Source organism: Microtus oregoni, unplaced genomic scaffold, assembly GCF_018167655.1.
Source record: "Microtus oregoni isolate MIOR12 unplaced genomic scaffold, Mior012 000074F_002, whole genome shotgun sequence".
NCBI lineage: Eukaryota > Metazoa > Chordata > Mammalia > Rodentia > Cricetidae > Microtus > Microtus oregoni.
In genome coordinates, this window is record NW_024543989.1 from 1,399,312 (window position 1) to 1,471,400 (window position 72,089).

General features: G+C 39.6%; 1 protein-coding gene across 1 annotated transcript; it reads left to right on the forward strand.

Annotated features, from left to right (window-relative positions):
* The first annotated feature begins 1,199 nt into the window (after positions 1–1,199).
* On the forward strand, positions 1,200–53,351 carry LOC121441231 (patched domain-containing protein 1). The gene is made up of 3 exons (XM_041642389.1): positions 1,200–1,844; positions 36,219–36,879; positions 48,004–53,351. The coding sequence occupies exons 1-3, from the start codon at positions 1,494–1,496 to the stop codon at positions 49,656–49,658; spliced, it is 2,667 nt and encodes an 888-aa protein (XP_041498323.1). The 5' UTR covers positions 1,200–1,493; the 3' UTR covers positions 49,659–53,351.
* The last annotated feature ends 18,738 nt before the right edge of the window (positions 53,352–72,089 follow it).

The following is a 72,089-nucleotide window of genomic DNA, read 5'->3' on the forward strand; positions in this document are numbered from 1 at the left end:
CCACAGTGGCTGCCAGCTAGCTCATGGCTGGCGCGCACACGCACAAACCCAACTTTGTCAAGCCTTCAGAGCCCCTCGGGCTCCCCCACGCCCCCTGTAGCTCGACATACTCAGAGACCAGTACATCTCCTGATCAGAGATAAGGGTCCCCCTACTCTTACATTGTGGCTTGTGGAGGAGGAGCAGGTGAAGTGAGGGAGAGAAGGGGGTTAAGTACTGACTCCTGACCAGCCTTTCCTAAACAATCTACACCCTCGGGGGGCGCCCGCACCAGCTCTGCCGCACCAGATCCCCCAGACCTGCCAGTGACGACAGAGAGAGAAGGAGGAGAAGGAAGAAAAAAGGGGGGCAGGATGGAGATAGGGAAGCCTGGTGACAGACTCTATGGACTGACAGAGTGTCATTATCAGCACTTTTTTATTGGGGAACGGGGTGGGAAGGGTGGTGGATGGATGTTTAGCAGAACTGTCCTGTTCAATCCACTCTGGAACGACCCAAATTGGGGATCGGGAGAAAGATTGTCCTCGGACACATTTGGGGATGGATTGGCTCCAGGCGCGCACTGGTCCCCTGTGGTGCCCCTGGAGCTGCAGTGTTGGGGCGATCTTAAATGGCTCTTACTTGGGAGGAGGCGTGATTTCCACGCTCGAGCGTCTCGGTTCCCCACCCCCTCTCGGCAACAGCCAGTGCGAGCCACCACCTGAGCCTGGCAAGAGCTGGGGCGCACTCAGTCCTCAGCCAGCTTCTTTCCTTCTCTGGAGAGACTTGGCTGGAAGCGGGTCTGCCCGACATACCCATTCTACCCCCTAACGGGAGAACTCTTTTACTTTATTTGTTTGAAAAATTCGGGCCATCTCTTTATTTATCTCTGAGTCTCCCCGGAGGAGGCCGGGGTGGGGGGGGGGGTGCGCCTGGCCCGCCGAGTCGGGGGAGGGGGAGCGCGCTGAGAGGAGGGGACTGGGTGTAGCCTGGAATTCTCCGTCCTCGTGTTCCAGGCTGGCGCACAGAGTCTCCAGGCGCTAGCGCCACCACTGCCGCCGCTCCCCGCGCCATCCCGTCGTTGGCTTCGGGGATCGGGTGAGTGGGGTCATGACGTGCCGCGGGGGCCGCTCCCAGCCCCGCCCGCGCTGATCACGGACGCGGCAGTGCTCGCTTCGCCCCCCGGGCAGGGAGGCGGCACGGGGTGGGGAGGGGGCCCAGGGTAGGGCGGAGTGGGAGCAGCGCAGAGACCGCCAAGCTGGGGGGCTCTCCGGGCAGGCGCGGCTGCGGGCAGGAGGGCGTGTCTCCAGCCCGAGGGGACCCTCCCGAGGCGCGGCGCGGGACTCCCCCATGGTGGTGCCGCGGCTCCAGGAAAGCTCAGGGTCTTGTCTCCGCCGCCGTCGCCGCCGCCGCGGGCGCCACCACCACCACCACCGCCGCCGCCGCCGCCGCCGTCGCCCTAGCCCGCGCCGAGCTTGCGCCTCGCCCTCCTCCCGCGCCCGCTCTGCTCTAGGATGCTGCGGCAGGTTCTGCACGGGGGCTTGAGGACGTGTTTCTCCCGGCTTGGCCACTTCATTGCCAGTCACCCGGTCTTCTTCGCTTCGGCGCCCGTGCTCATCTCCATCCTGCTCGGCGCCAGCTTTAGCCGCTACCAGGTCGAAGAGAGCGTGGAGCACCTGCTGGCGCCCCAGCACAGCCTAGCCAAGATCGAGCGCAACCTAGTCAACAGCCTCTTCCCGGTCAACCGCTCCAAGCACCGGCTCTACTCGGACCTGCAGACCCCTGGGCGCTACGGCCGGGTCATCGTCACCTCCTTCCAAAAAGCTAACATGCTGGACCAGCATCACACGGACCTGATCTTAAAGGTGAGAGCAGGGCGGGTGCGGGCAGCCCCTGACGGGGCGACTGCGGCGGCTGCCGGGCTGGCTCCGCGCGGAGTCCCGGCTGAGAAAACCGCGTCTGCTATCCCAAGCGGTGGTTGCCGCAGGGGCTCCCCTAGACTGTGCGTCCTTAGGCAGCAGCCCGGAGTCTCTCAGACTCCAAGGCATGGAGCGTCCGGTCCGGGTCCCAGCCGGGCCCTGCCCTTACTGCCTCTGCTGTCACCCCGCAGCTGCTGCAACAGTTGGGGCGGCGGCGGCCACAGTGCTTTAGTCAGTGCGCTTGTTTTGGTCGCAATGGGCTTGGGGGCAGGGAGACTTTGGGATAACTGGGCAAAGAAGCGGAACAAGAGAATACATTCAAGAAAGTCCCGCTACTTGAGAAGAAAATACTATGTAGGAGGGGGAAGGTGAGGTTTAGAGACACCATTCCCCTATTCTCATTTTTCACCTCCCTTCCTCTAGTCCCTCCAGCCAAAGTGTTTTGGGAAAGGTTACTATAGCTTGAAAGTAAGGAACAGAGGAATGTGAGTTGGCATGGTAAGGAAAATAACACCCACCCACACTCAACCAAAAGTGCAGTCCCTAATGACGACCTGGCAGCCGCCAGCCCACTCCTCCCGGAGCAAGGTAGCCATGTCTGGGTTTGAGAGAAGGAAAATGGTGCTCGCAATTCAGTTATTTCATCTTTCATAGTATTTTCAATCCACTTAAATGCAACTTCTTTGGGAAAAGAGAGAACAGGTTGATACACTTTTATTGGGGTTTATTTGAACGCGTGGGTGAGGGCCAGATCCAGAGGCCGGAGATGAGGAGCCAGGATGTGGCCCTGAGAACATCACAGAAACACAGAACAGAAACTGCTTGTGCCATCCGTCTGAGGTGGGAATTGGATGTGAAAAGTGAGGCTAATGGTGATAACTTTCAAGAAGTTCCTAAGGAAAGCTGAGGAGTGATGACTAGAAATGGGAAAGTGGAGAGACCATGAGTGAAAACCAATTCAAATAAAATAAAAGTGAGGCTGTTCTATCTGAATCTAGGTGGAGACTGTGAGGTTTGTTTACTTCAGCTTCTGCTCTGGGGAGGGCAGACAGGAACCAGTCCCAGCTGAGATGCCAGAAGAATGGTGGAAAGTGCTGGTTTCCTGTGGGGTCTCTGGGAATAGTGGAAGGTTAGATTTCTCCTTCTGCCAACGGGAGTCTGCTAGTGAGCCTGGGGAAATCTTTACTCTGTCTCTTCCTCTCCAGGTAACCATGTGTCCCTAGAGACAACCTCATTTTCCTCTATAATTTCCCTCTCTGTTTGTTGACACACTACCCAGCAGCAATTAGTAAAGCGGGCACTCTGGCTGGGGACAGACTGGAATTAGAACATTCTCACATCGAGTGGCCTGTGGTATTTCTAATGACACACGAATCACCGCACATATTCAGTTATTGCTGAGATGTTTGCTTTTTCTCTGAGGTTGTTTTTCAACATCAAAGTGGGCTTTCTTCTTCTCAATACTTCAGAGCATATATTGTGATATACATAAATACTGTTATGAATATCTTCTCAAGAATGTGTGAGTAGAGCTATCTCAAGCTTAAGGAAACTAGAATGTAGCAAATCTGGCCAGTTGGAAATGCTTCATCTTTTTTTTTTTTTTTTTTTTTTTGTAGAGGAACTACCAAGTTATGTTTCTCCTTGAATCCCTCCACCAAGAGGTTTCCATTGGTTTTTTTCTCCCTCTCTAACAAACTACCATGCCACTGTGACAGACAGCCACCAGTTACATTCACTGTCAAGGTTAATGAGACATCATCAACAGACATATCAGATATTTTGCAATTATATTCTTTCTGTTTGCTTTTGATTGGTTCAAAACAAACAAACAAAAACATATAATAAGAAGACTGGATTGTTGAGAAACAGTCTGGCTTTGCCTGCATGTCACAGAACAGCCTTGAAATCATTGCACAGTTTCTAAAAAATGGGATGCTTCTTCATGGTTTAGGTATATGGGTAACAAAGCAAAGCCAAACAGTGGTCATAAACTCATTTCCAGATGATGGCTCTCTAGTCAAATCAGTTCGTACAGCTTATAACAATGCATACTTATGAAACATAGGGAATTGCCTTTGATTTTAAATTGGATATACATTTCATTCTTTATACACTCAACTCAAACCCTATTTTTGGTAGGTCTAGAGCAGGGGGATAGGAAAATGGCTCTTCAGTAGTCATGGCAATGTAAAGTGTGGGAGTAAGCACTCCCCCCACCCTTTCTTTTCCACTTAGAGACATGATGACTTGTCCTTTCCAAGAGGTATTGGGAGTGAAAGTGTTACTGTCACTGTCACTGCTAATGTAATTCCCATACTTTGTTATTAGCATCCAGGACAGCCCCACAGACATTTAACATTGTACACTACCCCTAATAGCCCCTGTGCATTTTAGAGCATCTCTTTTGAAGTTAAATGAGTGGGCAGAGCTTGAGCAGGGCTTGACTTTTCTGGGTACTGCCAAACTGCAGGAAGCAACTTGTAGGGGATGCATAAGGCACTTCAAGCATAATGTTTTTCTCTGCATAATTCTATTCAACAAAGGATATTGTTCATCATGTATTAGGACACCTACTTGCTGAACAAAAAGAGAGAGAAAAGATAAGAAGAAAAAAACATAGTGGAGGTTGGCATGACAAAAAAGGTTGACTTTTAAAAATGTAATTGAGAGAATAACAGGGAAAAGTCTGTTTGAAAATCACATTAATCTTGGTTCAGAGGTGCTTTCTCAAACTCGTGTAAATGATATGATTATGTTTCTCTGACACTTTAGTAAAGAATTTGACTCCATATTGTGTAGGAGGTGCCTTTCCCCAGCAATAGTTTCCTCTGAAGGCTGCAAGACAAGCCTTATAACTCAAGGTTATGAGTTTAGGCAGAAGTGGATAGAGTCCAGCGATGTTAAGGATGCCTTAGCAGTTCATTTTTGAACGCCCTCAAATAAACATTGATTTTAAAAAGTCTTTATTTTACTACACAATTACATTTGGCTCCTTATCCTTTTAACAGAAAAACAACAATGTTCTTATCAGCTGGTTTAAAAGTAAGACTTCACGGACTTTATGGATAAATATTTTCATGATTATATAAGAAGAAATTTTAGAACACCCTATTGTAAACTAATCCAGGTTATAGCCAAAAATATGGGATTTATCCTGAAATCATCCATGTAGAAAGAAGAATTAGTATAGCTGAGTCCTCAAGATGTTCTTGCCATCCTTTCCCTGCTTACAAGTTGTAAGCATATCCTATGTGTAGGGATATTGAGATAGGGACTCTACCACATTACAGGGTACAGACAGGGTACTCTTTAAAAGTTAACTGACTTATCCATGAAAAAAACACAAGGACAGAACTGGAACACAGATTTGAACTTATATCCTAGTGTTCTTTTCCTGAGATTGCCTTCCATTAAACTGTCTTTAGTATGATAAACAACTTCAATGATTTTTTTAAATGAACATTTTAGAATTATCCCAATGAAATATATTTGACCAAAGTCTTATTTATATCCCCTCTTCTACTATTGCTCTAATTGGATAATAAGGTTATTTTCTTGGCTATTTTTCTCTGGTAGATAGATAGATATATTCCAAATACCCAAAATAAAACATTATTTTTAATTATCAATGTATTAAAACATGAAAGATAAACATGGTTGTTTTCCTGATAAAGTGCTTATTCTCTGGCAGGATCCAGGCACATTCTATCTTTGGTCACCCACAGTCCCTAGCAGATACTTGATTGGTGAATAGACCCCTCCTTGCTTACTAAAGCATTTATGCAATAGGTAAAGAAAAATTCATAGAGGCTACCTTGAAATGTAACTTCAAAACGATGTTTCAATTTTTATAACTTTATAGGCAGTTCTCAAAAAAAAAACAGCAAGCTTTCTTCATTAATAACCTCTGCAGCCATATCAAAACATATTTTGGCTTTCAAATTGATTAGGGGAATTTCCTTTCTATTATATATTATGCCCACATCCTCAAAGAAACCCCACAGGATATTTAATTCCATACCAGAGAACAGACATATTCTCACTAAGAATGTGGTTTTTCATTTACTAGGGAATCTCATTTGGTTCAAATATTGAGTTTCCTTTTCATTTAAGCTCTTTGTGTTTAAGTACATTTGATAGAATTAAATTACAAACAAGATTAATAGAATTTAACTTAGAGGTATTTGATTCCAGCATTCTGAGAAGGGCAACACATTTACTATCTTAAGGTAATAAATCCTCTGGTAGCTAGATAAAGATTCCAGCTTATGGAAATTACCAGAAGAAATTATAATCTATATTTTGGCTAAATAGTTTTTACACTTAAAAATGTTTTCAACAAGACAAAACAAAATATTGCTAGGAACTGTGTGGGGTCCATTGTGCTTAAAATACCATCTGATTATTTACATGTAAAGTTTCTACATAGTATTCTAAAAGTTTGGCATTGGAGTCATTTCATGATGTCAGTACTATTGAAATAACTCATGAAACAATATTTCTCAACTGGAGATAACTGTGCCTCCACCAGGGGACAGCAAAATATAGTGATATTATTTGTTGTTATTATTATTATTATTATTATTTGTTATTATTATTGTTGTTGTTGTTGTCATAATGATGGCGAAAACATTGTGCCATTGATAATGGGTGGGTAGAGGCCAGAGACAGTGCTTAGAATTCTAAAATGCACCGTGTAATAACCCTCCAAACAAAATATTATCTGGCTCCAAATGACAATTGTGTAAGGTTAGAAAATTCCTTCTCTTCATATGTTTGTATTTATTGGGACCTTTTTTTCAACTATACTGATTAATGGGAAAAATATCAAAGAGAAGTTCATACACAAATGTCTTGCTGAAGATTGGGGATCAATGCTCTGACGTGTGAATTGGTGCTCTTGGACGATTGGGGAGACACCCTATTTTCCAGTGTAGTCTTCCTAAGATGTTATCCTGCTCTCTCCCATAACTTTATCCCTTATAAATTATACCAGCTGGAGAGGAACCGAGAAACTGAATATAATCTAACTTCTTGAAAGGCAAATCTGTGGACTTGATACCAGCCTTTGAGACTTGGCAGATAGTAATATGCCCATTATCAGTGTGCCTGAAGCTTCAGTCTATGGCACTTGCCCACTTAGAACAGGATTTTTCCGACTGTCTGTAAGACCCCACTGTGAGGGCAAATCTGTTGAGAAGACAAGCAGGCAGCACTTTGCTGCCTGTTCCAGCTGTTCTGCAAAAACTACAAAAGCAGAGCTTCATCCAAGAAACATCCAATCAAAGAACCTAGAGTTTGGAAAGCACTGTAAAGGTCATCTCAACAGACAGATTCAGGGATCTGCTCTTAGCATCTCTAGGTGTCTTGTTTGGTGATAGGTCCTGTGACAATCTGGGTAGTACAGTTCCTTCTATGAGTTATCCAGGTGGAAGACATTCTATGAAAAATCATTAAGTCAAGCCTGAAAGAGCAGCATTTTTGCATTTGTCCAGTCAGTGAATTGCCTTGTACATGCTATTTTTGCACTAGGAAAAATTAAGAGACTGAAGACATTGGATTCTCATTTCATGGGAAGTATACTCAAATAGCCTGAGTACAGAGTCACTCTGTGTTATCTGACTTTTAAGTACACTGCATTTGAATAGTTAGTATCTCAAGTGCCCACCCTGCTTTTCTCATTTCAATTTGAGGAACATTACAAGACAAGGTGGTGCATGCCTGTAATTCTAATACTAGGGAGGTTAAGGCTGGAGGTTAAAGAATTCAAGGTCCTTCTCAACATTGTGGTGAGTTAGTTGGAGGCCAGTCCAGTGTATATAAGACCCTGTCTCAAGAAACCAACAGAGATTTTTAAGAACAATCATTTGCTCTCCTCATGCAGGTAAGCATTTTGAACCAATTTTGGTTATTATATGAACCTAAATTGACATTTCAATATAAATCCCTAAGAGAAAAACCTAAGTTTTAAATCACTCCTAGGATCTTAGTAGATTCCACAAGGAAGGATAGATATTTCTTCAATAACTTCCCAAACTGAACCTTTAAGAATTCACAAGACAGACTTCAGAGAACTTTTAAGCATTTAACTGCCAAGCCCTTATGATAAAAAAGAAGGGAGTTAAGTAAAACAGTTTATTTTCCTCTTGAGGTTGCAGCATTCCTTGGAACAGAAGCTAGGGAAATCTGAGGCGATAAACTTTGACTTGGTGGGATGTGCCATCTGGAACCTGATTTGGGGGCTCAGTATGGGCCCTGACTGAGAAGTGAGATAGGCTTAAAGTAGACCTTTGATGTCACCAGCTTGGTAGTATATCTCAGCCAGCAGGCCTGTCTGCAGCACTGCCTGTGTCTCTGCTACATACCGGGAAGGCCAGAGAACTACGGAGGTATCCTGCCAGAGTGATTTAATGACCAGCAGGGGAGGTGAGTAATCCCTAACCTTTAAAACAAAACAAAACAAAAGGAAAATCAACCCCAGTTGTTACTTCATGTGAGATGCCCTGAATGATATATCATACATGTTGTGTCTTTGAGTTCACAATTCATATTTTGAACAAAATGGGGCAACGAGGGACTAGAGAAGCTAATTTGTGTATTAGTGTTCTCTCAGAAACTCTCTAGCAAAGGTTGTTTTTGGTATCTTTAAAAACCCAACTGTTCATTCTCTCCGAGGCAGAGGGAGAGGCAGGTGCGTCTCTGTGAATCCAAGGGTAGCCTGATCTACATAGTGAATTCCAGGATATCCAGGACCATATAGAGAACCTGTCTCAAAATAAAACAAAACAAAATTTAATTATTCAGTCTTCCACTTTAGATTTAAATCGTGAGTTCTAAGTATAGTCAAGATGAGAATTTATTTTAGTTTAAAGCTACTTATCATGGGAACTGCAATTAGAAAATGTCAATAGGAGAGTAAGAAGAAAATATAAGGAGTAAGAGGAAGCCAGCCAGAAGGACATTATCAAACAAGTGTCCACTGTGGGCACCCCAATCAAATTCTCATTAGCCAACTCAGAGAGACATTGGAAAATAGTGTGTGAAAAGCTGGCTCTTTATCCTCCAGTTCCAATTGATATACCTACATACAGGAATAATAAATTATAGGCAATTCTACACGTAGAGTTTTTCCCCACTTCTAATTATTTTAAAATCTCAATAAAGCACCACAGGTGATTGCACTAATTGACTTTGACATGTAGAGATAAGTGTAAGCTGAGAGAACATGGCTAGGACCACAAGAGCATCTGTCCTGAGGTCTTATATCTAGCCAGAGTTACGCATTTAGGAACTTAGGGCCCTGTTCCTAGATGATATCCATCCTTTCACTCAACTAAATGACTGTGACCTCATCTTCATGAAGCTTAAAGTCTTCAGACAGCATATCTGTTAATTTTCCAGTTTTCCAAGAACTACCAGATTCTGAATAGATGATTCCAAACAGGGCTTAGCACAACCAGATAATGTGGCTTTAGTTGCTAAAGTGCCACATCTAAATGGCTCATGTCCAGCCACACTCATTATGAGCTCAAATGTCTGTAGAGCTCCAGCTAATATCTAACATCTTAATACATTTATTATGGTTCTCCCTAGAATTACCCTTCTCCCTTTAAAATCCATTTCTCATACCTTCTACTTATAAGGCTTTCTCAGATTCATGGCTCCTTCTTGTCCTTAAATCTGCTTGACTTGCACTGGCATCCATATTTCATTAATGCTAAGTAGAAAGCATTACGTAATTTTCTGTATTTTCATGATACTTTCTCTAGGATGCTGATAAATATCTCCTAGATGCTAGCAAAATGTGTCGTGTGAATCAAGTATTTAATAATTAAATTTTTGGCAATTGTTGACATAGAGGATAGACAATGTTTTCTTCTTCCCTCTTGATTTATTTAGGTCAAAGAGATTTTCTTTCTATGATTTCTTTAGGTGGCTTCATTTTTCATCTCTGACAAACCTTGATGATAAGCATCCATTCCACTTCCAGATGGCTGAGGAGGAAGCCTTAGAAAATTAAACTCCTTACCAACCTCCTCTGATTTGTGTTCAGTTTGGGAAGGTATAAACTTCCACACTAAAAAATGTATCCCCATGGAGGAGGCAGTACACTCTGCAGTTCTCACCAGTATCTTCGAAGTCAATTGTTCACTCTATAGATGTCCTTTTTTGCGGGGGGGGGGGGGGGTGGGAGGCTGGAGTAAGTCTCAATATATTGGCCTCTCTCATACTCAAACACAAACATGAAATTTTTTAGCTTTGGAAATAAATATGCTTTGTGTATTCCTTGATGCTCTCTTATACTGCCAAAGCTTTGTCAATTCTGAATCACGCAAGAAAAAAACCTACTCTGTTATACAGCCACCAACTTCAGTGCTCAAACAAACTGACATTTAATCCCTTGATTTTGCAAGGTTTGAGTTGTTGGCTTTTGGTTTTGCTCTTGTGGTTGTATTGCATATGGATATGTGATACATCGAGTAAAGTTTACTTGATTGCACTCAGACTTTTTAACCAGCATACACACATCACCTGGGACCTTGTTAAACTATAGGTTTCAAGTATAGATTCTGATTCAGTGGTTTCTGGAATGGGGCTTGACAATCTGCATTTCATTTTTTTCTTTGGGGGTATTTTATTGTTTAGATAAGCTCTCTCGCTTTAGTCCAGGTTACTTCAGACGCTAGGCAATGATTCTACCTTAGCCTCAAAAGTGCTGTGACTACAAGCCTGAGGTTCCATGTCCAGCTTAGTCTGCTTCTCCATCAAGTTCTCAGGCAATACTGATGTTGTTGGTCAGCAGATCACAGTTTGAGTAACAGGGCTTAGATTTAGCTTTTGTAAATAGAATTATTTTTGAATCAAAAAAGCCAAGTTCACACATTCTTCTAACAACTTTGCGTGTGTGCACGTGTGTGTGTGTGTGTGTGTGTGTGTGTGTGTGTGTGTGTGTGAGAGAGAGAGAGAGAGAGAGAGAGAGAGAGAGAGAGAGAGAGAGCGTGTGTGTGTGTGTGTGTGTGTGTGTGTACTTTGGAGAAGTCGCTGAACTTCCTTTCATTTGTATTGGGTGCAATGACATCTTTTTTACCCATTTAAGGTAAGGCTACAATGAGATAAATATCTGGATACATTGTATAACCATATCCCCCTGTAGGGTGTGTGATTTTATTACTATTTGCTTTTTAAATGGCTTTTTTTCTTTATATGTGCCAGCTCTTCGAACATGATTACTGCCTGTTGAGTAAATAGAGAATGCGGTTTTTCTTTGATCCAAAAGGCAATAATTGGTGCTAGATCCACATCCTCAATACTCAGATTGGCCATGTATTGGTCTTTAATGACTCTAACGAGGTCATTATAGATGACTGAATTTATCCCATTGCTAAGCAAGCAGCAACTTCTACCCAAAGTTCTTATGCAGGCAGAGCTGTTGATGAGGTTGGGTGCTTGGAATTCCAATTCATTCAGGTAGTTTCTCTGGGCTCAGAACTCCTCCTCTTCAGCCTTAATAGGTGCTTTGCACACCAAAGGAAACCTTCAGTTCCCACCCAGGGAGCTGACATTGACGTGACATTCTTAGGGAGGCAGTGGGCTCTATTTTCAAGCCTTTCCAGTTCTAAGCAGCCTGCCCCCAAAAAGGAATTCTCCAGTAATTTAGGTGAGAGATTCCCTAACTTTGCTCTCTTGCTTAATTTACATGATGACAGTGTTTCCCTGGGAAATCTTGTCCACATAAGTAGGTCTGCAAGCACTTCAAAAGAAAGGGTGTTGTCAGAATTGCCCTAGATCAGGACAATCAGGCAAATGATAATTGAAAATTCTTTTGAAACTGAACTATTAGAAAATTTTACTGACTGGAGATTTTTATCATTATAGGTCAGTGTACTTTCTTACCCATCCGTTTGCAAGATTTATTTCTATAGGTCATAAAAGAAATCGATAATTAGGTTTAAAACAGATCCACCAGTCAAGAGTCATATACTTACCTGGTTTTTCCTGCCTAACACTATCAAACAAAACCATCTTCCTTGCTAAGAGAGGGTTAGTGGTGTTTCTCGGGTTTGAATGTGCTTTGGAAGTCCTTGGGAATCTGTAGCTGCATAAACTCTCAGGGTTGCTGATGCCATTCTGCTGACAACTCCTTGCTGTGTCTTTGTGTGTGCTTTTTAACTGTTTCTATATGCCAAAGTAGTAGCTCTCCAACTTGAGCCTAGATTTGTCGAAATGTAGACTGGATTCCACCATGATTTTCTGTGTCAGTATGACTGAAGTAGAACCTAAGACTGTATTTTTTACCAGATCTCTAAAGTTGTGCTCTGTCTCCTAGTCCAGGGACCATAGTTTGAGAACTCTGAGGTAAAACATCCCGGCAGTTAGTTACTATAATTAATTCTAAAATGGTATTCTTGCCTTGTAGAACTGGGCAATAAATGCAAGCAGGGGGTAAGAGTTATTTTTCATTGGTGAATTCTGGATGATATTATGATAACTTTTGTATAAAGAGTTCTACATGAATCTAAATATTGGAGGTTTTCAGCATAAACCAAGACACATTTCCTCAGTTGCCTGTCTCCAGGTGGTATAAGTTGACTCAAGGGGCTGAGCAGTATAAAGAAAACACTGAGACAGAGCAAGAAGTTCCACCCAGAGATAGACAGACAGACAGACAGAGACACACACAGAGTGACAGAGAATGTTACTGCTACCAGCATCCTATTTACAGTCACCAAAGCTTCTTTTCTCCCAGAGACTTTCTATGCTGGATTCTAAGGCATTTGCCTTTATAGAAGGTTCCATCAAAGCAAATCATCCCACAGCAGGCTCAGATAATAATAACTGCATGTTGTTTCTGAGACAGGACCCTAGCTATGTAGTTTGTTGTGCTGAAGAAATATTACTCATAGCACCTGTTAAAGATTATTAAGGCAGATAAAGACCTTATTCAGTCACGACTATTGAAATAGATATAGGATTAGTATAGTATTCTGTGACAGGAGAGAGAGTTCAAGATTGATTATTAATATAAGGGAAAGTGGTCATTTATAGTCAAGGAACAGGGTGGGGAATGGTGAATGAAAACTTATTAAGAAACATCAGGAATGAAGAGGAGATTCTGGCTACAGCAACCTGGCATGATTCTTGATGGAGGAAGGCCAGAGTGATTAGATATTACCTGAGGCATCCAGAAAATGAAGAATTTGGTCAGATGACCAGTGTAATACAGAGGAGGAAAAGGGGTTCTGGTTAGGTGGACTTTTGCTCAAATTATTTGACTCACAGACAGACAAGGAAGTCTAAAAGCCATGATCTACTTGGGAAGAAATCTCAGAAGCTTGGCTAGTTTGGCAAAGGAGAGAGTACTTATCGGTTTCCAGAAGTAAGTTGTCCACGTGGAGGACCTTGACAATGAATGTTCTGTCTTAACTACTGTTGGACTTTACTATTAGAGATAGATGGAATTCAGTAAGCTCCAATTTGGGCCAAGTAGAAGTAGTGCTTCAAAACCCTACAGGTCTGTGTTTTCAAGTTGTGAACTGTTGGAGGGTCCTCGATCAAGTTGCTTAAATTCTCTAGGAGTTCCATTTTGTTCCCTGAAAATTGTATCATTAAGACATAAATTTACTCTTGGCCTTAGTAAAGGCTTCCTCTCCAGGGCAAAAAAAAAAAATGAGAAAGCACATCCCTGAAACTTTATTCCAGAGTCTCCTCTACTACAGCCCCTTCAAAACAGAAGGCTTTGTGCTTCTCTTAGAATACTTAACAGAGTGATGGAAATCAACATGAGTCAGGAATTCATAAAGTAGTCTATACCACTGAAAAAGTACTTGTTATAGTAACAGGCACAAGTCCACTAAAAGACTGATATTTTTTTTTTCGAAGATTATAAAGCATTTCCCCTTCTCATGTTTTACCAGTATATGACAATGCTACAGTATAATAACAATATATTGTAGTTAAAATATCAGCAAGATACAAACTGTATTGGGACATTTGTGTAAGAAAGACAAAAGCCAACAAAGAGACCAAAACAAAGACAGTCAGGAAATTTGAAACTTTGGGGGCCCAAACAATAATGAACATTAAAATGGCACCTAGAAACTAGGTTAATGTAAATTCTCACTATGAGGGCCTATTAGCTCAGATTCTATTAATTGATAATATCCAACAGTGAAAAAAGTTTGACTCTGAGGAGCTAAAGGAAATATCAGAACCAAACTAGTCTAACACATATGCAGTTGTTGGGTATGTTCCAGTAGTCATGTGTTCCTCCTAGGAACCTTCATGAACTTGTCTTCATCAAAGTACCAACAGTGTCATCCTTTAAAGGTCTGCTTCTTGCCTGTCACTCATCATCTTGAGGGCAAGAACTGTCTTATTTACCATCCTGGTCACCTCAGAGCAGACGGAAGCTCAGTGACAGGTCATATGCCTCCACTTGCTGGGGGCATCTCAAATCTTCAGGAGTTTGATGAAAATTTAGATCCAGGTAGGAAGATGGGTACTGATGTGAACTGGAAGTTGGTTAACCTAAAGGTGAGGAGTCAAACTGTGGAAATCAAATTTATTGTCATGAAGAATTTAGTGGACAATAACAAGATCAGAGAATACAGAGTCAGTGTGTTTAGGAAAACCAAATGTGTAAATCACCAAATGTAGATTTACATAGAGGGAAACAAAAAGCTAGGTGAACAGGTAAGAGGAGGGGACAGTATTGAGTCAGGGAATTCATTATAGAAGTGAGGAAGTGTTTGAGTGAAATCTCAGAGAAGTCTGCTGAGTGCATTTGTTGGCCAGGGACATGGCAGAGAATAAACCATGCCCAAACATTGGCAGAACCTACCGAAATTCCATGGAATTTTCTATATGTTGAGCCATTTCAGATGCTCAAAATCCTTTTTCAACTTTACATCAATAATATTTACTTATGAATGTCTGTTAAGAGTTTAAGAAGATGGAGACTAAAAATTAGCTATAAATTTGTGTCCTTAGAAATTATGAATGAGCTGTGGATCAGTACATGGATAGAGTGACCTTGCAGTGACCTTATAAGGGAGTGGGAAGAACAGGGGCAAAGGGAGCAGGCATCAATTACTCTTTATGGTAAACATGATCTATCTTACTTGCTATATAGTCCAGACTGGCCTTCTACCTGCAACCAGCCTCCCCAGTACCAGTATTATATACATGTGCTACCACGTCCAGCATGAGTTCCTCTCCTAACTGTTACTTGGGGCCAAGAACTAGAAACTGTTTATAGATGGAAGATGTGCCTGAAGTTAGAAAACATCAGGTGAGTAAAGCCTTTTTACACATCAGCCTATTTTAAAGTTCATGAGATGGAATTTGTAGAGTTTGAGAACATAACAGAAGAGAGAATGAACTGTTCTAAGAAAGAAAAAGAGAAAAATGCTAACCAATGAAAGAAATTGTGTTTAGAGAGAGGAAAAGTCGTGGTTTTGATTTTCACAAATGAGAATGATGGATGTAGATGCAGTTATCCTTAAGAATTTAGTAGCGGCATGTTGAAAAACTCAAACCATCAAACTACGGGAATGGGAGCAGAAGTGAATCTTGTCAAATGCCAAAGAAAGAACATTCTAGTATTTGTGTCTTTGACACCAAATGACAATGAAATGAGAAGAGAGTTTGAGCAATAAAACAATAGTACAGTGTCTCCTTCTCATTTGCTCTCAATGGCCTACATGGGCTTTAGCATGTAGGCCAGAAATTGAAGTGGTAGAGAGGCAAGCTAAAAGAGTTCACACTGGAAATGTTTTGGTTTTGGGATAATATGATTTACAGATAAAAAGGATTTATTCAAGATTGGTTTTTTTTGTAGTTGAATAGCTCATCAGAAGAGACTGCAATGACTAAGAATAATTTAAATAGAAGACGGAAGAGTGACCTTCCAATTCTATCACGTCTAACTACCTGTTAACGATGATTGTGTGTTAGAATCATCAGAGTGATTCAAATATGTTACATAAGACCACACACTCACTTATTTTCATTCCAGTGTCCAAAAACTAGAGTGACCTACTCCAAATGTGATTCACAGTCTGGCAGCCTCTCCATCTTTGGAGATCTTGTTTGTAATGAAAACTTTCGGGCCCTACTTACACTATTAAATCAGCTACTTACACTATTAAATGGACTGAAACATCATCTAGAGTGGGGCCCACACATGTCCCCTTTTGTGAAGCTAACCTCTAAGGTTCTAATGTGGAATCAGAGTTGAGATCATCCCTGATAGGAAGAAAAGATCATTTCAAAATTTCCTTAAACTATTGTGATAAAAGTTTGTATCATTCTACATATATACCAAAAAATTATATGCAAAAACTGGTAGCACCCAAATCATGCCTAGAGTTTATATCATCATACCAAAGAGAACATCATGGTTTTAATAGTGTACTATAGTTATACAAGATACAAGATTGCAGGAACCTCAGTGGTTCTAGGCCTCCTTAGCCTCCTTATTTCCCAGGGAAAGATGAGTGCACTATCTGCCCCTTCTGCAGCCCCATGACATAGGACAATCAAACACAATAGAGAATCAGGTCAAAGCAGGAACTAAGTTTATTACTGTGACTCAGTATAGGTTAAGTGACATTGTGTGATGTGTGGGTACCTCTAGCCAATGAGAGACAGCCAAGCCCTCCCTCTGTCTGGAGGGGCATCTACCTAGATTTTGCTGTCTCATCCTCATTCAGTTCCCTCAAACTAGAGCCAGGCTTTTCTCTGTCTCACAGGCCTCGAGGTACAGGCCCTGAGAACATTTTGGCCCAACAGGGTGGGTTATATATGGGAACTCTGAACTCTTGTTTGTGACTTCAAAGCATTGTCTACCATTATCTAAGAAGTGAGCAGGGATTCATCACTGGAGGCCTTCCAGCTTATAGGTTTTCCAAGCACAACCCAGGAAAGGAGGATGCAGAAGCAAAGGTAAAACCAAGAAAAGTTAAGAAGGCTGCTCTTGCTCTTGCCATTTTCTTTTAATCAAAGAAGTAAAACATTTTGGGGGAGGAGCAGTTCGGCAAGTTTTCTACCACTGGACTATATCCCCAGTCGTATCTCCATTTTTTTTTTAATTTTGAGAGTTGGTCTCATTAAGTTGTTCCAAACTGGCATTGAAATTGCTCTGTAGTCCATGTTGCCCTTGAATTTCTGATCCTTTTGCCTTAGCTTCCCTAGTAGTTGTTATTGCAAGCCTGCCCCATCAGTCCCAGAAAAAAAAAATGTAAAAATTTGAGCAAGATTGGAGAGATGGCTCAGTGAGTAACAGCACTTGCTGTGCAAGCATGAATGCATGAGTTTGAATCCCCAACACCCTTATTAAAAAGCTGAATATAGTCATATACATACCTGTCAGGCCAGAACTGTGAATGGTGGCAACAAGAGGATCACTGGGGCTTTCTGAGTCCCAGTTTACTTCCAGGTTCAGTGAGAAACCCTCTCTGAAAGGGATAAAGCAGAGAATGGTGGAGCATGACGCCTTACATTCTCCTCTAGTCTCACATGTTCACCCCCACGCATACACACAGATACCAGTACCATGCCACACATGTAAAGACCAAAAAACCCCTTACTTAAAATATGTAGTCAAAATCCTTTTAACCTAATCTATCTTCTCGTTTATCAAAAATGCATAGAGAAAAAGAGAGGAGAAGCAGGGTGGGTGGCCAGTGGGCCATTTTGCAGAGTCATCTGTCAAAGTTACCCATCTCCACCAAGAGCTTTACCCATTGAGTTACTTGCTTCACACTGGGAATCTCCCTTTCTAAAGTTATTTGCAAAACATGTGAAAATATTTCTGTTTCAGAGTGATCTGATCTTTAACATTTCAGGTTTCCTCTCTTGTTCCTTGAAAAGAAGAGTTACAAAGCCTGCTACGACTTACTATAACAATACAGAGGCACTCTGTAATACTCACTAAACACATTACAGAGTTTAGCAATTGTTTGAACTGGCTAACTTGACACGGAAAACAATTTATAAGAATACTGTGCTGTCTTCTCAGTTCTTCTGTTACACGATGTCTCAGCATTAACAAGAGTAACACCTAAGCTCTCCCACTTCTTAAATGAACTGAAACCTTGTTTGAGGTCTGTAGGCTGCTTTATATTGATTCCAGGGAAATTATTTCTACCTGGAAAGAAAAATGACAATGTTTAAGCTTCTTTATTCTTCATTCCTGTGTGCTATTATTTCTAGAAATGCATATATTAATCTTGCATGTATTCTCTTGAGCACCGGGCTAGAAAAGTTGTACTCTACTTGTTTGTTTATTTCTTTTTTTTTTTTTTTTTTTTGATTTTTCGAGACAGGGTTTCTCCGTAGCTTTTGGTTCCTGTCCTGGAACTAGCTCTTGTAGACCAGGCTGGCCTCGAACTCACAGAGATCCGCCTGCCTCTGCCTCCCGAGTGCTGGGATTAAAGGCGTGCGCCACCACCGCCCGGCTGTTTATTTCTTTTTAAACTGCCACCATATCTTGTACAAGAATATGAGAACATGCACTCAATTTAATTTATGCTTTTGTTCTTGTTGGCTTGTTGCTTGTATTTTTACTCATTTGGCCTTTGAGAACTAGGCAGTACTTTTTACTTAATCACCTCTCAGTATTGAGACTGCTTAATGGACGCTGGCGATGCCAAGAAGACCATATAAGAGTATGCCCACTTGCCTGGAATGTTTGTTTTATCTTATACCTTCTCTTGGACACTGTGTGCTGGGAGCAGGAATATAATAAAAACTGAAACTCAGCTCTTTCTTAGACAGCTAAGAGAACATGGTCATTAAAAGTTGGCAAGTGATGAAATAGATGTATCTACACAAAGGGTATCAAGAAGAACCTAACCAGCATTTGCAATACAGTCTTCGTGGAGGAGATGTTGTCTAAGCTGAAGCTTCTGACAAACCCATACTAGAAAGACTTGTCTATTCACTATGCCACCCTTCTAGAAACAGTCCCAGATTCTTAATAATGCTGATTCATGGAAACATCTCCCCCTAAACAGAAGATATAGGACTATTAAAAAATACTGTATAGACCCTTTCTGGGCCATATCACATAAGTACCTGAAGAATATCATATTACTAAACATGGCCACAAAACATTTGTTTTCTGATAAATAATATGACCCTTACACCATGAGAAAGGCATTTGCTCTATGACAAAAACATCACTAGATAGCCAAGAATATAAGATTTCTGGCCATTCAATCTGCCTCATGAATAGCACAGCTGGGCAAAGGTGCCAGCTCCCATTTTCTGCTTGAGATTACAGAAAGTTTCTCAGTACACAAAAGAATAACTGGGCAGATCAAGTGGATATTTCTGATGGACGCTTTATATTTTCTCATTAGGAAATCCTGTTTTGACAATGAGGAAGCTGAAGACCCAGAAGGATAATTTGTTCAAGGTCATCAAGAAGTTATTTAGTTGGCTATGGACACGGGGTCTGTGTGAATCCTATGCCAGATTATTGTTTCTAGAATGTCATGTCGCTTCGGAAACTCTCCTTTCTTTTGGCATATCTCACAATTCTCACTAGTCTTGAACTTTGATTTTTTCCCTCCAAATCAATAAGGAAAAGACACAACAACCCAATAATCCAAAGGGCAAAAGACTTGAAAAGGCACTTTGGACAAGAAAATAACCACAAAGATAATGAGCACATGGAAAGGTGCCTAGTTAGCTTCAGTCACCACAATAATGTAAATTAAAGCCAAAAATGGGATACCGGTGGACACCAACCGGAATGGTGAAAGTCATAAATAATGCCAAATATTTATTTCTGAGAATATGGGGCAACCCCAACTCTAAAATATTTTTCATAGGCATGTAAAATGATCTATTTACTCCAAAGTTTGTATATCCAGTGGTATGCAGGAATTGGCTCCTGAATTCTCATTGACCACATCTTTTCCTACTTTGAATGCCCTGAATAACTTGAAATTGCAATTATGGAGGTGTTTACAAATTTCAGACAGAACTGTTTTTTGTTAGAGAATTACCAACACATCACTATATACCTAAAATCAATAATTACATATGTCTTCCAAAGCCTCTGTCCATGGAATTTTTATTTATAAAAACACCAAAATGGAAATCACCTAAAAGGTCCTCCAACATAGAATGGGACAATAAAATGCAGTACCTTCTCACAACAGATTACTTGCACATTGAATACAAACAAAAAACTGCTTAAAAGCACAAGACAAATGGATTGTGAAGGCTATTTTATTAGTAACAAATGCATTACGCATGCATGTACATACTACACAATTATATTTAGAAGAAGCTCAAGACAAAACAAGTAAATATTAATCGATATTAGAACATTTTTTCTTTAGGATTCGTGGCAGTATTAGCTAGGAACAGACATAAAGGGTCATTTTGGTGTTATAGATATTCTCTCTTGACCAAGACGATACTGTTAAGGGTATGTGAACAGATAGTACGTACACTGTACATTCAAGATATGTATACTTTTTACCATGTACAAGTTACACCTCAGTGACGACGAGTGTATGCTCATGCATATGCACAGTCAATGACCCTGTCTTTAAAGTGGAAGAGTACAAAGCATCTGACAAGGGTGAATACCAGCAAGAAGAAAGGCATCCCAAATCTTGGCCGACAGATCCACTCAGTTTTAACCGAAGTCCTACACACTGCCACCATGGAAACTTTCAACACCTGTACTGGCAGCACCACTGATGCATGGAGAATTTGCCTCCACCAGCACAGACTCCCCAAGTACATCATTGCCTGGGAAAGGATCCAGTGAACACATCAGCTGTCTCTCCCACACACTTACTGCCATAACAGCAGAAATACAGAAATGTAAAGATAGGGACTCTTATCCAGCTTGGGTAACATGCCAACATTCGCTGTCAACAGAGAACACTGAAGCCTGAGACCTTACGTACTGAGGTAGTCAGGAACTATACGAAGAAGCTTCTAACTAAGTTGCTACACTTAAAGGTCCTTTCCTCAAAATAAGTAGAAGTAAAAGATGGCTACTTTTTATTATCATAAGCAATCAGAAAATGAGATATCATTGTCATTCTACTGTTTTCTACTCCCGGTAGAATGCAAACCCAAGCCCTTCTTGAGGAGTTATGGTACAGCCATGGCAGCAACATACCCCAGACCCTGCCATGTTAGTTCTTTTGATCTTTAATGAAAGATAATAGAGTTATTCCCCAAAGAAAGAAGATGTGCAGTTGGGAGCATCCTATCCTCTATACACATTAACTTCTGAATATGACTTGGAGACGTAATAATTGCATACCTACTATGTGTCTCATCAGAGAAAAAAAATGTGTCCCTATTGAAAGATTGGCGAGAAGATGCTCATGTGATTTCTAACTTTACTCTCAGTGCGAGTTTTTTTTAACTACATATTCATATTTGAATCTCGATGACTTGAGGTGGTGGTTTTGGAATAATTTAGTGTTTTGAGGACACTAAGAACATTCCAGGGGCATTAGGCAATACTGAACATTGTTTGAGTTTATGTTCCCCTACAAGCCAACCCTAAAACAAGAAATCAGATAAAGACAGTTTATTTGAAGACTAATTAGAGGAGGAACAGAGAAGTAAGCCATAAATAGGGAAAAGCCTAAAAGGGTGTGCAATTCAGCAGGCGATTGCTACAGCATCTGGACCATAATATCACTAGGGCAGCTCAGGCAACCCAGTTTAAAACACACCACAGAGTGAGCCCATCCATGGAAAGGGAGCTAGATTTTAAAACATCAACTCCCATCTGTCATTGGTTGAGGACTGCTCCCAAAAAATGTTAATTTCCCAGCACTTCTGGCTTGCCAAGCAGATGGCAAAGTGGGCTCTTTGACAAAGAAGTGTGTATGCTGGCATCTGAAGTTGGGCAGGTGTGCTCTCAAGAGATAAGGGCTAGAGAGGATTTTAACAGGGTACCAAACACATCTGCTACCAAATAACATCAAACAATGGCCAGGAATTTCTGTACTTGTGTGATCTGTGCCTGCCTTTTCGAAGTGTACATACAGATGACTTAAAGGCCACATCAACTAAATTCACACATTTGTAAATCTTTAATTATTAGATGACCCATTGAAACAGAAACCAGAGAAATGCAGTACCAAGAGTTTATCAGGACCTAAGACCTGAAAGTTGGTTTCCAGTTTTATTACCTAGTTCACTTCTTGGCATAAGTTGTCCAGATCAGTAAAAATAGAGGTAGAGACATAACTCCACCCTCTTCAAGTTAGTATGAGCTCCAGGGTTTCAATCTTTCAGAAATGTAGTAGATCTTGTACTGCTGTGTGATGCTCTCTGTTTGCTTCAAGGCCACATTATTTCCAAACGCAGCTACCACACTTTAGGCAGAGTGATCTGCCCAAGAAACTATTGTGATTAGCTAGTCCAGTTTGAGACCTTCCTTGGCTTCCAGTTGCCTTCAGGAAAAAGTTTATTTTCCAACTTTAGTAGATAAGACACTGTGGTCTTTTCTTGGCTCTTTAATTTTCCACTATGGTGAGTCTCTTTCTTTCTCCCACATTCCTTAACACAAAGTAGGAGGAACAAAATAGAAAAAAAGAAACAATTTGTATGCAAATTTTATGGTCACAATTCCCACCTGCTAAGCTCTTCGCCAGTTCCAAACCCCTGGCCAAGCCTCTCCTCAGGATGAAATCTTTAACATTCTGAACCTCTCATTTAGAGGTTAATCCTCCAAAAAGTCTTCCCTTAATACCTCAAACTTCTGTCTTCTCAGAAATGTGAACATATTTTGTAATAATGTCATTTGTCTTATTTTCTGAATGCTCTGAGCGATCAGAACTGTTTTTATTACGTTCACATGACCCACATTAAGATTTATTCAAAGTTGCTAAGAATTTTTTTCTTTTACTTCATAAATGAAAAGATCACTCTTCATCTAACCTGTTTCCTCTCCAATTCTGTGTTGCATAGCACCCTACTACCATACACATGTGTGTGCACATACTCACTTATATGTCCTTCACCCTCCACTACACACCAACAAAGTAGACCTGTTCGCTGCAGCCCATTGCACCGTTTTACCTCCTCATGTCATAGCAGCCTTGGCTCTTCACTTTCTGGTTCGCCCGTGCTAATCAATTCAGAGAATATAGTCATGCTTTAATGTCCTTCATCTCCCCAGGGTTTACATAATGCCCAACATAGTATACTCACTTAGAACCTGTTGAAGAAATGAGTCTTTGCTATAACTGATGATGAGATACAAGATAAATTCTCTGTATGACCTCTACTTCTCAACAAAGCAGAAAGACTCTGCCAGACCACAATTCCAGTGTCAGAAACCCATCAGTAAGCCTGAAAATCAGCAATCATTGTCAACATTAAAGATAGAAATCACATAGAGTGATATCTTTGGGTATTAAAGAAACTTTTCTCTCCTGGCTAGGTAAACTACCTCTAAAGGCCCCCTGTCAGTGAGATGGCTCAATGAAAGGCATTTGTCAATTACAGGAGAGTGGCAGTGTTCAGGAAAGGGAACTTAGATATCCTGAGGGTTCTGTGGAGGCTACCATCTCCGAAGTAGCAAGATAAACCAACCTGCTGAATCTCACACATCACAGCATTTAGCTGGAAAAAAGTTGCAATAGAGAAATAGTGAGTATGGTTAGAGATGGAAGGGTTTTTTTTTTTTTTTTCCAAATTTCCTTCCTTGATGCCTTTACTGTGGTAGCATAGCATCACATGCAATATTTTAGGTTCCCAACAATACTAGGGCTATAAGCTAAAAGACTACAATTGAAGTTCCATGGTGAAACAAACAGATGAAGTCATATTGGCGGTTGTATCCTTTGGGACATTGAAAGGCAGCCTAAGTTACCTGTGATGTGCTCTCTTTAGAGGTGTTGCTTCTATGAGATGAACAGTGCATTTTTGTACTTCCAATATTTTTGCTTGTGCACTATATCTCAGACATATTTGAAACACAGAAAGTAAGTAAAAAAATGGTTTGTTCTAAAATTTATCATCCATGTCCAGTCAGCTTGTTATACAAGTGTAAGTGAATTGTCAAGTTTTTTACTCCTGTGCTCTTTTCATCATCAAAATTAGCACAAAATATGAAAACAATGTTCCTGTTGGTATGATAAATTTCATGATTACAATATACATAAAAATGTTAATAACGTACACACAATTAAGTAGACATGACTTTTTTAGATGATAGGACACAGTTTTCTATGTGTTCAGGTTTTTAAATTTTATTTTTCTTCTAAAACAATCCAATATGCATAAAAAAATTAAACTGCCCTGTAAAACTAAGCATAGTATTATGTCAAATTTGGTGTGTGTGTGTCGGGGGTAAGGTGTAAGGCTAGCTGTTGCTCTAATGAGAACAACCACTTGTCTCCAGCAGGAATTTGAATAGGATCAAGTTCAATGTCATCTGTTTATTTAAGATGTAAATGATGTGCATGTAGCACAGTAAGAGCCTATGGGTACAAATGAAGTTACCATTCCCGGTCACCAGAGGAACTTTAAATCCGCAAGAAAGAACAAACTCTGAAGGTTCAATCAACACATCTTTGGGCTCTGGTGTGCTTGGCACTGTTCTATGTGCCTAGGATACAGATTAAATGAACCAAAATTCCTGCCTCAGAAAGTACATAACTGCCTTTAAGAAAGGATGATACTCAATTACCCTAAAACCTATGAATTACATCTGATGTTTTGCAGTAAATCTGAAGCTACTATCCTTGTTATCAATAAAGGTTTTCTTCTTTGTTTATCTGCCTGCCCCCACCCTCCTCCTGCCTGGCAACATAGTGTTAATCTCACAGATGTTAGGAGAAAGACCACTGACTAAAATCCTGGCCAAATTAATTAAAGTAAGCTTTATTTGTAATATAAGCATTATATTTGAGAAGCTGTTCCTCCTAAGGGTTTAAGAGATCAATGCTGGACATGGGGAAGATAAGGGATTTTATGGCTCTGGTTTCCAGAAAGGAAATTTGGTAAATAAATAAGCAGAGGTCAAAGAAGGGGAACATGAGCATAACAAGTTGGTCATAACAACCTTCTGAAACATAGGCATGGTTGCAAGGTAGTCATAACAACCTTCTGATACATAGGCATGGTTGCAAAGTGGTCATAACAACCTTCTGAAACATAGGTATGGTTGCAAAGTGGTCATAACAACCTTCTGAAACATAGGTATGGTTACGGTTTTCTGGAATAGGCAGTATAGAATTATTTGTAGTTAAGATTATTGGTGGACATGGCCCAATCCTTTAGAAACCAAGGTTTAATCATGAATGGGATTGAACCTAGTTTGTCTTTACTGTAAGATAGCTTTCAAGTCAAAGACGAAGGCAGGATGGTTTATCAATAGGAAATAAGCATGATGCAAAGGAAACATTTTAATTTTTGGACAGTATTCTCTCTTTCCATATATTTTCTTCTCTCTGGTTGGGTAAACATATTGTCACTGTAATAGAGTTTTGTCTTCTTGTTGAAGTTTCTGTTTGGGCATGTATTATTTACAGGACTTCAGCATTCAATGTAGGACAGAATGTGGTTACTCCTCATGGGCTGTTTTCTCATGTTTGACCCTTTGACTTTGCTATGCCAGTATCCTCAATGCTGTGGTCAACTGTGATCAAGTATAATGCAGAAAATAAATTCATCAATATCCAAATTCCAAATCAGAGATAAAGTCTTTACTTTGCTGAAGAAACTCCCCTTAGGAAACAATGTTCTGGGTGTGATATTTAAATCTGGGCTGGTCTACATGCTAAATTTGTAATCTTGAGCAAGCTGTCTAAATTCCCTGAGACACAGTTTCCACTCTTGTAAATGGAGATTATAGTCTCTCCCTCTTTTGGTGTGAATATTAAATGAGGCCATACGTATAGCATTCTTCACATTATGACAGTAGTAATTTGATGTCCTTTACATTGCTTCCTTTACATCTACTACCTTTCCCTGACCGGTCTATATTTCCTTACTTGATGCGCACAATCATCTCACTAGAGACCTGGGATCATTTTTAGACTGGGAGCCTGTGTCGCAATTAACAAGTGCCAACTTTCTTTTCCTCTTTAATGTTTTATGAGTATAAGTGTGTTGTCTGCATACACTTCTGTGCTCTATATGCATGCCTAGTACCCACAGAGGGCATCGGATTCCCTGGGACTGGTGTCACAGATAGCTTTGAGCTGCTATGTGTGTGCTAGGACTAGAACCTGGGTTCTCCAGAAGAGTAGTCAGTATTTTGAACTTCTCTTCAGTCAGAGGTTTCAACTTTGAAACACATGCTATCCAGCTTATTCTCTTTATTAACATTGATACATAGAAATTTGTCACCTTTTCATTTCATTGAATATACTTTTCAAAAACAACTGAGGAAGATCCTCATTTAAAGGAAAACACTTGAGAGCACCAAGACAAAGCAGAAGATACGGATGGAGTACTCGGCTTGTTCATTTTGGTTTCGTTCTCAGACAGTTTGTGTATTATTGCACTAGTGTGTCAGAAACTGTTGATAAGTTCACATTTGACTTTTACTTTAGTCTCTAACAGTTTCATCGAGATTAGGTATGATCACCATCTCCATTCTACAGATGAAGAGCTGAGGCATGCATGTACCCATACCAACACTGAGATGGGAAGTCAGGCAGCATGTCTTCATCAAGACACACTATGCCATCAATATCAACACCTCTCAGAAGACCAAAGTCTTAGCAAGTGCAGTCACAGAAATAATCACAGCCTTGGCCATATGCTGCCAGACCAGGAAAATGAGAGCAACAACTGAGACACTCTTGAGTTTTAAGAGTATTAACTTTGAGCTGGGTGGAGATGGTGCACACTTTTAATCCCAGCACTTGGGAGGCAGAGGCAGGCGGATCTCTGCGAGTTCGAGACCACCCTTGTCTACAAGAGCAAGTTCCAGGACAGGCTTTAAAACTACAGAGAAACCCTGTCTTGAAAAAAAAAAAGAGTATTAACTTTATGTGGGCACCTTGAGAGAAAAATTATTTCCAGTGGAAAATATATTTTCTGCTAAGATTCTTTTATGCTTTGCATAAGGTTCTAAGGTTCACTGTCCTTCATCCAGGAGAGGTGTTAACATGTCATCAGGCAGAACATTCTGTTGTCATTGTTTCTTCAGTCATCAGCCTTAATTTTTATTGTTCTCATCTTTACAACCCATTGGCGGAAAAATGTAACTTGACAAAAAACTCATCTGATGGAGCCATTTTTCCATGAAGTATAAATTTAAGTTATTATTTGCAATTTCAAATATTTTATGGATGTGGGTTATTTAGTGTTTTGATCTTTTTCCATGGGCTAAAGCTACCAAAAGTGTAAATTCTACTGGAATGTAGATGCTTATACTCCGAATGAGTGCATATTTGCTTTTATTTGTGGGGGAAAAGGAATAATTTCATGAATGAATGTGTAATGCCATTCTTTATGCAGTTGCTTTTCCCCTAAAATCCTGACTTAGGACCAGTAAACTGCTACAAACATATTATTACAAATTTGGAGTCTGATAGGACCCTTGATAGAGAAGAAGGGATAAGAAAGGGGAAAGAACAAATGCTCATTGAAGCTCAAGCCCTGTCTCACATTGTAATTCTTTTCTTAGTGCCATGTGGGATTGTCTTCCAAATGTCTTACATGCATGGTACCTGACCTCCAAACAAGCTTCTCTGGGATCCCAAACAAAGACAATGACTTTAGGCATCTAATTTAATTCAGATTCATTATCTGAAAGAAAGAGATAATCCCTCCCTCAAAGGGTCATTGTGATAACACATAAAAGGTGCTTGGCCTGGAATTCAGTATTCACATACTTACTAAAAATTGGAGGGGGATGGGAAAGGGGGAAGGAAATGGGAGGAGGGGAGGAGGTGGAAATTTTTAAGTAAAAATTTAAAAAAAAATTGTACTTCCTAGGCCAGAGAGATGGCTCAGTGGTTAAGAGGGTAGGCTGTTCTTCCAGAGGATTCAGGTTCAGTTTTTTTTTTTTTTTTCGATTTTTCGAGACAAGGTTTCTCTGTGGTTTTTGAGCCTGTCCTGGAACTAGCTCTTGTAGACCAGGCTGGTCTCAGGTTCAGTTTTGAAGTCAATCTAGCCTTCTCAGCGTGCTCTAAGTCAATGATAGCTTTTTGTTTTCTTTTGGTTTTGCATTTTTGTTAGTTTTAACTTTGTTTGTTTGTTTGAGACAGCATCTTTATAGATAGCTTTTAGTGTCCTGGAACTCACAGAGATCCACCTGCTTCTTCCTTTTTAGTGAGTGCTGGAATTAAAGGTGTGTACCAGGGCACCCAGCAATAGACTTTGTGTCAATAAACAAGATGACCTTTAGTCACAGTACTTTGGAGTCAGAGGCAGGTGGATTTCTGTGAGTTCCAGGACAGCCAGAGGTATGTAGTGAGACCCTGTCTCAAAAATTGGTAAATAACCTGAGCTTAACCTCTGGATTCCACAAAAATGTGCACATATGTACACACACACGCATACACACACACACACACACACACACACACACAAGTTCATTCGGTCTCCAGATTCTTCTAACTATGTGGGTTTTTTTTCCCATATCTATGCAGTACATGCTCTAGGCACCCTTCTGTGTAAAGAAAATGTACTAGTAAACCACAAATACACCCTAGCATGGCAGAATTTGTATTCCCATGAGGACAGCAGAATATAGAAACAAAGAGATGATGGCATATCATAATTGGTGCTGGGACAAAGTCAAAACAAGGTATTGATGGTGGTGGTTGTTTTTCAACTGAAGGTGTAATCAGGGCGTATGTTGAAAGGGAAGTGAAGGAAGTGAGCATGCAGGTTTGGTAGGTCCCAGAAGAAGTGAGACCCAAGAGTATGAAGAGCAGTGTAGTAGAAGCACAGCAAAATATGAGTCTTGAAAATTCAGCATGGGCAAACCCTTGGGGGATTTAGAACCAGGAAGGTGGCATTTTTCATAGATTCATTTTCCTTCATCTGAAATGACCAGCAAAATCAGGAACAGAGACCATTGGATGCCCAATGCAGTGCTCTTCCTACTTGCTCTGCATTCTCTAGACCTAAATGTCCTTGGTTTCTTGATTTTATTTTACTTCGCTTTACTGGCTGTGGTCTCCTTCCTAAATCTTAAAACAACTTTTGCCTGTTCTGTGCATTTGACTCCTTTGCCATTTGGCCAACCAGCTTTAGCAGTCTCCTTTCTATGAGCATTGCTCCAGTTACAACTATTAAACAAGATTCATTACCCATGAACTTGCTCCGAAAGCATTTAAGCTTGGCCACGAAAGCAAAGTCGGGACATAAGGGAATAAAAAATAGTAGCTCTGATTAGAAAGTTAAACATCACAGATTTCTAGGAATCTTCAGATATTGGGATTTCTTTTTTTAATTAACTAAATGAAAATTTTTCCAACATTATGGAAATGATTACATTACATTATCTTCTCGTCAAGAGCAATATGAAATAAGGCAAAAGCTGAAATTGTGTACTGCATCTGCTTTCTCCCTTCACCAACTTCTTTTTGTTTTTGTTTTTTTCTCAAACCTCAGGTTCAGTACCTTCAAATGGAAAGGGATCTGTTTTCCTAGCTAAGCCTTGGAAGACAAACTGAGCTTGTTTGGGAACTTAACAAAATGGGGTTGTTTAGGCTGCTTTTCAGTATCAACACCCACAGTGTGAGAATTTATCCCTGTGAAGTAAAGATCAAAACCTGCATGATGGGCTCTCCCAGGCCTGTACTGTTGTTCCAGTATTGACAGAAGCAACAAAAAGTTTGATACACATGATTCTAGGCATTCATGTGCAAAGGGAAATGTGTGATCAGATAGTCACTTGTTTGGCTTCATCCACAGCTTAAATTTGGTGTCCTATGAAATATGTAATGTTTCAAAGGCAGAATGATTATTTCTGTTCGCTTATTAAGGGATGACTAACTTGCTTTTGGCTGCTCTACAAATGAATCACGGTAACAGTCCTCAACATTAGACTTCTGGTGTTCTGATGTAATTCGTGGTTATTAAAAGAAGAGGAAAGCGAGTGGGTGAGAGTGAGCTCATGCAAAGACAAAACGTAACACACAGTGAGCTAGCGTAATTTATGAACTGCAGAGACCGAATCTATCTGCTTCAAGGTGTTTTCATGTGAGCTGGGTGAGGCTATCTTGCCAGATACTACCTGGTCACCTATAGTGGCAGAACATAGAACCTAAATGAGACCTGGGATTTGGAGGGATTCAGTGCAGAAGTCATTTGATGTAGGAAAAAAAAAAAAAGCAACCTATTCCTTAAAAGTATTTTTAATCACATTTGATTTAGTGTCATTTGGATGGTAATATCCGAGGGCAAGCCACATAGGTTAGAAAGATAAACCAACAATATCTCTTGGCTTTCTGTTTTGTTTTAATGTGTGCAGATTATTCTATAGTAGCAGCAGAAAATGGGGTGGGAACATGAGACAAGGAGGAGAATAAGCTGGAAAAAGGGATGCTGTGCCAAGGCCCACTGGAGTGGCTTGAACTGCATCTTGCCAGAGACCACGGAATACACATCTTTTCCAAGTCTTTCCTCACAGTGGGGATTGCTGGGTGACTACCTGAAGGTACTCTCAAAGCATATTAAAGACCCTACATGGTCAGAGTCATCATCCTGCCTTTCCTCCCCTCTTTATAGCAAAATTGCACCAGATCTCGTATCCCACAGGTAATTTTCCTGTGCTAATCAGCAGTCAGAAGCAGACACTTCCTTCCCTCCACATCCTTTCTGTACCCTCCTCTACAAGGTGTCCCTGCTGTCTTCTGAGGAAGGTGCGAGTGTGCCAAGGAAAGGCAGAAAGGAAATTAGACTCTGGCCTGTGGTGACCGGCAGCCCATCCTGGCTTTGTCCCAGACTCTGCCAGAAGGGAATTAGAAAGGCCAGTGCTTCCCCAGAATGAGAAATCACTCAGAGAAGAAAATCTTTTAAGTATATCCATTTTATTTGTCCTGATTTCTTTCTGTGTTTCCTTTAGTTTTAGATCTGTCATTACCTTAAAAGGATCTTCAGTGTGTTGGAAAGTATGCCTCAAGTAGCTTTAATAAATCTCAATTGTTATTTATGATGTTAACTTTCTTTCACGTAGTATCTAATTGTATAGTTTACAGATGTCATTTATCTAAGAACAATGTAAGATTACAAATACAATGGTGGGTTCTTAAGAGAGTCTGTACTAGGTAGATCCTCTGTGTATATGTTATAGCTATTAGCTTGGTGTTCTTGGGAGACTATTAATAGTGGGAGTGGATGTGTCTTTTCCTGCTTGTGGAACTACTTTCTTCCTATTTGTTTACCTTGTCCAGCCTCAGTATGAGGGAATTGGCCTTGTCTTATTTTTTTCTTCTTTTGTCTTATTTGACAGTCTTCTCTTGAAGATTTTCTGAAGGGAAAAAGGAAGGGGAGTGGATCTGAAGGTGAAGGGGAGGTGGAGCTAGCCAGCAGAAGTAAAGGGAGGGGAAACTGTGGTTGAAATGTATTGTATGAGAGAAGAGTCTATTTTCAACAACAACAACAACAACAGAATCAGCTAGGCCCAAGCACCCTTCTTATTCTGAAAATATGAGACCTGAAGTCTTAGACCAAAAGCAGCAGTGTGACATGCTTAGGATCTCCAGCATATCTAAGGTAAGCAGAGAAGCCATGTTGGAATCCCACACATCTTATTACTAGATTCTCTTGTGCTTCCTGGCTCAAAGGTGGAATAACTAATAAGCTCATCTCTGAAAAGCTTTATCTGGCAATTCTAGACACTGTAAGAAGAAAAGAAAAGTATAAGCTACCCCATTCACTATTTGTTCATATTGTCATGTGATGTTGAAGTCTAAAGATGAGGTGTAGCTTATCTGTCTGCATCATCTCTAATCTCTCTTATTGGATCTCCAAGTATGCTCAGTCATTACACTGGCAGTTAGCTATCTGAACCAGGTAGCCTGACAGTTCTCCATCTTTGTCTGATTCTTCTTTGTCCTTTCTGCTGAACTTGTGTTGGTCTCAGACTGCATTCTGCTATGAAGTTGGGCCTGATTTAGAGTCCTGCATCTGCCCTTTACTTTGCAAGTCTTAGTTGACTTATTGAAGCTCATTAAGCCTCACTTGCTTCAGCTGCAAAATGGGAGTAATAATTTAAACATTTCCACAGTCTTGGTCTTGAATAAAGTTTTAAAATGTGTTTAAAATCCTTAGCAGACTCATCAGTAGTACTATTATTATTCTTAACATGAAGGGTGAAAAGAGCAAAGAAGCTGACAGTTTAAATGATATGTTCAGAGGCTTGGAATGAATTTCAATTTAGCATTCAAGCCTAATGTCTTTAGAGGCAAATATATAATAATCAAAATATGATCAGGGTTTATATAGGCGTGGGCTTTACTATTACAAAGTACTTGGTGTTGTTTTTTTGTTAGAATCCTCTCATTTTCAATGCTGTATTTCATGTAATTTTGCATGCATGAATGCAAGCAAACTAAGTTCAGGAAAATTATCATATTACTGACAACACAGTAGATTTGGTGAGTACTTACTGAATGTGTCTTGGCTTAATGGCATCTATACATAGCCATACAAATGCAGATTTTCCATAGATCCATGTGACAGATTCAGGCTATGTTAAGGGTCAGGGCTATTAATATGTCTTACTTACTCTTCCTTTTCTTTTCTTAAAGCCTCTTAACCAATTTTTTATTACACTCATGTTGGTTGCTGCTTTTTATATTATAGTCTAGCTGAAGCATAACTTCGATCTCTCTGGATTTTCCTTTTTTCCTAAATCTTGCAAATATACATTGTATCACAACTTAGAATGCCAGGGCTCTACTTCTCTCCTTAGGGCTCCTTTCAGAAAGCAAATCAGAGCATTCTAAAACCATGCAAACATGTAGATGTTTAAGTATTATATGTAAGATATCTGACCATGACAATGTTAGTGTCCAAGAGTGAAATGTGTTTATCCTTGACATGTAGTCATTAGAATAAATGATGAGAGCTGAGTGGTTTCAAAAGTCACAAAGAGGCATCTCAACTTTCAATTTCTATTCTACCTTCTCATCTCTTATTCTACAGCACAATCTCATAGTTTCCCTTGCCAGGTGGGTGGCCTTAGGCACCACCCAACTGCTTTGTTGTTTATTCTCTGTCACGGTATGGCTCAGAAGCAGAGTGATACATGTGCCACCCACTACTCCATCAGAAATTCAGGACAACTGCATCTCACAGCATCTCTACTGCTGAGTTAAGACATTTTCTGGTCTCAAGCCAGTAAGGTTCCTTCCCATTTTCCAAAACTCTCAGCAATCGTTGGCTAGCACAGGGGTTAATATGGTGTCTCCTTCCTTCCATGTGTATTCCCAGAGGTCACAGCAGTAGATTTGCAAAGTTGGCAGATCGCTAAATAGTTTATACCTCCCCAACTAACAGGGCATGGTCATTGGAGGAAATGGATGGAAAAATATCCCCTGTTATAATTGGGTTCAGCCCTGTGGCTTAACACCATCTTATTTGGCAATCTTTTCCTCTTGACATATTTGGTAATCGCTCTAAGGGAGATTTATTACGCTGCTTATGGAAAGAAACAATGCACTAAATATTACACATATACATTCTTTCAATATCATTTCTCTGTTCTGGCTCTTTCACACAAAGTCTTTGATTCTTATCAAAATTCACTCATCTTTACAGTCTCCTTTACTTTTTCCTCTTCCAAAATAACCTTTTGCATTTGGAAATTTTCAGTGATTAGGAGTAATCCTAACCAAGACTTGCTGGCCTGTGCTCAGACAAAAGTGGGTGGAATGATAGTTTCAGAGCTTAAAACCTTTGAAAGGTGTTTTCTGGCCATTAATCCCAAAATATCAATAGAAAACTTCAGCATATGGTTCAAATGATAAAAATAGCCTGCTAGGTATATTTAGAAGACTATATGTGTATGTGAAAGAAATGAAAATATTTTAGCCAACAAAAATACAACAAATCTCTTCAGAGCCTAAGGGGTTGTGTTCATGAAGAGATGTGGGGGTAGGGGACACTGGGAGTTAGGATGAACCACTCCATCTCTGGTCTAAGTAAAGTACTTTAACAGCTGGTGCTTCTGAGACATTTTGAAAAAAGCTTACTTTCCCCCTCACTCAGACACACGCGCAGTAAAACATCTTAACCAATAATCCATTTAGAACAGATTGAGAGAAGATATAGAAGGGTCATGCGGGACTCTTGTGGGAGAGTCCACTGAATGTTAGGCAGAGCCATAGATACACTTGTTTATTTAACACTCCAACACATGTCTCTCACTGGCCTCATTTTTGCAGACCAGCTACATTTACACAGGTACAACAAAGCCATCATGAAAATGACTGACTGTGGAGTTGAAACAGTTAACTGAGGGCCTATGTATCTATAGTTGAAACAGAAGATAATGCCATTTTAAGATGCCAATTAGCCCTAGCTGCAAGACTTCCATGAGCCTTTTTAATTCTCATTCTAAACTGACTGAATTGCCGAGAGGAGGTAAAGTGTGATGCCCTGGCACATGGTAGTAGTTCATTTAAATCCCATAATCCCCTCACAAACATACTACCTGTTTTCTTACTTCAGATATTAGATTCTATATACACTTCCATGTGAATTTTAGCAGCAGAGTTAAAAAAGCACGAATTCAGGAATCAGCTGCTGGCAGGAATCCTCACTGCAGTTCTGGCACCTAGAGGTATGTATGGTAAAAGCCTAAGAGCACCGGCCCTGTTCAGACTGCTAGGTTTAGCATTGTTCGATCTATTATGATGTACATGATCTTAGACAAATGATTTAAGTTCTCCATGTCTCAGTTGCCTCACCTGGGAGATAAGGCCAGTATTCATATCTACTTTGTGTTCTGGTATAAATTCTAGGTCAGCTAATCTGTGCTAATGCCTAGAACTGTGCTTGGCATGGAGTAGTTGATGTTATTTAGCTTCTTATATGCTATTCGATGGCAAGTATAAAGTCACTAGACACAACCACAATCTGACACTAGTCAAGGTGTGTAGAATAATTCTTAGAATACTGGGGATACAAACCAGGGTCTTGCACAGAATAGGCAAATACTCTACAAGCACACGTCAGGCCAAGCCTTAAAGTGTATAGAAGTCACATTTTGCTCCTTTAGTATGATTTCAATTTGTTTCAGCTAGACTTTTAACATTTCGTGCATTTCTCACTTGTGCAGACAAGGAACAGCCGAGAAGCAAGGGTTAGTGTCTTAGTTAGGGTTACCACTGCTGTGATGAGACACCATGACTAAAGCAAGTTGGGGAGGAAAGGGTTTATTTGGTCTACACTTCCACTCACTCTTCGTTATCAAAGGAAATTAGGTAATAAACTCAAGCAGTTCATGAACCTGAAGGCAGGAGCTGATGCAGAGGCCATAGAAGGGTGCGGCTTACTGGGGTACTCCCCATGGTTTGCTCATCCTGCCTTCTTATTGCACCCAGGATCACCAACTCAGAGATGGCATCACCTACAAAAGGCTGGACCCTCCCTGCATCAATCACTAATTAAGATAATGTCCTATAGGCTTGCCTACAGCCTGATCTTATGGAGGCATCTTCTCACTTGAGGAGCCTCCTCTCTGTTAACTCTCTCTTCTGTCAAGTTGCCATAAAACTAGCCAGCACATCTATCAAGGTAAACTTCTTGACTTTTATAGTAGAGAGTAATTGGATAAGCTTATTAAGGTGCCCTGGAAATTGGTAGTAAGGGACTAGCATTCAGGAAACCTCTGCATTCAGAACTGTACCTTCTTTCACTTGTTACATCATGTTTCCAAGAAAAATAATAAACAAGAGACCTATGTAAGATTTGCAAACATTATTGACTATTTTGGTGACAAATAAAAGGAACATAGAAGTAATATTGGTAATTGAAGGTAATACTTCGCAAATGTTAGCACCATCAGAATCTGCCAGAAGATCTACCTAGGTTGCACTCCAGAGAATCGGATTTCTCAGGTCTGGAATAGGGCCTAAAAATTTGCATTTCTGACAAGCTGTTTGGTTGACACTGCTATCCTGGGAGCCACGCTGAAAACTACTAATTCAGTGTATGTCTTCAATCTCTACTACATATTTGTGTCTATGGGCAAAACATTTTTTTAAACTCTCTTCTTTACAGATTAAACTAATGACTTTTTCCAAAAAAAAAGAAATATTTTAATCTCTGGAGCTAATGTTACTTATTAATGTCTACGTGTTCATTAAAAAATCTAACTGTTGTTTTTCTCCCCCATAGTTACATACTGCTGTAACCAAGATTCAGGTTCCAAGGCCTGGCTTTAACTATACATTTGCCCACATATGTGTCCTGAATAATGATAAGACTTGCATTGTGGATGACATAATACATGTCCTGGAAGAGTTAAAGAATGCTCGGGCCACCAATCGGACCAACTTTGCTATCACATATCCCATCACTCACTTAAAGGATGGAAGGGCTGTCTATAATGGGCACCAACTTGGAGGTGTCACTGTCCACAGCAAGGATCGGGTAAAATCTGCGGAGGCCATTCAGCTCACTTACTATCTGCAGTCAATCAACAGTCTCAATGACATGGTAGCTGAGAGGTGGGAATCCAGCTTCTGCGACACTATCAAACTATTCCAGAAATCCAACAACAAAGTCAAAATATACCCATACACATCCTCATCACTGAGGGAAGATTTCCAGAAGACCAGCCGTGTATCAGAACGTTACCTGGTCACCAGCCTGATCCTGGTAGTCACCATGGCCATCCTCTGCTGCTCGATGCAGGACTGTGTCCGCAGCAAACCCTGGTTAGGCCTACTTGGGTTGGTGAGCATAAGCCTAGCCACTCTCACTGCAGCTGGAATCATCAATCTTACTGGTGGAAAATACAATTCCACCTTCCTGGGACTCCCTTTCGTCATGCTAGGTAATTATTGCCTTTCATTTTCCTTGGTTTTGCTCTTTGTTTCCTGTATATAGTGGTAACTAGTTTTCTCAAAGAACCATATAATAATTGTTTTCAGATACAGAGTTTTCACTTTCCTGAGAAAGTCTGGGCCAAGTTCCATCAACTGAGGAACATCCTAATCTGATACAAATGCCAGAAAGTCAAACAAACACTTTGGCTCTAGCCATGTTCCTTCATTTAATAACTGTAGTATTTGGCAAATACCAATCTTGTCTGTGCTCTAGTGTGTTGGGTGTGTTTTCTCAAATCAGACCCAAGTAGGGGATGCAGATAGAAGTAGTTTATTTAGGAGAAAAGCTCTAGTAGTACCAAAAGGGAAATGGAAGAGGTGAGCCAGAAAGACAGACAAGCCTGAGTAGGTTGGGGTACTGCTGTAGGTACTGTTAGATCAGTCCCCCACCCCCTGATGGAGACCTTTAGAAGATCAAGTAGAACACTCCTCAGAAAGATCCTCCCTGAAGGCTGAGAAAGCTGGCCTATTTCCACCAAAGCCCTGACCTGGGGCTGTTCCCCTGCTTAGTTAACCCCTCTGCACTTTCTCCCAGCAGCGGTAGAAACTCCCCAGGTGACTAGGGTGAGAAGCCCTCAAGGAATTTTAGAATTGCTAAGGGAAGGGCAAGCAGGCTCTGCTGCCTGCTTCCTTTCTCTATCTGTTAATGAGTAGAGTAGATGTGAGCATCACACAAAAGGATGTGATAAGTAAACAAGAACTTGGAAAGCCTCCTGTGAAATACCAGCAACAAGGTTATTCGTTATTAGTCTTCTTCGTTATTAGTCTTAGTACGAACATCTTACAGTGGTGGCCATAGGGCTCTTCTAAAGTTTGTCACTGGGGAAGAGCATCAGGAATCCCTTAACAGAGTTAATGCTCAAAACAAAGTCACAGTGTTCACAGCTTTAGCGCTTCTGCCGGCCTGCTATTAAAGATGACATGTCCAGTACACTGGGAGGTAAAGTTCCTGTCAGACAAAGATTGAATGAGGTTAGGTTAGGTTAGTTTCCCCACTCCTCCCCCGTTTCCTGTGGGAACTACTCATCAATTCCTCTAGCAAAATTAAAATGTCACTTGGGATCAGATACCAACGATACAAGACAGTTGTGGTTGTCTATTGTTGTTGACTGAGAACTCACCACGATTTATTTCATTGGTAAGTCTTATGCTGTGTTTTAGAGCAGCAGTAAAAACCGGAATTTTCCTAACAAATCGCTACTGAATTACAGTTGAATGATAAGCAGGCTTGATGGAGCTACATTCTGCCCTCAATGCTTCGAAACCTATGCAAATTGAGACCTGCTCAATAAACATATACTAGGAGCTTTTGTGGAAAGCAAGGCCCTGTGGAGAAGCAAAGCAGTCAGAGAATCTGCTAAGTCAATTTAGTTGTCACTCTTGAAAACAACAGAGAAAGAAGCTGCCTTACTACCTTCTGCATCCATTCAGATAACAAGGCAGCACAAGCTCCCCCTTTAAACTGACTCCAAGAATCTTTAGGTCAGTTGTGGAATCCGCGCGGCAGTTCCTCAAAGAGTGTGGAGGACTGAGTCTTAGTAACTTCCTGGGAGAGTTGAGTCAAGGTTGAAATTAAGATGTGTTGCTCATGATTAGTCACATGCTCAAGTCCTTGGGTTCTTTTTTAACTTTTCATTTTAAAAATAGTGGTTCTGTTGTTTCTTTTGCAAGACGAAGATAAACAAGAATAAGAAATTGGTTGGGAACTGAAGGGAGATACAAAGGTTCTTAAGGTGACAAAAAAAGCATGTGAAAGCTTGGGAAAGGACTGAGAGTTTGGCTTTCTGGCACTCCAACCTATTACCAATGATCACAAAGAACATTATAATATCTAAAGCTTCTTAAAATTAAGGAAAATAAACTACAGTATTTAAAGCTTCTTAGAATTAATCTTACAGTAATAACATTCAAACCTGATTTTACTAAGTACAATGAACTGAAAATGTTCAAAACTTTTCGAAGCTGTACAAAATAAAATGCATGAGAATCTTTAATATTTCCTCAAAATTTACATTGCATTTTAAAAATAATTTGAGTATTCATTATAAGTAAATATAATATATATGTACATATAAACACCACAAAATAATACATCAGACAATATTGGCACAGTAGGGGAGGTGAGTGAGGGCAGGACGAGATGATGCCCTTAGAGAGGAGTGTCTTTAGAAAGCAAGTCCAGAAGTGGGTAAGAAGTTCCACAGCTCCCCAGAGACTGTCACTGAACTTTACCTTGGAATTTATTTCCGAAAACAAAACAACCACCGCAAAGGTAAACAAAACAGGTATTTGCAGTAAAAGAGGACAAGCAGGACAGGCGCCAGGTCCTTCCTTCATTGGGATATTTGGGGTAGGTTCCCTGCATTGATTTGATGACCATTTTTCCTGATGACAATCTGCCTGCAACCTTTCTGTCCATTTTCAGCCCATAGGGTTTTCAAATTACTTAGTCATGACGTGAGAGGAAACTACACGTTTTAATGGCTAAGGCCCATTTGCAATAAAGGCTGAGTGTTTAATAAGCTCATAAAGCTAGCAATGCCTGGATTTAGGATGCTTGCCCTTCTGGATTTCTCAGATAAACTCTTCATCCTTAGAGTATGATTGCAAAATGAAATATAAGCAAGAGCAGATTCGTGAATGTATTCAAGACCAGTGTTTCGTTTTGTTTATTGATAACTGGCCCTAAATTAACAGTAAACACTTCAGAAGACCAAGAAGAAATGCAGTGCTAAGCACTTTGTTCTACACATAAAATAGCTGTCTAATAATTTGTTGTCTATAAAAATGCTTATTTGTACTTAACTAAATCAGGTTATTTAAAATCTTCTTGATTTTATTTGTAATGTAAAACTATATCAAATCATATATATATATATGTCTTCATTTAGAAGAAAAAAGTTTCATAAAATATTGAATACACGAGTATCCTTGGTTGTTAAAAACTCTATAATGTGGTAAGTATTATAAATTTCAAATTCAACAAACTCAGAATTGTTAGTGTGACTACAGTCATACAAGGCCAGATCCAGCCAAATGCCAAAATGGCAGCTGATTTACAATGGAAAATTTTAAGACCACAAGTGTTAAGAAGTATTAACTTGACAAGATTCCACAAGAGGAAGGAATTTGAATAAACACTGAGAGTTCATCATAATGGGATGTGATTGTATGTTTCTAGCTAAGATGATACATGATATCTCTGGCAAAAAGAAATATCCTACACAGATGAATCAACTTGACAATGACATAAGCATAAATAGCTCATGATTTAGAATGTTTTTCATCAGTGTCTGTATATTAGACACTTCCAATTCTGTGTAACCTCTCTCTAGATGAGTCAGGGTAGTTTATCTAGAGCTGAAATCCTCAAAGGTCCACAGAATCATAAATGTTTATTGCCATTTTTTGTTGCTAGAATTTAGAGAAGAACTTAGTTGTTTATATTAGTGTCAGATAGGGCAGTATTAATATTTGTAAGCATCATTTATAGCTATTGTAAAATGTCCTCTAAAGAATTAAGATTTACATCATGGTTGTCCAGTTGAGTATGAGTTAAGAAATTGGCATCATTTTTGTATATTTTTGTATGTGCAGATTCTCCTTACATGTGTGTTATTTATTTATGCAGCTCGGCTTATCATAAACAAGTCAGGAAAGGAGTTGGAGAACGTAGAAGGAACAGAGGAAGGTTTTATTCCTTATGCATATGAAAGGATTGTTTCTCATATACATTCCATGCACATAAAAGAGAGAACTGAAGTTATTGTGAAAGATAGTTTGGATATCAGTTTTTATGTGACATTTTAACTTCCAAGGGTCACTTTGCCTTTGTTGAAATTCAAGAGCCCTGGATATTGGATGAGATGCAAAACACTCTTCAATTTTGAAAAGGTCAAGTGCCAAGTCCAGGGTGCTCTCTTCTGAATTATCTAACCAGTGAAGCACACAGCACTTTTATGACTTACCGAACCAGACTTCACAGTTTCAGGGATGTGAATGGGAATAGAATGTATATTAAGTGCTAGGAGAAAAATAATATCAGAAAAGTTGCCATCTTACAGTAGTATATTCTAAGATTATCCGAATTTTTAGCAGGAACCAAAGATTAACTTTACTTCTTTAAGGGTTTGTTGTCACTGATATCACTTGAAGTGTGATAACAGTGTATGTGGCTCAAAAAAAGGGTTACACTAAATTGTGCAAGAAGGTTAGTTACAACTGAAATGATTTATTCCTTAATTATTCTCATTCTCAGATTAAACAAACTTGAAAGATTTTTACATTATAATAGGTCCATAAATCATTAGAAACATGAGGGAAAAGAAAAAATCTTCCAGATAGTATCAAAGGTTTAGCTGAAGTTACCAATATCCAACCATCTTTTACCTAGACAATGGATAACAATACCCAATAATATCTGAATGATAAAAATGGTAATTTCATATAGTTTAACATAAAACATTATGATAGAAATATGCTATTTGTAGCAATATGACTATATATATATAGAATAGAATAGAAATATAGAGTAATATGGAAATACTTAGTTTAGATATAAAATAGTTAATAGGGGTTTTTTGTTTTTTGTTTTTTTGCTTTTGTTTTTTGTTTTTTTGAGACAGGGTTTCTCTGTAGCTTTGGAGCCTGTCCTGGAACCAGTTCTTGTAGACCAGGCTGGCCTCGAATTCACAGAGATCCGCCTGCCTCCCTAGTGCTGGGATTAAAGGCATGTGGCACCACTGCCCGGCAATAGTTAATAGTTTTAAGAGTTCCTAAAACAAACTGCTTATTAAGATTTTGTTTCTCTTTTGGTGGTGATGGTGAATGTCTTTGATCCCAGCACTCATGAAGCAGAGGCAGGCAGATCTCTCTGAATCAGCGTTTCAGGATAGATTCCAAAGATACAGACAAACCTTGTCTCAAAAAAAAAATGGATTTTGTTTCTCATATTTCTTTTGTCCATCTGATTTTAAATAAGATAATAATTCCAGGCTTGAAGAAATAACTCAATAGTTAAGAGCACTCAATGTTCTTGCAGAGTACTGGATTTCAGTTCCCAACACACAAATTGGGCAACTATAACCATTGATACTTTTTTCTGCCCTTTTCAGACACACACATGCACACCCACACTAATAATAATAATAATAATAATAATAATAATAATAATAATAATAAATGAAATTTTTCAAAATAAGAGTATTTCCATACAATATTTTCAAGGTTCTTTTTTAATCTTTTAAATAATAGTCTATAGTTGTATAATTTTTAAAGACATATGGAATCTAATTTTGTGATTAGTTCTTGCCAGTCATTATTATTGTAAATGGAAGGTGGAAAAAATAGCTTAAGGTGGAAGTAGAGCAAAACCAATTTATTTATATGCACCTTGCCTTAAACTAAGACATGGCATGGCTAGGGGCACAGATTGGAGAAGGCAGAACTCACTGAGTAAGGGAGTTGTGCCTTTGATACAGGTCTCCTAGGTAACCTTTGGGTATTCTTCTGACTTAGTCTCATCCAAAGAATGGAAGAGCAGCCAATACTGAACCTTGGAAAAACAGAACATAAGGAAAAATACCTAGTATCTATTTGGACTAGAATATCAGAAAATTGCAAAATAACCCAGATGGGTCTACAGGAGCTCACTGTGCGAACTGATTCAACTTCATTGTGAAAGAACTCTTGCTGTCCACTTAAACTTTACTACATTATTCACTAAGAACAAAATGTGGATAGCTTTCTAGCTTGTTCTCTGCATTGATCAATATAACGGCACTAACACTTACCTGCTTCATCAGTAAATAAATTCCTTTTAGTCAACTTTTTACCTTATATTTATATGGGGGTATAATTTGTGTGCATAATATATTATAAATAGCATTATCTATGGCAGAAATCATATGTAGTGTAGAATTACTTCATGTTATATATTAGAATTAATTAACATTAATATTATTTAACAGTGCTTATTTTTGAATATTTAAACAAAGATATATCTCTGGATATATTCGAATGCTTGAATAGGATATAACATAAATACTTGAGTTTATATATTACATATGTTTTCATGTGAAAAGACATAAAATAATGCCCATAGTATATATTTATAGACCTTACTTATATATACTGGTTTTATATAATATATTTGCACATAATATCAAAGTACCCTAGTATATTTACATATAATACTCTATCTTTAAATAAAGAAGATCTATTAAGAAAATAATTTCTTGGACTTTCATATGCAGTTATCTAGCAAAAGAAAACCATTTCTCAGATTCAAACCCTAAGTTGTGATTGGAATAACCAGTATGTGTCAAGTCTCTAGTAGAAAGACTAAGATGCATATATCCCTCCCTGATATAAGCATCTGTCTTTACTTAAGTAGAGTACACTTTTACTCTTACTCTTAACTGTGACACAGAACAGGCTGGAATAAGCCAAACAATTCATATTGTAAAGTAAATGTTTATAACCGACCAAGTTTAAATGTAACCCCATTAATGAACTTCTCCCTGAAAATAGGTGTTACTCAGTCTAAAAATGCATATGCTTGAGATTTCTTTTTGATACAACAAAAATCATGGATTTATGCAGATGCCATGTGAGAAAAGCATTTTATAAACACAAACTACTTAGTGAGAGTCATCTAAGAATAAAATATGCTTTCAGGAGAGTTTGTCCATCCATTGTAATCCGTGGACTTTTTAGAGGACTGTACTAGTTTTGTTTACATATGTGAAATTTGGCACTACACAGGTGCTTTATAAGTGACTTCATTTTATCCTGAAGGATGATCTACCAGTAAGCCATCTCAGTGGAACTCATGTCAGCTATTCCTCAAGGAACTCAAGCTGAGGAAATGCTGCCTGTAGGGAAGGGATTAAAACGTGAGGAGGCTTCTGCTGTGTCTGTGAGGACTGAAGAAAATAGGGAAATCTGGGACTATGGAAAAATAAACTTACAAAATCCAGCAGGACAAAGTAGATCAATCCTTATGATTAGTCTTTGGAAAAGCAAATAAGCAAAAACCAAATCTCCCCAAAGGTCTCTCATAGGATAATATTAAATAAACTTAAAACATGATTCACTTTAAGAACAAGTTTCTAGAAACATATCTACTGGGTGGAGTTAACTAGTGAATTCTTTTCTTAGTAGATTATAAATAACCCTGAAGGCTTTGGCTGTACCCCAGAAAAGAGTTTAGGTGAAAGTGAGATTTAATCTGTGAGTATGCCCGAAAGTCATTCTAAGTGACTAGAGGATTAGCTAGCTGAGTTTCTTCTACCATTACTGTTATTTATCATCTGTCCTGCTGTTTCTCATCATTAGTTCCAAACCCTGGAAGTTCATACACACACACACACACACACACACACACGCACGCACACACACGCACGCACACACACACACACACACACACACGCATACATGCAAGTACACACACACACATCTTTCAGTCATTTAAGGCAACTTCCAGGCATACTCAAAAACTAAATCCCGCCTTCACCCAAGATCTTTTCTACGATCTAGCCAAAGCCTTCAGAGTTGTTTATAATCTCCAAAGGTAGCTAGAACAAGCGTGTGGAAGTTTGAAGACGACCTGTGTCACTCAGTTCTCTCTTTGTACCACCTGAGCCTAAAGAGGGTCATCAGGCTTGCTGGGAGACACCGTTACTAACTAGCTATTTTGCCAGCTCCAAACTATACTTTAAATTAAACACAAAGCAAACAACGACATGTTTTCTAATTTTTTTAAAAAAAACTTTTTTTTAAATGAAGAAAATAATACTCAAACCTCAGAAAAATGTCTTCAGTCCTTAGACAGTACAAGATTTGCCCTTCAAGGTTCTAAGCAAGTCAAAGAAGGAGCCCACCCTGTGTGAGATGAAAGTGGAGTGAAAAGGATCCTATGAAAAGCTTCCCCCTTACCTACCCCTCCACATTTCTCTATCCCTAACTTTCCCATTTTACTGTTAGAGTAACAGCAAAAGAGAAAGCCAGGGCTGGCTGGCAGGGGAATGAAAAAATGTTACTGTTTGGTGAAATGTTCCTAATTACTCTTCAGGTAGCCTCATTTTCTGTCCCAGTTTCCCAAAACTAAGGGAAGCTGTTTTCATAGACCATTGTCCCAAAGCAGTTCGTAATTAAAACTATACCTTTAAATGTCAAAACTAAAGGAAATTCAACTGTAGTTCTGAACATAAAAGGAATTTCGGGGATGTTTTATGGGCTCTTAGTGTGTGTTTCTCCTTGAGTCCAAGCCAGGGAACAGGGTTCCCACAATTTATCTTTCCTTTAAGATAATAGGCCAACCTCTTAAGCATAAACATGAAGCTGTAACCTGAGTCTAGTGCCAACCAGGCACTCCAGGCTGCTAACAAATCCCTAAGAGGGCCTGGAACTCTCTTGGCACCCATCTCACCCTTGACTGCCTGGGGTGTAGAAAAGTGTTATGGCATCAGCAATTATCCCAGAAATTCAAGGACTCTTTAAAGATATTATACAATTACAATTTGGAGTTGAGGGTACAGGAATCTGATTGGCAGGTGTGGATTGAGAAACAAGGTTCTAGCCTACCATGAGTAGTGACAGAAAGGCCATTGATAGCTAGCAACAAATGAATGATCAGATGGAATAGATTATTTCTCCCTGCCTTCTCTGACCTCTGTGAGGGCCTTCACATACAACAAAAAAGGAGGAGGAAAGATGGGGAGTTAGGAAAGGGGAGGGGTCTCCTAAGAGACCCTGAGAATAAAATTTTTCTTTGGAAGTGCCCCTTGAGCCAAAAACATATGCAAAAAGACTCACAACTCAATGAAAAATATTAAACTATATACAATGGGCGTTTAAAAGACAGCAAAAGAACTTGTGTATTTTCCTCTTTCCTTGAGTGATTATTTTCATCCTGGAACCTTATTATCACCTTTTTGCTCTGTTAATTCAAAGTTCTTTTCTCTTTAGTTCCTATGGTTATTCAACAGTACACTAAGAAATGGATTCCTATTGTATTGTCCAAGTGTCAGATAATAACATTATAAAATATCCCACTAATTTTATTTTTATTTTATATTTAATTTCTTATTCAGTTTTGCAATTAATTTTCCCTAAAATTCAACTAAATGATTAACTGTAATTCTGCTATATGATCTTTATATTCTTGCCATACTTAAATGCTGGCTACTAAAGTCTTATTTTGAAGTATTTCTGTTTGCAGGAAGTAAATACTCTAGAAAACTCTTTGCACTTTGCAGCAACTCCTGAGGTATTGTTTACTTTCCAATACCTACTTGTTCTTCATGACCCCAGATACACCGGTCAGTCTTATTTCCCCAGGGCACTGATGTCTCTTAGGTATTAGTCTTCTTATTACTCACAAAGATTAGTTTGCTTTTAATAAAGGCTTGGTCAGTTCACCCCGAGAAAACTGGAAGCAAGGTTCAACAGCTAGTTTTCCCTCTCTAGACTAGACTTTGTTAACTGCCTAAAACATAATTAACAGCAGAATGCCAGTCAACAAATACACTTTCACTTCCTATCTGGGGAATTTAGGTGCTCCAATTTAATAGGGGCTGTGGTACTCGTAATCAAATCGGAAGTCTTGGCCTGACCTCTAAAAGCAGCTGTAAAATGATGTCTAATAAATTAAGATGAATGCCACATCCTTCGGAGGAAACAGGCCTGTATCATTACTATGTAATCGGTTCTCATGTTTGAGGTCAGGACTGTACAATAAGGATATAAATACCAGCCTGGGTTCAAGGTGAGACATAAGCTCAGTTATGTTGACTACAAGTTAATGGTGACTGGCTTCACTCAATTACACACGGCTGCAGATTTGAAATTCCTTCTTTTTTTCAAAACCAGTCCATCACACCAATGTGAAGTATGATCCTCAATAATGGGACTGAATTTGTCAAGGTGTAGAAACAGACTATTAGATCTTCTATCCTAGTACCAAGACAGAGATTATCCAAAGCCAGGATGGGTGATTTGGGCTGGATTTTGAATGTGACTCGGGCAGTCAGGGAGGTGCAGTGAGGAAGTGTCCAGTTCCAACCAAGAGAGGTACAGAAGGCATAGTCAAACTTCCAAGAAACAGGATGCAATTACAGCAGGGACAGTCACTGTATCTATGCCACCCTGACGTTGCTGGAATTCTAAACAGGGAGCCAAGAGCCCTAAGCAGTTATTACCAAAAGACCACTGCCAAATGGTATCAAGAAGTTGATAGAATCACTGTATATTTGATATGTTATGTGTGAACAACTAGAATTGGTGAAAAAAAAACCTTAAAGACAAATGGAGGTCATAAACCTTTAATCCGATTGTCATTTGTAGTAGTAGTAGTAGTAGTAAGGGTTCACATGAATCTTGTTCTTCTTTCTTTATTTTTCTTCTTTCTGTATGTTCTACTCAAACTTGTTTATACTTATTTTGCTTTCCTCTGTTTCTCGGATTTATTGCTTTCTGCTCTGATATTTAGTGAAGAAAAAAGAGACTGTGATTTAGTTTCCCGTTACTACTCAAACTAAATACAGTGCTTCTTTATCGCTAAAGTCCTCTGCTTGACCAATTTTAATAAAAGGTATTGACACTGATGGGGAATACTCTGCCCACTGCTTTCCTCTGTGCTAACCCCTCCCATTGTACCTACGGGATTATAAAACTAAATGATTGGTATCTGCAATATTCTTTGGAGTGTTCCACCAATCAAATTGTACTGACCACCATAAGCTATTGATGTATATAACGTCTAAAAAGCATAGGCCTGAGTCAACTCGAATCCTGCTGGCAAAAATTAATCCAGCTTTCTTAGGCTAGTGGCAACCTTGAAGACCTCTGCTCTTCTCACTATCATAGAAGAGACTATCAATGAATACGCATTCTGCAAAACACAGGTCTACTTGCCACAGGAAACGTCCCCAGCATTCCCAAACCTGTCACCACTAAAGCTGATTATATTTACTATGATCCATTAAGCCCCCATGATCAAATTGATACCCCTCTTTACAAATATCTGTTCCTTAAAACTTTTACTCTGATCTTTTTTTCTGCCTCTTCAGGTCATGGATTGTATGGGACTTTTGAAATGTTATCCTCGTGGAGGAAAACTAGAGAGGACCAACATGTTAAAGAGCGAACTGCAGAAGTCTATGCAGACTCCATGCTCTCCTTCTCTCTCACCACTGCCATGTACTTGGTCACCTTCGGCATAGGGGCCAGCCCTTTCACGAACATCGAGGCAGCCAGGATTTTCTGCTGCAATTCCTGTATTGCAATCCTCTTCAACTACCTCTATGTACTCTCATTTTATGGTTCCAGCCTTGTGTTCACTGGCTACATAGAAAACAATTACCAGCATAGTATATGCTGTAGAAAAGTTCCAAAGCCTGAGGTGTTGCAGGAGAAGCCAGCATGGTATAGGTTTCTTCTGACAGCTAGATTCAGTGAGGACACAGCTGAAGGCGAGGAAGCAAACACTTACCAGAGTCACTTATTGGTATGTTTCCTCAAGCGCTATTACTGTGACTGGATAACCAACACCTATGTCAAGCCTTTTGTAGTCCTCTTTTACCTTGTTTATATTTCCTTTGCCTTAATGGGCTACCTGCAGGTCAGCGAAGGGTCAGACCTTAGTAACATCGTCGCAACTGCAACACAAACCATTGAGTACACTACTGCCCAGCAAAAGTACTTTAGCAACTACAGTCCTGTTATCGGATTTTACATATATGAGTCCATAGAATATTGGAACTCTAGTGTCCAGGAAGATGTTCTAGAGTTCACTAAGGGGTTTGTGCGGCTATCCTGGTTTGAAAGCTACTTAAATTATCTTCGGAAACTCAATATATCCACTGACTTGCCTAAGAAAAATTTCACAGACATGTTGAGGAGTTCCTTCCTGAAATCTCCTCAATATTCACATTTTCAAGAGGACATCATCTTCTCAAAAAAGTACAATGATGAGGTTGATATAGTGGCCTCTAGAATGTATTTGGTGGCCAAGACCATGGAAACAAACAAAGAAGAACTCTATGATCTCTTGGAGACCTTGAGGAGACTTTCAGTCACCTCCAAGGTGAAGTTCATTGTCTTTAATCCGTCTTTTGTGTTCATAGATCGATATTCCTCCTCTCTGGGAGCCCCCCTGCACAACTCCTGCATCAGTGCTTTGTTCCTGCTCTTCTTCTCGGCATTCCTGGTGGCAAACTCGCTGATCAATGTCTGGATCACTCTAACAGTTGTGTCTGTGGAGTTTGGAGTGATAGGCTTCATGACATTGTGGAAAGTAGAACTGGACTGCATTTCTGTGCTCTGCTTAATCTATGGAATTAACTACACAATTGACAATTGTGCTCCACTGTTATCCACATTTGTTCTGGGCAAGGATTTTACAAGAACTAAATGGGTAAAAAATGCCCTGGAAGTGCATGGGGTAGCTATTTTACAGAGTTACCTCTGTTATATTGTTGGTCTATTTCCTCTCGCAGCTGTGCCTTCAAATCTGACCTGTACACTGTTCAGGTGCTTGTTTTTAATAGCATTCGTCACCTTCTTTCACTGCTTTGCCATTTTACCTGTGATACTGACTTTCCTGCCACCCTCTAAGAAAAAAAGAAAAGAGAAGAAAAATCCTGAAAACCGGGAGGAAATCGAGTGTGTCGAAATGGTGGATATTGATAGTACCCGAGTGGTTGACCAGATTACCACAGTGTGATGGTATCTGCTTCATGTATTTTTCACCTTAGGTCTTACCAAGACCAAAAAGCTGATGTTGATGAAACATAGTCAAAGTTGCTCTGTTTCTAAAAGAATAAGAAACAAGCACTGGAAAAAAAAGGAAAAGAGGATATCAGGTGTGGAATCTTTAAAATCATTAAAGTAAAGGGGTTGCTATGAAAGAGAAGTTACTTATATGCACACGTGTGTGCACACACACGCAGGACTCAGAGTGTTTTAAATAAGATCAAACAGAGGAACACTTACTAATAAGCAGGATATTACTCCACTGCACAAGTTACTTGTGTTGTAAGAAAATGCAACTGATTGCAAGGTCAGCTGCCATGACAAAAATATCCTTAAGCATTGTTCAAAAGAACAAGGCTTCCTAAACTTCGGCAGAGCTGTAATTCTACTTAGGTTCTGAGGTTTGAGATCTTCATTGTCTCATCTAGCACCTCAACACTCAAGGAGAGTCTGTAAAAATTTTCATCAGCAAAAGAAAGCCAGGACCTCTGAAGCAGATGTGATAGACTGTACATCATCCACAAATTAAAATGGAGTCTCCCGAAATTCACGTAGGTGAGGCCAGGTTTTTGTTTTCATGAATGAACTTGTCATATTCTTCCACTGACAACACTTTTACCACCTGTATGGTTTACTTAATGCACCCAGGAAGCAATGACAGCTCCAGCGCTACAGAACTGGGGCAAATCTATTTTAGAATATCTTGCTCTTTGTCATCAGATGGATCTACTTTATACGTTACAGCTTCTGGCAGGAACCTCTGAGGGTGCAAAGTCACAGAGCCAAGTTCCAAATGGCTGGCATGTTGGAGGAAAAGCAGGAATCTATTTGAACCTACAGAGTATCTCTATATTAACAAAAAAGAAGAGCTGGCTAGTACAGATGTTTGTGGTTTGTCCCTATATGCACTTTTGCATGGGTGCCCATAAACAACATCTGCCCATGTGTCTAAGGAAAGGGAAATAAACACTAAAATCGTCATTGGCCAAAAAGTGCCAGAATGTCTTTGCTATGAGATGACTTCCACTTGACTTAGTGGAGAAGAGTAAGATTTTTGGTAAGTCTAAGCCTGGGTAATGAGTCATTTATAAAAGTGCTGGGAGATAAAGGGCTCAAAGGAAAATAGGTGGAAATCCCTGGATAACAGCAAACACCAGTACAAACCTATCCACAATGGCAGCCAAACTCCCCTGCTAAACTGGCTGAATATTACCTTCCCTGTCCCCTAAAATGCCTTTTTGCTATCTCTCTACTTCATCATAAGGCCCTCTGTACATTAACATGCCCGGATTATTTATATAGTGCAACAGTTGTAACTACAAGGGCAATGATTCATAGATCTAAACAAAAACAGTTTGGTCTGAAGGGGTATGTATGCTGGCCTTGGACCCTGTATTTCTTCAAATCCATAAAATGAAGTCAAATCCTGGGTTACATTTGAGGCAAACAGCTACAATGTCTGTCCTTTTTAGAGATGTAGCTTCCTTGCCATATATAATGGTGAGCATTTACAAAAGGCATATTACCTTTCAGGACCTGTGCAAATATATTGTATCACTTCCCCTCCTCCACAAAGGGGAAGCAGGCCTTGAAGAATGAAGTAACTTACTAGGGTTGCACTACTAGTAGAGTTCCATCATTTCAGCATGGCTAAGACAGGGGAGGGAAATTGCAGATTTTCTCATAAGGCAGCTACTACCCCTTCCAAATACATATGTAAGGTAGGAACATAAGGCTTCATTGGTTATGGAACAAACATGTTTTTTTATGTCTGGAACTGGATTTAGGTTGGCTACTCTCCTAATAGCAAAACCGCCCAAATGATTGTGATGTAACCACACTAAGTGAAAATCTGTGCTTTTGCTCTCATGTGCTTTTGTCTATAAAGTTCTAACAAATATGCTGGGGACTGTAGCTAGTGCTTCACACACACTCCCAGTCTCCCCTGCAGACACACTAATCAGTCATACTAATGTGTTGTTCACTGAACAAGAAGATGAGGAGCTTTACATCTAAAGACAAGCATATTCTTCACAAAAGGGAAGGTTTACATCTTAGATGTTCTTTCAATCAATTTTCTCTCTTATGGGCCTGCAACTAGGCACTTAGTTATAAAACACAACAGAAGAAGGGACTGGTTTTATTCTTAAATCATATGCTGCTAAACCGTTTTCTGAATAGTGTGTTCTAAATCTGCTATTGATTTCGTGTCAACCATGTGAAACACCTCAGCTTAGTGAATTCACAAAATGGACACAACACATGCACCAACTACATGGATTTTGTTGAGAATTTAATCATCAACTTGGTCATCCAGAATGACTTACTGTGGAACTTTGTTTTATGACAGATATTAGTTTTCCAACATGAGTCTCTGTGTATCTTGAGATGTTGTATTTTTAAATGAAGGGCATTTTCAAACTTGTCAACTTCTGTTTTCAGAACTTGAAATCAAGGTTTCTGAAATTCTGACTGTGAACTGAATTTTTCTATTGGAGGACTGCATGCCAAGATTTATTTATTGTTAGGCAATGATTCTGTATTTGTTGATATTTATTATTGATTACGCTCTGGCAACATTGTTCTAATCCTGCCATAGAGAAAACACTGTAGAAATAACTCAAAATATTTAAGTTTTCACAAAATTTTGCTTGTTAAATTGCTAAAAAGGGAAGAAATGATCTCAGCAACTTTTTTCATTTTTTAATTAATTCCAACCAAGACATTAATGTCCACTTTACCAAAGAAACTTATTTGGTTGGTTTTAAGTTGGTTTTTGGTGTCCATTTACCAAAGAAAATGTTCCATTCATCAGAAATGTTTCTCCTGGTCAACTAATATACTGTGATACTTGGGCCTTCAGAAGAAAAATAAGAAAAGCCAAAGTAGGAGGAATGATACTCTCTCATTCAATGGAGTTCAGCAGAAGATGTGAATTTACAAGAAAACTGGGCTTTACAAGAAAGAAAATGATAATTGAAATTGGACATTATTATTCAGACATACAGTAATGTTCCAACAAGTACCACACGCTAAAAGTACAGTTTGTTCCAGAGAAAATGGAAAACAAACCCTCATGAAAATTTCTGGCTGTTTTTCCTGCTAATAACTCTTTTCTGTTTGTTTGTTTTGGGTTGGGTTGGTTTTTGCTTGTGTGATTAATGGATTGGCTGGATTTTATTTTGGTTGGGGAAGGGGTTATCTTCATTTTGCTTTTGTTTAGTTTGTGGTTTTTGTTCATGTGGCTTCTGCTTCTCCTACCACTTCCGCCATTTTCAGTTAAAAGTGAGATAATTAGAGGCCTCTTCCATGGCCACAGTTATTCGCGCAATCTACTGCTCTAAAAAGACCTTTGAGAAACTGTTTATTTTGAATAACCACTGCCCAATTGTTTGTGGCATTCTAAGACTATGACACTACCTTCCTTCAGCCCCAGCAACAGACCTTGGCTGTGTCCCTCATAAGAACAGGTCGAATGGAGAGTCACCTTCAGGGTGTGGTATGGTATGAGGCAAAGCCTCTTGAACACAAATGGTACCCTCTTCATAATGGCTTTATTCCTTTGGATCCTATTAAAGTATCCCTGCAGCTTGTAGCAGTGTTTGACTTCTGTGAATGTTTGTTTCTTCATCTGTACAGTGGTGGATAACAACAGTAAATACATTTAAATTCAGTAAATTTTAAGTCCCTAATATTACCCATACATTGATCTAAAGACTGGGTGCACACAAGCAAACAAATCAGATAAAGCATGATCTTGACTTAGAAATCTTAAGTTTGAGTGATATTGCGAGTTGACTGTAAGAATTGAGATGGTGTTTGGGAAGCACTTGGGACAAAAAGAAAGAACTCAAGGCATTATTATATTTGATTGGCCAACTTCACACTGTAGCATTATGGCTCAGGATATAAACTTCCAATGTATATCTCTGCCCAAGATTAGAACTATATAAAAATGCAGTGGGTTACCACAGAAAGAAATTATTAGGTTTTGAGGTCACATTAAAACTAAGCTGGATTACCATGTGGTGGGAAACTGCGAAGAAGGTACAAACCTAGATATTGGGGTTGGACTATAAACCTTAAAATGGGATGTAGATAATTGGTGGGGATAGAGAGAGTAACACTTCTTACTCTCTATGTCTGGCTTGTCTGGTGACATTTGAACATTGCTTTGGGGTGATTCACTTTGAGTTAAACATATTAGAAAATAAGGCTATTTTTTATAAGCATGTATCATGAAAGGGGAAATATTATATTGGTACTACACTGGCAAAAAAAAAAAAACAAACAAGATTGCTACAGCCAATACATGGCAGAGTCCCTTCCTGTGGTGGCTTCAACTGCTTGTTTTTGTTTTGTGTCAGTTCAGGAGAAAACAAAGAGGGAAGCGAATGAACTAGAGCCAGTTCACCTGAACAGTTAGTGTTAATCTGCTCTCCCCAGTCTGCTTCTTGTCTGTCCTCTCCCTTTTCCCAGGTGATCTATTTGAAGTCCTCTTTGATATCGATGAGAGTGCCATGCAAAGAAAAGGAAACAAGATGCCAGAGAGCTGTAGTCACCACATAAGGTTTTGGATTAGAATCAAATTAGCACCACTTCAGAGAAAATTACTTAGTAGAGAACAGAGGTTTCTTGGCAAAGTACAAAGAAAGCATGAGAAAACCAAAACCCAGAGTAGTGAAATGTTCACAGAACTAGTTGGAAGAAGGTACAGGACTATAACTGAAGTATAGTTCCTAGCTTCAGTTTATTCTCCATTGTGCCAATTTACTGCCAAATACTTTGTTATCTAAATTATTGGTTCTCAAAGCAGGGATCATGAGTGAGCTGGAGAAGAGAAGAACGTTTGACCTCCCCAAAATTAATTACATGCAAAAACACGTGTATGTTCAATATATACATCTTGCTAATGAGAAGGGTCATAGTTGTCATCAGATTCTAAAAGAGTTTTCCAAGACCCCTGCACTGCCCTAAATTAAGAAAGACCTCAGTGGGAGTGCAATCCTGGCGTCCTCATGTTGGCTAGTGAACAGTCAAGAACCTCTCAATCACTTTTTCTCTAAGATTCTTCCAAATACTGATTCCTTTGTGCCAAGCCTAGTGCCTACTTCTGTTCATTTATTCTTCATTCCTATTTTCACTCATTTTTTAATCCTGTACTGTTAATTTATGTTCTAGTACCAGTTAAACATAGCTCCCCAGGAAGAACCAGGAAAGGATCTCTCTGCACTATGCCCTTGTTACCAGGAGGAACACCAAAATACTACAATACTTTCACTGCCTTGCAAAGTCTGTATCAGCGGTTCTCAGCTTTCCTAATGTTGTGACCTTTTAATGCAGTTCCTCTTGTTGTGGTGACCCCCAACCACAAAATTATTTTCATTGCTACTTCATAACTGTAATCTTGATACTGTTACAAATCACACAGGAAACATCTGTGTTTTCTGATAGACGACTCTTGTGAAAATGGTCAAATGACCCCCCAGAGGGGTCTCAACACATAAGTTGAGAACCACTGGTCTATAAGTCCTCAAAATTACAGTAAATACAATCCATAGACATACACAGAGTAAAAAAACTGACGAAGCCTACACACAGATGTGTGCCCTATCAACCAGGAAAAGAGTAGCCTATTTCCAGGCTATTTGGTTACACACTCAATAGAAATAGCATATTACATCCCTGAAGAGCCTTCTCCCAACTGAGTTCTATATCAAACTTTGTACATCAAGCTTGTGCATACGTGTGGGAGCTGACCTGACAACAAAAATAGAAGGAGTCTTATCATCTTGATAATACTGAGAGTGGAAAATAAACACTTATTACCATGGACAGACAAGTCCCTTTAAAGACTTGCACACATAAGCGACTAAAAGTCTAATTCTCTTGACTACTAGACAGAAGCTAGTCATAGTATACGTTGATTGAGGAAGCACCTGTTGACTCTCGTCTAGTTTAAACTTTATCCATATAGAATCCTTCTGCATTTACCTAAGGTGATGTTGAGAGAATCCCAGGTTCACCTTCCCTGAACATAAATCACTGCAAACTCATCCATGCCACTTACACCACCCTCTGTCAAGTCATAGTAAGGTAAGACTTCTGAGGTAGCGGAATAGTAGTCCCACTTTGTAGCATCTGATATGAGGTTCAAAGGCTGTATATTTGTTGGGATCTATAAAATGCTTTGTCTAATTCCTACAGAAATGGCTCTGACAGTCCATTTCTCAAACCCGTTCCGGGCTCACTCATGAGAGAAATTCATAAATATTTTTTTATCAAAAACAATGTCCTTGATTTCTCTTCTATGACTCCTGAAATGTGTTTCTCTCAGCTTTTTCAGATAGTCTTTCAATTAACATGCCTTTTGAAAAGGGCTTTTTCCTGTTGTACCAGAGTTACCAAAATAATTGTCACAATGCCTCCAAAGAAGTGTGAACAACTAGGCAAAACTGGCCATAACCCTTTGGCTTTGCTCCACATACACACAGGCAGGCACAGTACATACACAAATATATATCACATATATTACACAGAGCACAAGTACATGTGGAAGGATATAACACCCACAGAAAGTATTTAAGTGTACATAGCTGCACTCTCCATAGGTGTGCACATTTAGTACATTTAAGTACATACATTTACATACCACTTTTTACAATATGCTTAACAAATGCGAGCGTATTTAAATTCCTTGGCAGCCTGACTCTTTGTGCTTTATGAAGGTAGGCCAAGAGTTTTAGCTGTACATAGAAAACCCAACAAAATGATATTTTAACCTTCTATGTGTTCCCTATATATTAACACATCTGAGAGCAGCCAAACAATACATTTTAAAGACAAGAAATCTGAACATGTAATTTACAAATTGCTAATGAATCGTTCCATGATTGAAAACTGCATTTGAAGAAAATTTCCAAGTCATGAGTAATAATAGCAGACCCAAAATGACAGAAATTTCTTCCAAGGTCCAGAATTGTGAAAATTTATATAGAATCACTGATTGGTGGTCCAGAAAAAAAGGGGAAAGGAGTAGAAAATAAAATAAGGTGATCATCCCATCTTGCCAACTTACAGTCTTGGGAAAGAGTGAATATTTTTCATTTATCCATAATAATTTGGTGGAAAAATCAGTGAATGTCATATATCTCAAGGAAGGGAGACACAATCACAGAAACCTAGTTATTAAAAAAATGAGTTTAGATGTCTCTAACACAGCTTTTACACCTATGGCACAGGGAGCATCATGGACGAGGGGATGGAGAGATTGTAAGAGCTAAAGGATATGGAGAACTTCTGCAAGACCATGTCTTTTGGACATGACTGGGATGCTGCACCCATGAACTCTCAGTACAGTTGCCTACATAAGACTATACAAATGACACCAGTTGACATGCCAAGCAGAGATGGAAGAACATTGTTCAAGGCCCTGACCCTAGATGAAGAGCCATAGGCAGTCAATGGCTGCTGAGGGGGGAGAACCAGCTTCATTCAGGATCAAACATTCAATACTTAATGGTCAGTATTAAACACAGTCACACATGGAAAACAACAATTGGGCATAATAAGTTGTATGCGTGTGTGTTTATATATACATATATACATACATATACAATAATTTCAGAAGAAGAATTCAAGAATACATAAGAGGAGTTGAGGTGGGGAAGAGATGGAAACCATGCAACTACAGTGTACTCATGTATAAAATTCTCAAAACTATACAAAAATGGAATAAATATAAAAAACTGAAGATGAAAAAAATTAGTTTAATGGAAACACCACACATGCAACATAGCTATTTATGACTAGAAAATTCTAACTCACAAAGACAATTGGGGAAGTAGAATTAAGAGAGTCCCTGGTGAAGTATCTCCCTCACAACACACATACACAGACATTTTGAAATACATCTGTACTCTGTATCTCAGGCTAACCTCAAACTCACAGCAATCTTGAGTTGCGGACTTAATATGTGGGAGGGTTTGTCACCTTTTCTACTCCCCTGTAGCAGGGAAAAGAGCAGGTATTGGGAAGCTAAAGCCAATCAGATCTGTGGGAAATGACAGATTATGAGACCTAACAATAGTGAAATTTTTCAGGCTTCATTACAGGTAAGACAGTACAGTGGGTAAGGGTACTCGCTGCAAGACTGAAGACCTGAGCTTGAGCCTCAGGATCTGCACAGTGCAAAGAGATGACCAGCTTCATATGGTTGCTCTCTGACCTCCACACATGCACCATGACATGCATGCTTCCCCAAAACAAGATAAATAAATGGGAAACAAAATGTGAAAGATATTAACACCTCAATCTGTACTTTTTAAATTTTCCTTTTACTGAAAATAGATTTTTTTTCATGCATTATATTCTGATTATGGTGTCCCCTCACCCTTCTCCCAGTCCCTCCACATTCTACTCCCATCCAGATCCATACCTTTTTGTCTCTCCTTAGACAACAAACAGGCATTTAAGGAATCATAATAAAATATAATACAATATAAGATAAAGCAAAAGTAAATGAAATAATCTGTACTTCTTTAATGAACTAAAAGAACCCTGCATTTTTGTTTATTGTCCCATAATTAATCTTCTATAACTTATACAGAATACAGTCGGGCTCTTGTCTTATGGTTGATGGTTCTATAGTTTACCCACTATGCTGGCTTAATTCGTCAACTTAAAATATAGTAACTGAATTATTTAATGACAGGTTCAACAAGCATCATGTCACCTCTGTTTTAGTCCTTATTTCATCAAATTTCTCTTTTTACTATTAATTAAATTTATTCATTTATTTTACATCCTGAAAAGTTTCCCCTCTCTCCTCTCATCCCATTCCCTTCCCCCATCTTTCCCCACAAATCCGCTTTTCCTCTGTTTCTGTTCAGAAAGGGGCCAGCCTCCCATGGGTGTTAACAAATCATGACATATAAAATGAGGTAAGACTAAGCTCCCCACCTTGTATTAAGGCTGGGTGAGGCAACCCAGCATGAGGAATAGGTTCCAAAGAACAAATAGAAGCCTTAGAGACCACTCCTGCTTCTATCACTAGGAATTCCACAAGTAAATCAAGCTATACAATTGTCACACATACATCAAATTTCTCTTATTCATTTAAATATACTGGTGTTTCAAAGCTTTAGAAAACTAGTTCTATATTGTGCAGTATTCTTAACATTGAAGGCAACATCTGTTAATGATTTTAAACAGCAAAACAAAGCATAATTATTAAACATTTCTCTAGCAGTATAATTTCTTTTACTTTTCCATAACAAAGCATCTTATATTTTTATTATTTAAAACAATTTTTAAATTTAAAAACATTTTACTCACATTTTTCCCTTCCCTCAAGTTCTTCAGGTCCTCCCCCCCCTCCCTACCCACACAACATTAAGTTTTTTCTCAAAAAATACAGCTTTAACAGGTGAAAAACAAAACATAAGAAACCATACCAAATATTTTTGTTATGTTTCAGAAAAATAAAAAGACATAAAATTATTTAAATTCTAAATGTGTCTCTTTTTTACCATTATCCATTATGAAAGAAGCTCCTGAAACTGAATATTAGTTTAAATATTTTGGGGCTAAGCCACACTTTTAAATTTGTATCCACGTCAGTAGGTCATGAGACCACATTTCTCAGAGTAACCACATATGCACTCTTCAGAAATCTTATGTATGTTTTCTAGAAACACCACAGTTGTACCAAGTTTCCAGTTGGGTTTCTTTACACTAAGCAAATAGATGATTCAGGAAAATACATCCAAACACTAGAAAACATAATTAGTTAAGGTTGATCAGTTCTGAAACACATAGATAAACATAAAACCACACTCAAACAAACAGTGCAGTTGCCCCTCAAGCTTGACAATGTGTGCTTGCCCAGATGAGATTTAAGAGAAAACTTACCCAGAACAATTTCCCACAAGAAGCTGAAACACTTTCTAGCAACAAGCATTAATAAACCCCTTACTAAGGAGCTATTTATTGGCAGTTGATAGCTGCTGGGGAGAAAGAATGCTTCTTTATTGAAAATGTGATCACTGACAGGATTAAAAGTACTCCAGTGGGTGCCCCAAACCCATGCACATATGATAACACTAATTGAACTTAGTGGGTTGTCAAAAAAATTACAAGATGTTGAGGGATGGGCGTTGGAGCAATAGGGAAGAGCTGGAAGGAAAAATAGAGGTGGATATGATTGTATTCCACTGTGTATAGGTATTAAAATCTGACGAACAAGGACAAATGTTATAAGAATAGAGAGAAAGATGATAGATAGATAGATAGATAGATAGATAGATAGATAGATAGATAGATAGATAGATAGATAGATAGATAGATGATAGATAGATAGATAGATAGATAGATAGATAGATAGATAGATAGATAGATAGATGATAGATAGATAGATAGATAGATAGATAGATAGATAGATAGATAGACCCACCCTATCATTTTACCCAGGTGTAGTGGCATTAGGGAAGCTGAGGATCCCTGTGAGCTCAAGGCTAACCTGGGCTATGTATATTTAGAGAGTCTGTGTTAGTGTTAAAACACAAAACAAAATAAAATAAATTTCATTTTGGTACAAGATGTGCGTGCAACCGTGTGTGTGTGTGTGTGTGTGTGTGTGTGTGAGAGAGAGAGAGAGAGAGAGAGAGAGAGAGAGAGAGAGAGAGAGTGCCCTTCTACTTTATGATGGCTAAGGCTTTCTGTACATCAACATGCCTAGATGTTTCTGCTGCTAATTTGAAGTACACACAGGTGAACATTTCCCGGATTTGAACAGAAATCGTTGGTCTATAGAAGCCATGCACTTATACCAATGAGATTAAAAGACAGGAGGGCAACTCCTGCAGTATTTTTCTCTTTTAAATAGGTTCAAGAAAAAAAAATCAGTATAATAAAAGTGACCCATTTTTTTCAAAAACAATTTTCCCATATTTATACTACTTGAATTTCCCTGATGTCTAAATACACATATTTACATCATTCCACACCCAACTACACAGAAACAAAATCAACAGGGAAAACCATCTCACTGATGACTGGAAATCTCACAGTTCCTGTCCACCTGACTCGTTTTCAGGATAGAGCCATATATTATGCTTGCACATAAAGTATATAGGTGGTAGAAGCCTCTAAGTCATTTGATACACAAACCCCAGAAAATGAATCATGTAAAACACAGCGAGTCCTTCATTGACAAGCTATTTATATTAAAATCATATCTTCCAATAGACCTTTACATTTCCAATCTAGGTATCAAATCCCAAGTATAGGGGCTCGGGAGATGGCTCAATGGATAAAGTGCTTACTACTCAAGTATAAGGCTGTAGGCTTGGCATTTTTGTGGGACTCCTAACACTGGGAGCAGCTGTGTCTCTGACTCTTCGCCTGCCCTTTTCCTCTTATTAGGTTGCCTTGCCCCGCCTCATTGGGAGAGGTTTGCCTTGTCTTATTGTATCTTGTTTTGCCCTGTTTGGTTGCTGTCTCTTGGAAGCTGCTATTCTTTGGAGGGAAACAGCGGGGCAGGGTGGATCTGGAGGAGAAGACAGATCAGAGCGAGCTGGGAGGAAAGAAAGGAGGGGAAACTGTGGTCGGGGTGTGGTGTATTGTATGAAAGAAGAATCCGTTTTCAATAAAAACTAAAAAGGAAGCTGAGTTCAAATCCCCCAGAATCCAGGTAAAACTGGATGAAATGTCATGCATTGTACTCCTACGGCAAGATGGAAGGCTCAGTGCTCAGCTAGTCTGGCGTACCCAGCTGTAAACAAGAGACTGTCTCAAACAAGGCAGAAGGTGAGAACTAACACCTTAGGTTGTCTTCTATCTCCCACATGCATACACATCCAAGACGCCTGCTCTATCTCCTGCAAACACCAGTGTGCATATACACACATACACAAGTATAATTTTTAAAATTCCAAGTGTAAAAGATTTTAAACTTTCTACTTTCACCTTTTTTATATCTATTTTATTGACATTTCAAAATCATATGTTTTGAGATGAAATGTAATGCTTCACTATCTTTACGCATTGTGGAAGCATAAAAATCAAACAAAATTGTATATCCAAAGCCTCATACACTTATCCTTTTTTTATTTCTTTTCCTTTCAAATTTTTATAGATGTGTCAAATCTCCTCACAGATTCACACCAAAGAGTAAAATGGCAGCAGGCCAGGAAAATGAGCTGGAATCTTTAATTTTCTTTCTTAGTATGTCCAGATATTTAAATACTTTTTGACAGAAATTATTATGAAGTTTTGTTGCTGTTTTATTTTGTTTTTTTTCCAGATGAGTTACCAAAAATGCACATGACTCCACATCCTACACATTGCAGTTTAGGGTTTTGGTTTGTTTAACAACCAATAGCTTTTTTAAAAATAAAACTTTCATATGGTGCCTTATTTAGCTTAATGGTCACAATATTATACTTCTATCTTTCTAGAAAGAAAACTCCATTTCCTGACTTTATTGTAATATACTATAGCAAGTGGACCAATAAAATTATCACAGCAAGCAGTTAATATCACAGACCCTTTATATAGTCAATAGAAGCCTGAAAAAAGTCTTACCTCTCTTTTCTGTAGAATTTTCCACTGACATTTAGATGGTGGAGGAGAGGAAATTCTGAGTGTATTTATTTATAGGTTAAAAATACATATAAAGTGGGGGTAAAAATCCTACAAAAGTAATAATAAAACAAAATGTGGGGTAAATGAAGCAATTGTATTGGATGAGTTTTATGTTTGAGTTCTTTTCACAAGGCTAACTGAATGGATAAGTGATTATCACTGTCACAAAGAAAATTTGTATTCAAAATGATATGTTCCAGGTACCAAAATATAATATTGATCTCATAATAGAAAAGATTAGGATGCATTCAGATTTTGTCTCAATAGTACTGTGCTAAAACTCAGCAGCTGGGTACTGCCATACCCCTGTCTGTTAAAGTCCTTATTTAGCCTATTTCCATGGAAACTGAAATCAGATTCCACTCTCTTTTTCCCTTTTTTATCCCTCCCTCTCCTACACCCCCCGCCCCACACACGAGGGAAACTATCTAGAGTCTGAGGTTGAACTTACATGTGGAAGCATCTACAAGATAATTTTTGCATGGACATTCACTCACCAGTGGTAATTTTCCTGAAAATTGAAGAAAAGTGCACAAGGCTGACTCATTTTTGACGAAGCCAAACTTGTAATATGACTTCTTAAAAAAAAATCCAAGTTAGAAAGCTATTTCAGAATAGGCCTTTACTACCAATGGCTAGGAGCATTTCATAGTTGGACACTCAATTAGTTGAGCTAACTTGGAAATATTTGGGGGTTGGAAGACATTCATAAGAATTAAATTTAACCTCTTGTAATTTTGCCTATTTTGTTTTACTCTGAAAGATTGGCATTTCTCTAAATAGTCTGGAAAATAAGGGATAAGTGAAAAGAAAAAATGAATGAGTTCACTTTAAACTTTGAACATATGCTTGGTTGGATTTACATCCTAATTGGCAATAATGCACATGTCCCAGATTTATAGACAGGACAATAATTAGGTTGCTACCTTAAAAGGGGATACATTAAAAACAGAATAATGTTGGAAGAAGAATAAATACAAACTTTTGGCATGTATCTACAATGAGGTCATAAAGCAAACTGGATGCCTTCTGTACATAGACAGTTCTCGGTAATGGGTAATATATTTCTCATTTCTGTCCCCCTTTATCCATGAGTAAAGATAAAAAGCAAAATTTCTTTTTAAATAATATTTTGCTTCAAAATGGACTGTGGATAATTTGAGTATTGAATCAAGTCCTTTTTAATCACCCTCTTCTGTAAAATTGTGACTGTTGCAACTTATGAAGTATTTGGCTCTGGCTCTAACACAAACCAGAATGAAGGGCTGTAAAGAATGGGCATTGATCAGGAAGACAAAAGGGCTTGATCTTAAGCACACTACAGTTCCTCAGTCTCATTGTGGAATATTTTTCATGTGCTTGACACAAAAATGAATAGCCTTATAAAGGGATGCCAATGCTGTTAGTATGTTTTCAATCAGAAATTTGAGAAAGGATACAATCTGTATTCAAAGCTATCAGAAATGGGAAGTCAGTGATCTTACTTGGTAAAAAATTTGAAGTCACTTCTTAGGATTAAGAATCAATCAATAGCAGTGTGTGAAGAGAGAGAAACAAAAATTTCTCAAACTAATGCATGAGCCAGGATGTCAGCCTGTCCCACCCACTTGACATCAAGTGCTATCTCCCCTCAGGAGTTAGATTAAGATGACATTCTACAGTCTACAGGAAAATCCTCATTTCTGCAGCAAAATTCACAAAACTGCAAATTTTAAATAAAAAATTCTTTGAATCACAGTATTCAGATAATCAAGGTCAAAAGAACTGCAATGAATAGTTCTTTCTACAGCCACAAGAAGGAATACAGATACTGAATCTATAAAAAAGGATGGTTTTCATAAACTACAGGTCATCAAATACATAATACCAAATGGTTACATTTGCTTGTATTCCTATGAATTAAGAAATACAAGACTGCTACCACAGAGGTCCATTTAACTTTTACTTGGTCTTGTGTTATGAACAAATTATACGAAAACTAAAGAATTACCAAAATAGGATAGTATTAATTGTGATTAATCAATATTCACAACTAATGTTCTATGATTTAAATAGTAAAACTTAGGAACATCTAACAGCACTAATTGATTCCTTTCCATTTATATGAAGAGTTTAATGATAGGAAAACTGAGTTGTGATACTCAGAGATATATAGTCCAGCACTCCTTTTATTAATACAATATGAAAATATGGAAATTCAGCATTATAAAACACAAACTCATAATTTATCTTTATTTCCAATTATTTTAGGGCATATAATTTCTTTTTCCATTAACAAAAGGAATAGAAAATCATTACAAGTGAAAAATGTTTAGATCATATCGTATTGGTGAACTTTTTCTTTTGTCCTGTCTCTAGAAATGCCCATTTCAATTCCTTATTCTTTCACTGTTTCTAAGGGCAAGTATACTCATAAATGGCAACAAATATGACTCATGTGATCTTGATGTAAAACTTTTGCATCTGTAAACATTCCTGGGCCACAATAAGTGGTGGCTGATGCATCCTTCAGATAATTATACTTCAAAAATTATAGAAGTATGTATCTACAAATATAGACTGTAAGGCACATAATCAAGTATAATGTCATTTTACATTTATTGAGAGATTTAAATGTAAAATATTCAACTCAAATCAAGTACACATGTGTCACTTATATCTTGTAGTGACATGGGAAAGGGAAAACACAGCAACAACCACTACAAAATGTTTTGCCACAATACAGCATTAAAAATAAAGCAGAAACTGAGTTGAACAATTATAAATGTGTGATCTTCTTCTAACCAAGAATTTTCTTACCAGCGTATTAGAACTCAAGTGTTTTTCAGAATTTATTTCACAAATTCTTTACACACTGTTGTTGACAAACTAATGTAAGAATGGGTGTCTCAGGTTGAGTCTTTCTCAAAAATCAGACTCAGAGGCAAGAGACACATGCCTGTGCTTTGTTTAGGAGGGGATTTCCAGAAGTACATTCAGAATAGACAAAAAGTGATTTAGCAAAGCTACTGAAAATAATCAAATGCTATGTTCATGGATAAGTACGTCTATGAAACAAAAGCCCACTGACATTTTGTAAATGATTGTAGAACATCCTTCAGAGTTGTTACTGAAGAGACAAGACTAAAGCCATTTTAAACCTAGGGTTCATTTTGTAAGAATCTAACCTAGCAGGCACCCCACCCCATGCGCCCCACCCCATGTACCTGGAAATTCCAAGAAAAGCCACAAATGGTCCAAACACTGCCTGGCTGCCAAGAGACCTGAGGACAGTCAATAAGAAGCTAGACAAACAAGTTTTTACAATTACCAGGTGTTTTTTACGGAAAACAAAAAAAAAAATCCCCTCTTGACTCTTGACTTAGAGCCAATTATAGCATAAGCATATCCCCCTATCCAATCTGGTAATTCCAAGGCATGCAACTTCTGCTTGCAGTTTTTCCCTTTAAAGACCCCTTGCACTGTGAGCTAGGGGCCTTTCTCCCTTACCCATACCCCTGTTCTCAAGCTTGAAAGATAAAAAATCCTTGTGTGAATGCATCAGAAAACTGGCTCTGTGGTGCTCTCGTTGGAGGTCTCACAACTCAGGCATACATTTGTGGGCTCTTCTGGGATTCCTGGATCCTCCATGAGCCCTGGACCTTTGACCCCAGAGGTGTCAGAGAAGCTGGTGAGTTTCCATTTGTATCTGTCAATTATCTGCCTCTCTATTCATTTACTTTCAGTTTGCCTTTACATCTCTGACTGCATCTGAGACATGGAATCCTCCAAAAATCCAGTTTTCTGGTTTTTCTGAAACAGCCCAAGTAGCCTAGGCAGATACACTATAAGGCTTGGTGTTGGGAGCAGTGAGACCCCAGATCCTGAATTTCTTGTAATCCCCTGATCTGAGTGCCTATAGCTGCTCTGAGCAGGAGACCTTTAGAAGTTCCTGATGGCAGGAGAGTGGTTTCTGGTGGGTTTGGCTGGGGCGTGGCTATCCTTATATAAGCTGCCCCTGGACACAATAAAAGGGGCATTCTTAGGGAATTCAAGGATGACCTGTGTCTCTGTCTCTCTGTCTGTGTGTGTTTGTGTATTTTAACCTCCAGCCCCCTTGCCCAAAGCTCGTGAACTGGGTAATAGCACACCGAGTGCAGACACGGGTACGTGGTATGCAGCAGCTTGGGTTGCAAGGATTTGGGAGACATCCCAGGTCCTGACAAGAACATGGACAAGGCAAACCTGCTGGGGGATGAAATTCACCCAAAGTACACAGTCTTTGGCATTTTAGAGCCCCCGGACTCCAGACAAAGGGAGTCTGGGGCTCATCAAGACCACAGACCTCTGACTCTGCTTTCAAGATATTTTTCCTCTCATTGGGCCCTTGTGTTTGTCTTTTTCTTTTTATCTCTGTCCATTGTTTTAACAATTGACCTGACACTGACTTTAACATGGGACAGACTCTCTCTTCTCCCTTACAGCTTTGCCTTGCACATTGGGGTGACTTCAAGGTGACTGCACATAACAGTGTGGAAATTAGAAAGTGAAAATTTAATATCTTTTGCAGCTCAGAGTATCCCTCCTTCAATGTCAGTTGGCCAGCAGAGGGATCCTTTGATGCTGGCTTATAGGTGCGGTGGAGAATACCATTTACCAACAAAGGATCAGCCACCCAGAACAGATTCCCTATATAGTCACCTGGTTGGGACTTATAGAAAACCCTCCACCATGGTTTAAAATTTTTTGCCTCAAGAAGTTAAGGTTTTAACTGTTGAGAGAAAACCCAGGGGACTTGCTTCCATACCAATCCTACAAGGAGGATCAGATGAGGAAGACATCTTTCCTCTACCCTATATGCCTCCCCTGTGATCCCTTGAACCTGTTGAGGACAATGTGGGGGAAGCTCCACTAGAGAATCAGGCAGCAGGTGGATGCCCAGCCCAGGCAACCCACAGCAAGTGGGAAAACACTCTACTCCCCAACCTCAGGGCCATGCAGTCCTACCACTGAGTCCATCCGGGATGCCAAATGAAGATGGAAACCAACAGTATTACTACCGGCCTTTGCCACTAGTCATTTGTACAATTAACTTTCGAAAAACGCCCCCTTCTCTAAGAATCTCCACGACCTCACTAACCTCCCCAAAACTGCCCTTTTTACCCAGCAGCCCACCTGGGATGACTGTCAGCAGCTATTGCAGGTCCTTTTCATCACCGAAGAAAGAAACAGGATCATCACAGAAGCCCGCAAAGTTGTCCCTGGACCCATTGGGGAGCCCACTATTCAGCCCTTATAGATGCAGTGTTCCCCAGTGTCCAGTCAGGATGGGATCATAACTCAGTAGAAGGTAAGGAGAGACTCAAAGTCTATTCCCAGACTCTATTGGCGGCTCTCAAGGAAGTAGCCAGGCAGATGACCAATATGAGTAAGGTTTATGATGTGAAACAGAACCTGAGGAGAACACCGCAGCCTTCCTGGAATGCTTGCAGGATGTCTTAAGGCACTATACTCCCTATGACCCGGAGGCACCAGAGACAGAAATATCCTTGATCTTTGCTTTTATAAACCAGGCAGCTCCAGATATAAAGAAAAAGCTCCAAAAACTAGGCAGACTAGGAAAGAGAAATATCAGAGATATTAAATGATGGTGGCAGAGAAAGTTTTTAATACTAGGGAAAGTGTAGAAGAAAAAGAACTGAAAAAGGAAAATGACAAGAAAAGAGCCTTACTCAAGTGTTAGAAGCACAGCAGGAAAGCCACCACTAGAAGTTATCCAAGATTTTGGCTACATCAAGAGAGACAGATGGCTTGTGCCAGGGAATATGACAAGCAACTTCTGGCAATAAAGAAGGAAGAAACAAATATCAGAAACACCTGAGACTAGGGGAGGCATCAATGTGCATACTGCAAGGAGGAAGGACTCTGGGCAAGAGAATGTTCAAAGAAGCAGCAAAAGACCAAAGTCCTGCAGTTAGATGTAGGCAGTGATTAAGAGAGTCAGGGTCCCTCACCCCTGCTTCCCGAACCCAGGGTAACTCTAAAGGTGGAGAATAAAATTGACTTTATGGTAGACACCAGAGCAGAAAACTCAGTATTGTTAAAAACAAGAGGGGCCTATATCTAATAAAAAAGACCTAGTTACAAAGAGCCACCAGAACCAAAGCCTATTCATGGACTACCGGAAGAATGGTGGACTTAGGAATGGGACAGGTAACATTCTTTCCTGGTGATACTGGAATGCCCATATCCCCTTGCTTACAAAGATAAATGCATAAATACATTTCTCTAGTGACAGGGCTAAGCTACTTGACCCTAATGGGGTGCTGGTCTAAATTTTGGTCACCAGCATCTTGACTGAGGAATGCAGGCTTTACTCAAAACCTATGAAACCTGATCCCTCTATGTAGAATTAGCTTCAAAAGTTTCTTGTAGCATGTACAGAGACGGAAGGCACAGGTTTGGCATCCTACCAGCCCACTGTCTATGTGAAGATCAGGGGCAGATCCTGTAAAAGTCCACCAATACCTCATGTCCCTCGAAGCAAGGAAGGGAACCACTCCACATATAAGGTGATTGCTAGAATCCTGAGACTCATTCAGTTGGCCTGAAACACCCCACAACCACACCCACCCGCTGCTGGTAAAAAAGCTTCACTCCAGTGATTACCAGCCAGTGCAGGACCCCAGTGAGGCAAACAAGAGGGTAGTAGATATTCATTCCACACTGGCCCTGACCAGCAGTGTACAGAGTCCTGGACTTAAGGATATATTCCTCAGTTTGCAGCTAGCCCCCAGTAACCAGCCCTATCTCATATTTGAATGACAAGACCCAGAGATCAGAATCAGTGGCCAATTAACTTGGACCAGACTGCCACTAGGATTCAAAACCTCCCCCACCATCTTTGATGAGGCCCATACACAAGGACTTGAGTGAGTACTAAGCCCAAAACCCAGATATGTCTGTTACAGTGCATCAAAAAATGACCTGTTGATTATGGCGCCAACTAGGAAATGTGTCTGAAAGGGATGGAGAACTTACTACAGGCCCTTAGAAGCCTGAGATACGGGGCCTCTGCAAAGAAGGCCCAGATCTGCAAACAACAGATAATGTACCTGGGGTATGTCCTCGGAGGAGGACAGAGATGGCTCTCAGATGCCCACAAGGAAATAGTACTGAAGATACCTACCTCTGCTTCTGCTAAGCAGGCAAGGGGATTCCTGGGTACCACTGAGTTCTGCCATCTCTGGATTCTGGGGTTTGCTGAACTAGCCAAGCTCCTATATGAAGGAACAAGATTTTATTTGGACAGAGGACAGACAGAAGGTATATGACACCGTCAATCTTCTAGAAGCTTGGAACTAGAGCTGCTGGGCATGACCATGCCCTTCTAACTGTTTGTGGATAAGCACTGGGGAATAAATAAGAGTGTGTTCATGCAGACCCTAGGGCCATGGAAAGGACCACTAACTTACCTATCCAAGAAAGTAGACCCCATGGCCATGGGCTGGCCCCCTTGCCTTCACATCATAGTGGCAGTGGCCATGATGGTTAAGGATGCTGACAAGCCAGCTCTAGGATTGAACTGGAAGGGGTACTTAAACAGCTTCCCAACCGATGGTTGAGTGATGCCTGGATGACTCATTATCAGACGCTGCTCCTTAACCCAGCCAGAATAATGTTTCAAGTTCCAACAATTCTAAAACCGACTACATTGCTGCCAGACCCAGACCAGGATCCTAGCAAGAGCGCCCTGCACATGAGAGGACCTAAAAGAAACTCCTCTCTCAGATGCAGAGGAGACATGGTTCATGGATGGAAGCAGCTTTGTGCTGGATGGACTAAGGCATGCGGGAGCAGTAATAACAACCACAAATGAGGTGATCTGGGCAGAACCAATGCTGGCAAGGACTTCAGCCCAAAAAGCCAAAATAATAGGATTAACCAAGGCTTTAGAGCTGGGACTGGGAAAGAAGATTAATGTTTACCCAGACAGCCACTACGACTTTGCCTCTGCCCACATGCATGGGGCCATATACAACGAAAGGGGCCTATTGACAGCAGAGGGAAAGACAATTTACAAAAATAAAATTTTGGACTTGCTAAAGACATTGTGCCCCCCTACACAAAACTGGCCATAATACATTGTCTTGGCCACCAGAAAGGGGATGGCCCAATACAAAAAGGAAATAGTTTGGCTGATTGAATGGCAAGGGAGTTGGTAATAACCTCTACTTTATCCCCCATCTTGGTGTACCCTGGGCTCCTGGCTTTACCAGACTAAATACACCCAGAAATATCTGACATGGATAAAAACCCTCTCTATGACACAATGCCTTGGAGGATGGTGGAGATCGGCTAACAGTAAAGTCATACTGCCCAAGCAATTGAGCCTTCAAATCCTGTGCAAATTCGTCAGATGCAGGACTTGCTGAGGCATTTAGAAGTAAAAATAGAAAATGGAAGCCAGATTACAGAGTACCTGGTCGACAGCTGCCAGGCCTGCCAAGTGACCAATGCTATCTCCAACCCCAAGAACCCAGGAACTCGGCTCCGAGGACAGAAATCAGGTGCATACTGGGAAACTGACTTCACAGAAGTCAAAACCAGATTGTTTGGCTATAGGTATCTTCTAGATACCTTTTCTGGATGGACCAAGGAGCTCCCTACCAGACATGAGACAGTGACCAGAAAGTTGCTGGAAGATATCCTGCCCAGGTGTGGATTCCCCACTATGATAGGATAGGAAAACGGTTCAGCATTTGTATCTCAGGTGAATCAGAGTCTAGCCACCATTCTGGGGATTGATTAGAAATTAAATTGTGCATATGGACCCCAGAGTTCATCAGGTAGAGAGAATAGAACCCTAAAAGAGACCTTGATTAAATTATCCCTTGAGACTGGGTTACTCTCCTTTCCTCCACCTTATACCAAGTGAGAAACTCCCCGTATCAAATGGGCCTAACTCCCTTTGAAATCACATTTGGTACCCCTCCTCCTATTATTCTCAATCTCCAATCAGAACTCCTGGCAGAACTGGATGACAGGGATGTGCTTGATTCCATCTGATGACTGCAATGGACTCACAAGCACATATGACCCAAACTCAGGGTCCTATAGGAATCTGCTGCCCTCCCCCATCCCCACAGACTGGGTCTTCATCCCATGTCATCGGCAGGGATCCCTAGAGCCACGATGGAAGGGACCCTTTATCATTTTGATGACTATGGCCAGAGCCCTAAAGGTGGACAGAATGGCCACCTGGATTCATTATTCGCATGCAGGCCCTGCAGATCCATTCACCAGCCAAAAGGACTACTGAGGAGATGGCTGGAAAGCTTTACAACACCCGACCATCCCCCTACAGGTCATGCTCAAGCATTGTTTCTCATCCAGTTAATGTTGATGCTGCACCTGCTAAAGAGAGCAACCCCCACATACCATTCAAATTGACTGGGATTCGGATTCTTTTGGATGGAGAGTCATATGAAACTCTATACCACACTACCAATGTGGCCCCATTGAATACCTGGTGGTCTGACCTGCATTTCTGCTTTTGTGATCTGAACCATATCTATAGAGTAATGGGCCAGAAAGAGGAAAGGAGGTATAGTTTTTACATATGCCCAGGTAACCTCAGGGATAAAAAGCAGTTGGAGGCCTCGAGTCCTCTTTCTGCAAGAGTTGGGCCTGTGTCACCTCTAATGAGGGAGAATGGAAATGGTCTGTAAGTAAACAAGACTTGGTCAACTTTATGTAAACCCAATCTGGTATGCCC

Bases quoted from the DNA above. Each gene is read 5' to 3' on its own strand.
- LOC121441231 (XM_041642389.1), top strand. From the start codon at position 1,494: ATGCTGCGGCAGGTTCTGCACGGGGGCTTGAGGACGTGTTTCTCCCGG. The intron at 1,845-36,218 runs GTGAGAGCAGGG...TCTCCCCCATAG, and splicing joins ACACGGACCTGATCTTAAAG to TTACATACTGCTGTAACCAA. The intron at 36,880-48,003 runs GTAATTATTGCC...CTGCCTCTTCAG, and splicing joins ACTCCCTTTCGTCATGCTAG to GTCATGGATTGTATGGGACT.